Source organism: Notolepis coatsorum (genome assembly GCF_963971535.1).
Source record: "Notolepis coatsorum genome assembly, chromosome: 15".
NCBI lineage: Eukaryota > Metazoa > Chordata > Actinopteri > Aulopiformes > Paralepididae > Notolepis > Notolepis coatsorum.
In genome coordinates this window covers 21,685,648-21,757,736 of record NC_140179.1, presented here as the reverse complement: position 1 = coordinate 21,757,736, position 72,089 = coordinate 21,685,648, and the positions used below count along the sequence as shown (strand labels likewise).

At 43.4% G+C, this 72,089-nt stretch overlaps 1 protein-coding gene and 1 long non-coding RNA gene across 2 annotated transcripts in view; both read right to left on the bottom strand.

Annotated features, from left to right (window-relative positions):
* Positions 1 to 23,323: 23,323 nt before the first annotated feature.
* On the bottom strand, positions 23,324 to 41,027 carry LOC311241304. Its single transcript, XR_014620523.1, has 3 exons — positions 40,967 to 41,027; positions 38,434 to 38,544; positions 23,324 to 23,447 (listed from the first exon to the last, which is right to left on the bottom strand). It is a non-coding gene; the product is annotated as an uncharacterized lncRNA (long non-coding RNA).
* Positions 41,028 to 64,231: 23,204 nt separating this feature from the next.
* Positions 64,232 to 72,089, bottom strand: part of LOC311241967 (basic helix-loop-helix ARNT-like protein 2) — a gene marked incomplete at both ends in the record, with an annotated part of 90,522 nt that continues 82,664 nt past the window's right edge. The window contains 3 exons of the mRNA XM_084330924.1: positions 64,232 to 64,389; positions 67,195 to 67,279; positions 70,012 to 70,141. Of these exons, the coding sequence (XP_084187050.1) occupies positions 64,232 to 64,389; positions 67,195 to 67,279; positions 70,012 to 70,141 (373 nt within the window). The remainder of the gene's footprint in view (positions 64,390 to 67,194; positions 67,280 to 70,011; positions 70,142 to 72,089) is intronic.

The window sequence follows — 72,089 nt, the reverse complement described above, 5'->3', positions numbered from 1 at the left end:
CTCACCGATCACTGTCTGTGTGATCGCTTATGTACCTGCGATGAAGCGTGTGTACTTTTGAATTGACCAATCCTAGCTGAGATGTATTCATGTTGTCCAAGGTGCTAAATGCACCAGATTCCCCCTCTTTGTGTTACATCTGTGTTACAATATAGGGAGAGACTGCCACCTATTGGAATTCGATTGGCATTGCAATTTCATGGTCCCAAAATGAGTCAGCGAGGTCCGTGTGACAGTTAAGCATAAGAAAATCAAAAAAGAAAGAAAAAAGGATCTAAAAACATAATATTATGTGATTGGCGCTCAACCGCTGGCGGGAAACCACGTAATATTACGTGGTTGGCGCTCAAAGAGTTAAGTGTGGTATGTGCAAACTGATATTTAAAAATGTATTTCCTCCTACTAAACTCACTTAAATGAAAACGATTTTGTAACTTTTCTGGCAGTATCTTATTTCTTGCCCTAAACATAATTAACACTATTTGAAACTTAACCATGTATTCAAGTTAAATTATTCTAGATTTAATAAATAATGGTTGTGTTCTCAATCATTCACTTTGTGATTCTTACAGCCCTCTTCTGTAGTATATATAATGGTTTTATATTAGTCCCATAAGTATTCCCCCATACTTCAACACAATAACTAAGATAAGGTGAGATGAGTGAACAGTAGAGTGTTCTCATTGCCTCATACTCTAACACATCCTTTACTTTATTCATAACAAAAATACTCTTGAACATCCTTTTTTTAAATGATTATTTATTTATTTTTAAACATGTGCTATGTGAGATTTCCATGTTAGTTTATCATCCATAATTACACCAAGAAAACTAAATTGAGCAACTCTCTCAATATCAACTCCATCTATGGACAATACTATATTTTCATCTAGTTTTCTATTGCCAAAAATCATACATTTAGTTTTTTTCAGATTCAGCGATAGCTTATTTACATCAAACAATTTCTTTTGAGCTTTGTCATTTCATACACAATATATTCAGCTAGTTCCTTTAAATTATTTCGAGAGCAAAAAAAATTGGTATCATCAGCAAACAAGACAAACTGTAATAGTTTTGAAAGAGTTTAGGCCCCAAAACCGAACTTTGCGGTACCCCACATTCAATTTTCATGAGCTCAGATTTGACATCTGCCAACTGTACATATTGTTGCCTATTGTGGAGATAACTACTCAATCATTCCTCTCATAGCATATGAACGTAATTTAGAAATTAAAATATTATGATCCAAGGTATCAAATGCCTTTTTTAAATCAATAAACACCCCTATTGTTAATTTCCTTTTATCGGTTGTTATTTCTTCAATAATATTCATGAAGGCATATAAAAGTAAGGCGTTACATGCTCCGCTCGATAGTTCACTCCACCTGGAATATGACCTGTAATATCTGTATACTTCACTAACATTGGGCTTTCCCCCATCTTAATATTGATAATTTAAAACAGGAAGAATGGCTTCTCGTTTACCTGGCTCTACCTTTTCCACATGTATATGCCTTAGTATCAGTATATATACCTATATTATTTAAAGGTTTCTGAAACACAAGTTAGTGGTGGTGACTAGTCTCCACTCCCAGAGCAGACAATATTGATGGTTGACTCTTTGTGAACTGTAATACATTTGATTGCTAAAGATTGAAAATGTTCTGCCAAAATGCTGTATCATTTTAAATCAAGACGTTTCTTCCATTCAATCACATAATACATCTTTTCTATGGCAGTTGTGTCCTGCGTGTCTTTCCATCTAAGTGGAACTACAAGATTAGTACCTATATTTTGTTTGTTCGTTTATTTACACATTATAAAAACAAATACATATATAATACACAAAGGAGGAGAATTGCCTAAAAACCCTCTAGGGGCTTGCATGTGGCATTCACAAGGAAGCAAAATTACACTGATATTACATCAACATAAAATATAACCCCCCCCCCCCCCAAACACATACAAGGAACATTCATTCACAATACACACAAGCAGGTCTACATATAGACACCGAAGCAGGCACCCATGCCATACGATTTCAGGCATAGAGAAAACAAATGACAGGAAGAATATATAATAAAATTAAAATACAATAACAAAATACAACAAGCCATCAGACCAGTTTGTAAAGGGAGCCCATTTCAGTGCTCTTTTGAACTTCAGAAAAGACATTTCCAAAATATATGGAGGCAAAGAGTTCCACAACTTTGACCCTCGGTACAAAACAGAGATTGGGAAGTGCGGGAAAGGGGTGGTCTAAGCTAACAGGAGCTACTGTACGTGTGGGGTAATTATGAATTTGGTGATTGTGGGCAAACATGTCATGAAAGAAAGGGGGAAGGGCTCTATTTAAAGAACTATACACAAATAAACCAGTCTGAAGATGATTCACTTGATAAACACTGAGGATACCTAACTTATGGAATAGAGGCTGAGAAGAATGACTTCGTTGTACACAGCTGATTATTCTTAGAGCTCGTTTCTGCAGACGGTATATGGGCACAAGTTTGGTCTGATGAGTACTACCCCAAACTAAATTGCAGTAATTGATATATGGGTAAACCATAGAGTAATATAACATAGTGGCAACCTCAGTGCTCAACAAGTGACGTGTTTTTCCAAGAATACCAATACTCTTGGCCATTTTTGTAGTTATGGCTTTTCCTATATATTCAAGGACTGCTCAATGACGAGAATAAAATTAATACAAATGTATATTTATTGATTAATTCTGTCTATTCACTATAAACAAACAAAAAATAATACATTTACTGTAAAGATTAACCTCTTAAGCTCGGAGCCCTATTTTCTGAAAATCCGCCTAAAATACATACCTAAGTAAATGGAATATTGCTCCACTTCTACAAGGTCCATTTGCATGTTCTTGGTATCTAGGGGACATCTATGGACCTCAGTGAATGTATTCCCAGTGTCTGAAATATTGTATTGTATATTGTATTACTAGGCTTGCTTAAATTGTGATGAAACAAAGGAGAATATGAATTATGATTTTTCTTTGCATCTTTGACAGTGAATAACACCATGCTAAAAATGACCAGACATGAAAAACTGCCACTGACCTTCTTGAGATGACGTGTTTAAGGAAATTAATAAAGGGAAGATGATTAAACAGAAGGTTTTGTAGATACAGTACTGAATTCTCCCATCCGGACCAATGCAATTTGAAATATTATTATAGAATATAGAATAGCAGGCTTATAAATTACCTTATTATAGCCAATTCGCACATTTGTGGATTGTGCCAAATCTTATCTTTCAAATTACAGAGTTCAATTTGGATTTAGTATCACCCGGCGTGCATAAGAACATATAATGAAATTGACTGTATGTACAGTAGGTTTCTTATTCTTGCCAGAGTGCCGCCATTTTGAAACTGATTTAAAATCTGATTGTTGCTATTATGCTCAAAATAGGGGAGACAAACTAACTGCGCTCCAATATATGCCAATAAGGTTCAGTTTTGTGGTATATTATCCAGAGTAATAAGAGATATAAAAAAATTCATACAGAACCCATTTGCTTAGAAGCCTCTGGGAAATGTATTTCTGAAAAATACCAACGCTCATTGAAAGCTCTGGATGTCCTCTTCGAAATGGCGTCAAAAAAGCTACAATTACCGACGGTAAGTTTTTCAAAATGGCGGACTTTCGCGATCACAACAGAAAAACAAAAACAAAAAATCTATCTAATAACACTTTAACCTATTGGTAAACTAACATATTGATGATCATATACATTATAACTGCTGTTGTGACATGGTTATGATGTTTATACTTGAATATGTTTGACATTTGAGAACTGAATGAATATACTGGAATATATTGGTACTTCTTGAGATTATCTGCTGGTCACAGTGGTAAGGCTTCTCTCCTGTATGAATGTGCTGGTGTGTCTTTAAATTGAATGATCGAATTAAATGTTTCCGCCACTGTCTTTAAGGCTTCTCTCCTGTATGAATGCGTTGGTGTATCTTTAAGTTGCCAGACTGACTGAAGCTCTTCTCACACTGGTCACAGTGGTAAGGCTTCTCTCCTGTATGAATGCGCTGGTGTGACTTTAAATGGTGATATCTACTGAAGCCTCTCTCACATTGGTCACAGTGGTAGGGCTTCTCTCCTCTATGCACTCGCTGGTGTGTCTTTAAGCTGTCATATCTACTGAAGCTTTTCTCACATTGGTCACACTGGTAGGGCCTCTCTCCTGTATGAATGCGCTGGTGTTTCTTTAAGCTGGAAGACACACTGAAGCTCATTCCACATTGGTCACAGCAGAAAGGCTTCTCTCCTGTATGAATGCGCTGGTGTATCTTTAAGCTGCCAGTCTCACTGAAGCTTGTTCCACATTCGTCACAGCAGTACGGCTTCTCTCCTGTATGAATGCGCTGGTGTATCTTGAAGGTTCCAGAGGTCCTGAAGCTCGTTCCACATTGGTCACAGCAGTAGGGCTTCTCTCCTGTATGAATACGCTGGTGTGTCTTTAAGTGTCCAGATTTACTGAAGCTCTTCTCACATTGGTCACAGTAGTAGGGCTTCTCTCCTGTATGAATGCGCTGGTGACTCTTTAAGTCTGCAGAGCTACTGAAGTTCTTCTCACATTGGTCACAGTGGTGGGGCTTGTCTCCTGTATGAATGCGCTGGTGTTTTAGAAAAGCAGACTTATAGATGAAGCTCTTTCCACACTGGTCACAGCAGTGAGGCCTTGGCTCATTCATATCTCTGCTTGTTGTTGGGGAGCAATGCAGCAATTGTACCTGGAGAAGAGAGAAGGACACCAATGAACAGTTGAGATTTAGTGTGTTTTGCATTCGTTCAGTTTGTATTTAGCAAGTTCTCAAAATGTTTTATGCTCCAAATTTGGCCAACATTAAATTATAATGAATTAAAGAATTGTATAAAGAATTTCCCATGTTCTGTCATCAAATAATTAGTGCTTTCTCCCATGTTCTGTCATCTAATAATTAGTGCTGTCAGGCGATTAAAAAAATTAATCTAATTACAGGATTTGTAATTAATTAATCTAATTAATCACATTTTAATCGCATAACCATTTTAGGCCTGATATTTTATATTCTATAATCATATTTCAAATGGAATATTGTTCCACTTCTACAAGGACCATTTGCATATTCTTGGTATCTAGGGACATCTAAGGACCTCAGGGAATGTATGCACAGTGTCAGAAATATTGTATTACTAGGCTTGCTTAAATTGTGATGAAACAAAGGAGAATATGAATTATGATTTTTCTTTGCATCTTTGACAGTGAATAACACCATGATAATAATGACCAAACTTTAAAAAACTGCCACTGATTAAAAACAAAAACTAAATAGAAGGAAATTAATAAAGGGAAGATGATTAAACCGAAGGCTCTGTAGATACAGTACTGAATTCTCCCATCCGGACCAATGCAATTTGAAATATTATTATAGAATATGATGCTTATAAATTACCTTATTATAGCCAATTCGCACATTTATATATATATATATACATATATTATCTTTCAAATGCCCGAGTTCAATTTGGATTTAGTATCACCAGGCATGCATAAGAACAGATAATGAAATCTACTGTAATCTACTGTACTTTTTAATTTCCCCCACAGTGCAACCGTTTTGAAACTAATTTCAGATCTAATTGTTCCTACATGTTAACAATAGGGAAGAGAAACTAACTGCGTTTAAAAATGTGTCAAAAACTTTACCTTTTGTGGCTTATTATCCAGAATAATAACAGTTATTGAAATAATCCATACAGAGCTCTGAACCTTGAACCCCATATAATCTTGTAGTTCGGAAAAATGCCAACGCTGATCGACAGCTATGCACCCCCTGGCCACAAAAAGACTACAATTCCCACGGTAAAGAAAATCCAAAATGGTCACCCTCGCGACTAGACTTCATAAAATCGAAAAGTTAAATCTATCTAAAGGCACTTTTAACCTATTGCTAAACTAACGTATTGATGATAATATACATTTTACATGCTTTTGTGACATGTTAGTGATGTTAATACTTGAAAACGTTTGATATTAAAATCGCAAAATGTATGCAACACTCTGAAAAAGATTGATTTATGACCAGATGCCATTTTGGGACCGGTACCGGTCCCGTCGGGTGGAACAGGTTAATCATCTTCCCTTTATTAATTTGCTTAGATTTTTCAGGTCTGGTCAATTTTAGCATGGTGTTATTCACAGTCAAAAAAAATAAAAATAAAAAAAGAATTGAATTGATATTCTCATTTGGTTCATTACAATTTACTCAAGCCTAGTAACAGACTAGTGTTGTCACGATACTGGAATTTCGACTTCGATACGATACCTTGAAAAGTATCGATATTCGATACCATTTTCCATACCAAAAAAAATATATATATATATATTAAAAATTAAATTAAATTAAAAATAAAGATTTTAACAAATTTTGCTTTTGTTGCTGGTTGATTCTCCTCAGCTTATCTCTGGTACTATAAGAGAAGATAAATATAACACTTTTAAAACCCTTTGTTTATCTTTAGATCAGACATTTAAAAATAACTAAATTATCTAATCTAAATCAAACCCCTCTTAAAAACAAAAACCTGTTTAACCTAGCCATCTATAAAACATCATGCTAAAACTGTGAAACAAACTCCCCTAAAGAAAGAAATACATAGCAAACATGACTCAGTTATGCAATAGTGCTGCTGCTTTTTATTTGGTTAAAACAACTACAACAATTTTCATGACGGCGAGAGCGAGAGAGCGAGAGAGAGAGAGATATTTCTCCGGAGCTATACTCGGAGCATTTATTAACGTTACATTTTCAACAAGATTGCTGCTAATTAAACACTTCATGGAAACGGGGTAATGTTATGTCGAGTTCATACGTGTACTAGTGTAGTATGAATGAACTCGACTTAACGTTACTCCGTTTCCATGAAGTAATTATAAAGGTGGCCAGCTAGCTAGCATAAGCTAACGGAGGAACGACTAGCTAACGTTAGCTAATAGCTGTATCGTTGGCACTGCTCTGTAACAATGCTTGCAAATGGGCTTTAGCTTTTCCTTCGTCGTTTACTTCAAACCCGAAGTACTTCCAAACAGCACTTCTGCTGTTTTCTTTATCCACAAGCACAAGTTGCAGAGGCTCTGCAGAGCTAAAATCTTTGTTTACAAACTGAAGACAGGTCTGCGAGGGGGAGGGCTGCAGCGGAGGAGGAGGAGGAGGAGGAGGGGCAAGCGTGCTCTGCAACAGCATGCGTCTGTCTGTCAACAACTTGCGGTAGAACACTGCGAGCAAGCCAGCTGGTATCGATACTGCAGAAAGTATCGATATTTCGGGAAATGAGTATTGAAACCGTTTTAAATATTCAGAATCGATATGTATCGATTTTTCGATATTTTTGACAACACTATAACAGACACAGTATTTCTGACACTGGGAATACATTCCCTGAGATCCATAGATGTCCCTAGAATCAGATACAAAGAACATGCAAATGGGCCATTTAAAAAAAGTTTGTAAATGTTTATTCTACGTTGTTATGGAATGAATGAGATAAAAGAAAAATAATAATAATTTATAAAAAAATATATATATATATATATTAATTTTGAATACATTTTCATAACGCGATAATTTGCTGTGTAATTAATCTAATTAACGTGATAAACTGACAGCCCTACTAATAATATATTCCATAACTTTTCTTATCTGTATCTCATGTAGGATTCTACACTGTCTGGGCGAGAAACCGTCAAATCAATTTGATGAGGTAGTGGTCTGAGAGAGCAGGAACATAGGGAGAAACAGTCAAATCTTGACACAGTGAGACCGCGGACTAGGACTAAGTCAAGGGTGTTCCCACCACAGTGAGTGGGTTGGTGAACGATTTTGAATGAGACCGACAGAGTCAATGATGTCGGTAAAAGCCTTATTTAGGGGATCTAGTTTTGTTGGAATGAATGTTAAAATCACCAACAATTAATATGTTATCGGAGACCATAACAAGCTCAGAGATGAAAGTGGAAAACTCATCTAGGAAGAGGGTGTAAGGGCCTGGGGGGCGGTAAAGGACAGCCATCACAAAGGATGCAGTGGAGGTAGGAATCAGACAATCACACTTTGTTAGGGGGAGAGGGACACAACAGGAGCACCTCAAACGAGGAAAACTTAGTTTGCGTCAGATGTAAAGTTGTGCTTAGAGTCGTAAATTCTGTACTTCTGTATGACAACTATTAAAGAAACTTGAAATTAGAGCAACTCCGCCTCCTTTTTTGAAGGTGAGTGCGATATGGGAGCTACTCAAATTAGGGGGTGAAGCCTCGTTTAAGGGCAGAAAGTCATTAGGTTTAAGCCATGTCTCAGTGAGGCCCAATAAGTCGAGACTATGGTCTGTTATCAGTTCATTGACCAAAAGAGCTTTGGTTGGCAGAGAGCGAATGTTGATAAGGCCAACCTTCACACACTCTGTATATTTAAGAGAGTGATTTTCAGCCATGCGGGTAGGTTTAATCGCAATTAAGTTGGCATGGTTTATCGTACAAGGACGAGCTGGGTAAAGCGGAGCGTAACGAGATATTCTGGTTTTGATTGGATATACCGGGTTAGGGATAGAGATAGAAAGAGAGGAGTGGGGAGCCTGGTGGAGGGACCCAGCATGGTTAGGAAAGGTATAGGGATTGGCAGGCTCCATCGGTTTAGCATGACTTGATTAATTGATTGATTGAAAACTTTAATTAACAGATTGCAGAATGGGTACAGTACGGCTCAATACACACAATTGTTAAGGGGATGCAGACCAGAGAAAGACTTTAGTCTTGTTTACATCAGGGTGCCCCATTTTCAATTCATGACATTTATGACATACACAACATAGATATAAAAATCTAATCTAATCATCTAATCTAATCATGACATTTATGACATACAGTACTGTTACATTTCTGACATACAAGATATGCAAATATACAGTACTGTTAAACAGAGATCCTAACAGTAAATATATACATACAAGGGGGAGGGAACTGTACATTAGAAGGGGGTTGGGTGGGTGGGTGGGTGTTGTTCGGACATTTACGGTTCCGAATTGCAGCCTCCCGTAGGTGCTCTTTGAGAGCGGTTTTGAACGTGGGTAGGGATTCTAATTTTTTACGGCTGTGGGTAGGGCGTTCCACATTGTTGTGGCATAATTGCGAAAACGGGTTTAGTCCCTTGTTTGAGCCGAATGTGGGTTGGGCATGATTTGTGGAACTCCCTCTGGTGTTGTGGTTGTGGTATTCACTGACCTTTGGGCAGGGATTAAAGCAAAAAAAAATCTCCTGACTGAACTTTTTTTCTGGCCAAGTCATATTCTTATTTTAACCTCTACTGTATTTTTTTTTTAATAGCGTTAGCGTTTTAAGGGAGCCTACTTGTAGAGCGAGCCTACTGTCCTGACTGTGACTATAGAGACCCTACTGTTGTGTGCTGGAGAGCGTGAATGCAAGTCTTGTGGCTAGCTTCTGATTGATGGCGAGCTAGCACCCCTCCCCACTTTGAACCATGAACTAAATGGCTTGTTATCATACAAACAAGGGACTAAACACGTTTCGCAATTATGCCACAACAACAATGGACAGTCTCCTCCCCACCGTTTGTATATATTTATTTACCACCCACTCACTCACCCCCTCCTAATGTACAGTCTCCTCCTCATCATATGTATATATTTACTGTTAGGATCTCTGGGTAACAGTACTGTATATTTGCATATCGTATATGTGACAAATGTAACAGTACTATTACTATATACCTGTAAGGCATGTATGTCCCTATGTCATAAATGTCATGATGTCATGTGTATGTTGTGTATGTCATAAATGTCACTATGAATTGAAAATGGGGGACCCTGATGATGTAAACAAGACAAACGCCTTTCTCTGGTCTACATCCCCTTAACAATTGTGTGTATTGCTACTGGATTTACAAGATCCAGAGTGAATGAATGAATGAAAACTTTATTTAATACACGAGACCCTCTTCTTGGGACCAAGTAAGGTTTTGTCGATAATCCAATGTATAGTTACAACCCCCCCCCCATCCCACCCAACCACCTCCAATGTACAGTTTCTTCGTCAAATGTATATACTCTTTTTAGACTATTTTTGTATCACAAACAAACAATAGGCTACTGTATTTGTAAATCTGGTATGTCATAAATGTATAGATGTAGCAGTATTGTCTATCTGTATGTCATGTGTGTCATATATGTTATGATGAACTGAAAATGGGGGACCCTGATGTAAACAAGACGAAAGTCTTTCTCTGGTCTGCATCCCCTTAACAATTGTGTGTATTGAGCTGTACTGTACCCATTCTGCAATCTGTTAATAACAATCAATCAATATTTAACAGATTGCAGAATGGGTACAATACAGTACAGCTCAATACACACAATTGTTAAGGGGATGCAGACCAGAGAAAGACGTTCGTCTTGTTTACATCAGGGTCCCCCGTTTTCAATTCATAGTGACATACATGACATACAGGTATATAGTAATGTTACATTTGTGACATTTATGATATGCAAATATACAGTACTGTTACCCAGAGATCTCCCGGACAAATGGGAGAAAGACGTTTATTGAGCTTAAAAACAATTGATACCGCAAATAACGTTCTGATTAACAAAGTCATTCGTTTTGTGGCATTAACGTTATCTAGATTTATCAACATTCATACATTTATCAGAAAGCGAGCGGCGCAAGCACACACACGAAACACCACCAACAACAACAACAACGACAACAACACACTGCTTGTCGCGTAAATAACGTTCTGATTAACAAAAGGCATTCGTTTTGTGGCATTCACGTTACCTAGATTTATCAATAGCAATAGTAATATATATGTTTCTTTAGACTAGAATAAGTCAAATGAACTTACGGTCTCGTAAAAAGTTGCCGCATGGTGTTGATGAGTCAAGTTTACTCGCGAGTAGAGCTAGACGCTAGAGAGTCTCAAAATGGGCGCTTCCCATTGGTGCTGAGCACAGCGGAGGCGGGTGAAAGGGCTGTAAACTCAGAACAATCTCGCCTTCTGGTTGGTTGCATTTGCCTGAGAATTTGCCGATTGCTCGCAAATGACTGTTTGGTGCGGCCGCGGTAGGGGAAAAAAGGATATTTGACGCCTCTGATTGGCTCAGGTTAAAATCCGTCACGACTCCAAATCAAATGACGGAATCTCCAAATCAAATGGACGGATATCCGTCCCAAGACGGAACGCTTTAATGCCTGCCTTTGGGAAGTACCTCGACATGTATATGGGTACCTGTGTCGTGTAGTGTATCTTGTAGACCAGGCCCATTGCAAGTTGCTGTACTCTGTCGTCTACTCTAAGCCATCCTAGGTTGTCAAAATGGGCTGGGGTGAGGTGTGTTTTAGGAGTAAGGTCAAGCAGTAGTCTGACCAGTTTGTTTTGTGATGTTTGTAATCTTGTTTTTAGTGCCTTTGAGGTGCTTTGGTACCATGAGGTGCAAGCATAGTCATAGTACCCTTGAATGAGTGCTCCTGCTAGTCTTCAGGGTATTCTTGTTTACCAGAGAGGAGATCCGGTACAAGAATCTTGTTCAATGGTTGACTTTTTTGATTACATTGTTTGCCATTTTGTCACAGGAAAGATTTGCCTCTAGGATGGACCGCAGGTATGTAATTCCATCTTTCCTTGTGACAATATTGTCACCCACTGTAACAGAGAAGCTGTTTGTCTTGCTGAGTTTGTTATTTGATCCGAAGAGAATGGACTCCGTTTTACCCAGGTGTAATGATAGTTTGTTATCTGCGAGCCAGGCGCATTCTGCCGAGTTCCAAGCTGAGGGCTTTTTCAACCTGCAACTTGTTCTTGCCAGAGACCAGCAGGGCTGAGTCATCCGCGAAGAGGAACAAGTTGCAGTCACAAGCCGACAACATGTCATTTGCATAAATTAGGAACAGTAACGGTCCTAGTATGCTTCCTTGTGGAACACCACAGCTCACTGGGAGGGGGGGATAGTGTACCGTTTACCTCCACCATCTGTTCTCTCCCCTCCAGGTAGGATTGCATCCAGCTCACTGATAAACTATCAAAACATATTGCTTTTAGCTGGCATGCTTGTGGGGTGGCTGTCAGCCCAAAGCTATAATCTTGTCTATATTTCTAGATAAGAGAGGCGCCTTGCATGCCGTCCTTTCTCAGCAAGCCAGGGCGACCCTGGAAAGAGGATCAGTTATCCAGGAACCCTAAGCCCTGTTCTTTACAGTATTTTTCCAGCCATCGGTGTATTCAATCACATAATACAATCTTTTCTATGGCAGTTGTGTCCTGCATGTCTTTCCATCCAAGTGGAATTACAAGATTGGTACCTATTAGGGATGTCCGATATTATCGGCCTACCGATATTATCGGCCGATATCGGCATTAAAATGTGATATCGGTTGATATCGGTATCGGAAATTAAGAGTTGGACAATATCGGTATCGGTAAAAAAGCCAATATCGAGCATCCCTAGTACCTATATATTCAAGTATTGCTCAATGACGAGAATAAAATTAATAAATTTATATTTTTTGTTTAATGTCTATTCACTATAAACAGAATGTGAAAAATATATTGTAACAATATAATAATAGATTTACTGTAAAGATTAAGATACATCTTGAATGCATACAATGTTATGCAGAATTATGAAAGACCCCCACCACCCCAACAACAGCCTGTTCAAGCTGCTGCGGTCAGGCAAGCGCCTACGTACACACGTTGCAAGAACAGAGCGACTCCGGCTCAGCTTCTTCCCCCAGGCCATCAGAACACTGAACTCTCCACTCACAAGTACACATGAGCACACAGACACACAAACAACACTCATGCGACAAGCGCTAAAACAAGCACTTAAAAAAAAATAGGAAGTCACTTTAAAAGAAGGAGGTACTGTATAGTTTAGATACATTAAGAGTTAACATTGTAAATTGTATATTGAAAAGTAGTGTATATAGGAACCAGTTTCACAGGAACCTAGCATGTCTTTTTTTTTACCATGCATATCTTTGTGTCTCATCCATTTTCTATGCCTATTTTATTATTGTATTTTGCACAATCAATGCGGGCATGACCACCCACATTTCATTGTATGCCCTGGTATGTATGTGACAAATAAACCTCTTGATTCTTGATTACTGCAGAGTTACTTTGAGAGGATTGTGCTCCAATATATTCCACTCAGCACTATTAATCTATAAATGCAGAGACATGTCATCATTGTAAATACATCACATATAAACATAACACTGCCTTCATGGCACAATCTTGATTTAACTAAACATTCTTTTCATGCATGGGTTACTAGATTTCAACCACAATACAATACATTTACATTACATTTAGCTGACGCTTTTATCCAAAGCAACTTACAAGTTCTGTACAACAAGGCATCAGGATGGGCACAATTCTATCAGCTGAGTAACAATGTCCATCAAAGTGTTGAGTGCTACAGTGTATGTTAGTATATTAGGACAAGTGCATGACAGTAAGGTTAGATTATTTTAAAAAAATTTCATTTCAGATAATGGTTGAAGAAGTGCGTCTTTAGTCGACGGCGAAAGATTGGACGGGTTTTGGCTGTCCTAACTGTGGTGGGCAGTTCGTTCCACCATTGTGGGGCAAGGACTGAGAAAAGGCGGCTTCTCCTTGATGACCCTCCCGGAGCTCAGATAGGAGTGGGTCTGAGACGGCCAGAAGATGCAGAGTGTAGGGGTCTTGAGGTGAGTAGTTATCTTGGGCATTTCCTGGTTGTTAACCAAGGTGAAAATAGTGGAGCTAAAGCCTGGTCTGGTTCAACAAAGGAAATAAATGATGAAAAAACAACAGACTGGCCGCTGGTAGTACAGGGTTGATTGAATAGGACACCATGACTCAACGAGGCCTTCCAATAGCAGGTGGTCATAAGAACATTTGAAAATGTGTTTTAATAGAAGTCTTGCACTGAATGTTTGTGTAGTTCTTTGTCTTCCAACATGGCTGCCTGTAACATAGCGGCCATTGTTTTGAACATGGCAATGGAAGGGACAATGGTTGCTATGTGTAAAACAATGGTTTATATGTGTAGATATTTGAGAAATATATCAACGTCATCATGGCAGGTGAAAGAATAGCCAAGCCTACAGCGAATCAAGTTCCTCTCCGTTTCTATCCCAATCACTCAAACACACACACACAACAAATTGGGGAACAAATCAACAGCATGATTGTCCCCCCAAACCACACTGAAGCCCCGTTCACACTTGCACTGGACTCCTGACAATCTGCACATTAATCATTTATGAAGAAAATCTTAAATTAAGTATTTACAAATTTTACAGTATCAGTTCATTTCTGACATCAGATCACACAAAATGTTGAGGCTAATCATTGGAAGAGAAAAATATCATATTTGGAGTAACATTTAAACAATTGTAAATGGCATAGTTTACGTCCACAAGGCTTACAACTCTAAAGAATGAATGAATGAATAAGCTGGTGTATTTTTAAGGTTAAACAGCAGAACTGGTTAACAATGAAGAGAGAAAATAAAACTGTATAAATGTGGCAGCACTGCATACATCCAGACTCAACGTAATGCAGTCCTGGGAGCTTCTATACTTTAAGCAAGTGGCTTGTCCTTTCCGCATTCCCGTTTTGCGCTCTGATTGGCCACGCACGTTTCTGGTCATGTGACATGTGCGCCAATCGTGGGACGGCAAGTTTTTGGACGGTTAAGCTTAGGCGCTCTTTCGAAGTTGGTTAAGGTTAGAGTTTGTCTTAAGGCATGGTGATAGAACGCCTGCCCTGATTCCAAGCTCTAACCTTAACCAACTGCGAAAGAGTCGCCTAAGGTTAACCAGTGATAAACTAGGCGTTAGGTAGTTTGCAGGCTGTTAGACCCGGAAATAGGCGCAGAACTTGCCGTCCCACGATTGGCGCACATGTCACATGACCAGAAACGTACGTGGCAAATCAGAGCGCAAACCGGGAACGCGGAAGAACAAGCCACTGGGAATGTGGGCTGCACTACCAGAACCAGCCAGCAGATGGAAGCACTGCATACAACCAGACTCAACATAATGCAGTCCTGGGAATGTGGGCTGTACTACCAGAACCAGCCGGCAGATGAAAGCACTGCATAAATTCAGATTCAAACTAATGCAGTCCTGGGAATGTGGGCTGCACTATCAGAACTAGCCAGCAGATGGCAGCACTGCATATATACAGATTCAAATTAATGCAGTCCTGGGAATAGGGAGGTGTAGTGGTTGCGTGATTTTTTTCCCGTAGCCTCTGTGAGCGAAGACGCTCTTTGATTGCAGCGAAGAAGAAAAAGACGCTCTTCGATTGGCTAACCCTAACCCTAACTCTAAGCATAACCGCGTGATTACGAAACCACGCCGCATTTCTCGGAGACGCTCTCTGATTGGCCGACGCCTGTTTCTACACTGGTTAAGCTTAGGCACTCTTCGAAGTTGGTTAAGGTTAGAGTTTGTCTTAGAGCGTGACGGCAAGTTCTTTCGATGGTTAAGCTTAGGCACTCTTTCGAAGTTGGTTATGGTTAGAGTTTGTCTTAGAGCATGGCGATAGAACGCCAGGTAGTTTGCAGGCTGTTTGGCGTGGAAATGGGCAAAGACACAGCTCGTCACGGATTGGGCAAACGCGCCAGTGGCCAATCAGAGAGCGTCAGTCAGTGCCAATCAGAGAGCGTCTCCGAGAAATGCGGCGGAGAGTGTCTTTTCTTCTTCACTGTACGTGGCCTAGCCAATCAGAGAGCGTCTTCGCAAACAGAGGCTACGGAAAAAAATCACGCATAGTGGTTACGTCATTTTCGTTTTTTCCTGTTCCACCCTCTGTTCCACTTAATGTATTTCCCCATTGCCCATTTCTAAATTGGCTTGTTTAAAACAAATAAAGCATGGACATTGACATGGTGTACCTTTATGTGCGTATTCATCCACAATCTATAGCTCAACATGAAAATATTCGCAATTAATCGTAAAAGTAGCAAAATAACAACGTTTATGTTTTCGTTCACTAAGAAACAACACTACCATTTTGCGCTGCTGACTAACGTCACCACAGCTTAGACTCCTGGCTTTAGTCGCAGACCTAGGATCAGATTTCCCTTACATTCCATAAGCTTGCCAATACGTACAATGGGAAAATAACTGTCCCTGAATCTGTGGCTAGTATCCGTTTCACCCAACACTAGTTTATAGCCAACCACCATTTTTTTTATATTTGTATTTATAATTTAAATCTTATAACGTTATTTCGCTGCATATTAAATCACTGTAAATACAAATGTAAATCATTGTTTCGTTGTACATATTGTGTATAGTTTATAACGTTATTGTTACGTTAGTAGCTAGCTAGCTCACGGAGATAAAACTGGGCATGATGCGTGCAGTGCTATTCCACAGAGTGTAACCAGTAACCACAGGTCTGAGAAGAGGACCTGCACATTTTACTCGTTCCCGAAACTCCTCTACATGCCCGATTTAAAAAGGTTCACGACAGTAGACATTGCTAACGTCTAGTACGTTTAGCTAGGTAACGTTAGCTAGCTAGCTAGCTAGGTATCAGCTGGCCGTGACGGGGATTAGGCGACAGCATTGAACAGGCTGCCTACTGAACAACAGGCTGCCTACTGGTAACTGTAGTTCTTTTTTTACGGCAAATTAAAAACCTTATAACTACCGTTATTTCAACAAAATAATTCGTAAACAATAATGTTAGTGGTCGAAGGGAACTCATTTTATGCAAAGATGGAAGCTTGTCAATTTCCATGCAGCAGAATTGTTACAATAGCCGATAATCCATTTCCCCAATGATGAATCCCTATACGGGTGGAACAACCAGTGACGTCAGAATACACCTCCCTATGTGGACGCCACTATCAGAAACAGCCAGCAGAACATCATTTTCTGATGTCAGAAACTCAACAACATTACCTCTATAGACCCGGGGAGTGAGGTTCCACTGTGATTTCCTCCTTTACAGCTGCCCAGTGAAGGTCAAACAGCACTTACTGTCATACTGTATTGTGTGTAGGTTCATAATCTTTGATGGCTCTATAGATTATTCTATTAGGATGCATGTTATGGTGCAAAAACGAACCTTCTTACTGTCTTTTACTATTGTGTACTATGCTACTATACTACTATCTACCAGTAATATGCTACTATGTCTACACTACTATCTCCCAGTAATATACTACTATGTCTATACTACTACAATCTGCACATTAATCAGAGGGGCTGTATGTGTGAATGCAGAGTTTACCCTCCCAGCACCCAAGTAATAAAACCTCATAATGCCAAACTGAGCCCATGTCGGAACACAAGCAGATCATTGTTGGCAGGATTCACACAGCGAGCGAGTGGGCGTATTGATTAACTAACCATGTTCCATACACAACAAAGTTGTGTACAGATGGTCTTTTCCCGCTGATAGTTAAATTAAAGTGTATGGCTTTAGTCTCATCAAGATTTGAGTGAGTTTGCAAGATGTGCCCAATATGTTCCAAACAGTGTGTGGAGGCGAGCGCAGAGAACGAGACTGCAGCAAAGTTGTACATTTATATTAAATATGTGCTTCTCAGTGTTTTATGGCCCTTTCTCACTCACCATTCGGGGGTCGAATCAGCGCCGGGTCGCACCACAAAAGGGTGTGTCCGTCTGAGTGAGAACGCTCCCCCCCCCGTCCCCCGCTGATTCGTCCCCGGGGGCGCTGAACCTGGACCGCTGAAATAGGTGGTTCCGGGTGCGCGCCAGTGGGAGCGGGGGCGTGGTGTACAAGCTTGTACCAAAACACGGGAGGCTTCTGTATCAACTTGCTGACACGCACAGCGTCGTTACTGTAATGCTTCATGCTTGCTTGAATTTTGGGCAGATAAAAACACACAGCAACAACTGGACAATACCCACAAAAACAATATTTATGGGCAATTTGCGTGTTCAGACCTCAACCAAAACAAGCATGTGGAGCCTCACAGCTCAGTGGATGAAAACATGAAGCCACGTTACAAAGCACAACACTTCCCTGGCTCGCATTAGGCCTGGCAATTTTGTTTGCCATTGCTATGTTAGCTTAGCATTAGCGTTTGCCATTGCTATGTCTACTATACTTTCTTGTTCTAATGCATTTATTTCTATAGACCAGTGGTGCCCAACCAGTCGGCCGTGATCGACCGGTAGATCAATGACATTCAATATAATTGATGCGAGCAATGTTACTAGTAATAGGCTAAGCTAACTAGCGTTAGCCGTTAGCTTAGCGTTATCGTTAACCCTGCAAACCGCTCAAAAGCGGACTCCACAACACCAGTTCCATTCGTGAGAAAAGGGGGATGGGTTATATTGACAAGGCTTGACAACAGAGGTTCAAATATAACTTCATATTTATTGGTTATTTGTTTATTTTATATCAGCATCAAGTCTCCACCACCGTGTTAACACTCTTCCTGTGTTCACATTTACATTTTCGAGCGTGACATCATCGCCTACGGCAAGCGTACACGCTCAAAACGCAAACCGTAAACAGAACCCGGAGCGAACCAAGACTGAAGTGTGTACACAAACTAGAGGGGGGAGAGGGGGGTTTGCACGCAAAGACGGAACGAGACGGAGCTGATTCGACCCCGATGGTGAGTGAGAAAGCACCCTTAGTCTGTATGAAACTATTATTAAGTGGTCATCATTTGTGAAATAGTTCAGCTTTCGCTCAATAATGCGTTGGAACAGGAGATTTTTTTAAACTATCAAGTCAAGATGATATGCTGACCAGTTTTCTCCAATGCCTAACTGAGGATGAGAAACTGTTTGCTCGTCATCCAAAAACGTTTACATAAATTGTTTATGAGTATTTCAAACATTTTGGATTGATTGTAACTATTTATAAACAGTTTCACAATGTAAAATCTATTTTTTTTTGCACTGTTGGTCACTTATTTCACTCTGTATGGAATACCATTGATCCTAATTCATTTAATTTCAAACCTTTATTTTAACTAGAAAAAAGTTAAGATTGCCCTCATTCGCAGCAATGGCCAGTATAACAAGACATATTTGAACCCTTTCTCCGCGGATGACGTGTCTGCCAATGACGGGTTACGGCGTCTTTGAGATCAATATTTCATATTTTCGTCATGGTATTCACATTTCACCCACGGAGTCTTTACTGGTGTTGTAGGACTCCGCTCAACTCTGTAACGCTTCAATACCGCCACCTGGTGGCCGATCGGCGAGTTGCCAAAACCGGAAGTGGCCGGAAGTGCTTAGTCCGTCCCCTATTCTGTCCCGATCGGCGAGTTGCCAAAACCGGAAGTGGCCGGAAGTGCTTAGTCCGTCCCCTATTCTGTCCGGCCACTCGCTATCGCTCGCGGGACTCTATCCAGACACCGTGCATATCGATCGGAACTGGATCACCTAGATCAACATCCCATAATAGCAATCTTTTTGCTCCACGCTCATCACCCAACGGTAAGAAGAGACTGGGGTGAGTTTCAGCGTTTTTCTTTACCATTTTCGATACAAACTGCTCTGATCTATATATCACCCATACTACATAAATCATTTAACGTCGGTCATTGAATTATAAACGACCTCCCCCCCCCCCCCCTCCGGTCAACCGCAGATGATCAGTCAACACGTCTAGGACCGTGTACAGTTGAAATTTTTTATCTGGCGTCGATCGGTATCAAACTGCATTTGATGATCTAATATATGCATTTATGGCTATATCTCACGTTCTATGAAATACTGCAGAAAACGATAAAAACATATTTATACTCTAGTATTATTGTATGAATGTGTGAATGAAAAAGTAAAACGTTCCTACATCCTGAACGATAGATAATTGATGTTGAATGGGCCATAGTAATGTCAATTTAGCAATACAATTTAAAAAGTTATAGCCCTGCAAAGAAGGTGAACATCTCCATAGACAAATAGAGCTGGCAGAGAGGCTACAAGGATGGATATAAGCTCCGGCAATGAATGGGTTAAATGATGATCTTCATACACAGGGGTAGATATGATCTCTTTCTGCGTCATGCCCTGCTCTACCTAGGAGCCACCCCTCTAAACCACATGCAGTATTTCCTCAGTATTTCAGAGTCCTGTTGCAAAGCTTACAGATGTCAAATAATAGTTGGGAGGGATGCAATCTTTCAAAGCCTAAACATGCATTGTGCATCTATATTTAGCACATATTTGAATTTCTATAGAAAATAAACAAAATAAAATACAATTACCTCCAGCCATAAATGGGCATTTTTTGACTCTGATGGGAAAAGAGCAGATGCTCAAGCACCCCTTGGGCCCTGTGTGTGTCTGGTTACAGGCAGCCATGTTGGAAGAGAGACAACTAGTGTTGGAAGAGAGGACTAGAGACCAAGGCCTCTGTTCAAACCATGTAACTGGTGTTTGAAGATGAGTCAGAAGTACTTCTGATGCAGATCACATTAGTTGGATTGTATGTTGAGTTTTTAAGCAGATTTCTACACCATTTTAGGGTTTGAGAACTGAATGAATATACTGGAATATATTGGTACTTCTCCTTAAGATTGTCTGAAGCTCTTCCTATGCTGGTCACAGTGGTAAGGCTTCTCTCCTGTATGAATGTGCTGGTGTGTCTTTAAATTTAATGATCTAATTAAATGTTTCTGCCACTGTCTTTAACACTTTGGATGCCCAACCCGAGTTTTCTCGGGATTACCCCCCGCGGGTTGAATGCCCACAACGAGAATATTTGTTTTTAATTTTTGATTAGCGATCTGAATTTATATTTCATCAACCGAGTCTACCGTTGGTAAATCAGCCACCCCAGGCACTCAGATGTGAAAAAAGCGCCCCCTATCGTCTCCCAGATGGTAATTCACCCTTTTGGATTGGACTCAATAAAAATGCATGGGGGGAAAAAACCCGGACTCCACATTTTACTTCTCACGCATGTAACCGGGGCCGATCAGCTTCATGTTGGAACCTCAGCACAGCGTGTATACGCTGTTTTACAGTATACGCGTGAGATCAATAAAAGGATCGATTTTTGGAATGGTCGATCAGGAATTGGAATAATCCATTTGGATACCATCTGATCTCAGGTAAGGAATCTATTTGACCAGGATAATTAGGATAATCAGACCTTTTTTCACAGAGATATAAGCTTTCCCCCTATATGTGATATGGCTGTTTTGACTGTGCGAGTGATCAGGAAATAAGAGAATCGATTTACAGCTTGCTGCACCAGCATGCATACGTACACATATACTATTGATAATCTAGCGTTTATTTGAAAACTATTCATAAATAGGCCGAACAATGACAACGTTCTAGAACAGGGGTCGGGAACCTATGGCTCGCGAGCCATATATGGCTCTTCTGGTGACAACATATGGCTCCCAGAATTTTTTAGTAAAAAAAAAAAGAATTTGTTATTATTTTTTATTTTTTTTACTTGTGATATTTCTTAATAATACTGTGTCATTTTAAAGTAAACAGAAATTAGTTTTGAAGATACAGCTAATAGTATCTGTAGCTGAAGATATAGCGAGCAGAGCTGGCGAGGGAACACAAGTGGACAGAAATGAAAAATCTTCAACCTGAAGACCAGCTGATTCTTAAAACTTGGAACGAGCTTCCTGTGACATACCACACAATGCAGCGTGAGTATTGCCGTATTGACCATGTTTGGCTCTACATATGCATGTGGGCAGTCATTCTCGCATATGAGGAACATTAAGACCAACCTACGCTCACGTTTAACTGATGGAAGCCTCAACGCCTGCATGAAGCTCAATCTCACCACGTATGAACCAGATTACAAGGCCATCAGCAAAACCATGCAGCACCAGAAGTCGCATTAAAAGTAAGACATATTTAATTTATTATATGTTAAAAATACTATATGGCTCTCAATGAAATATATTTAGAAATATTTGGCTTTTATGGCTCTCCCAGTCAAAAAGGTTCCTGACCCCTGTTCTAGAATATTACAGTACATCAGCGTTTAGCAGGGATTATTTTTTCTTCTTCTTGAAAACAAGGGCTTTTCAAAATGCTATAAAACGGAAATGAACCGATAAAAAAACAATCCGCTTCGACAATGTTGACTGGAAATGGGTCATTGATAATGCGACGGGCAGATTAGACACAGCCATAAGATTAGGCGATATTAACGTTAACATTGAAGCGGATGGTGGGCATTCAAGCACTAAATGTGCGCCCCCTGCTGGGTATTCAAAGTGTTAAGGCTTCTCTCCTGTATGAATGTGTTGGTGACTCTTTAAGTTGCGAGACTGACTGAAGCTCTTCTCACACTGGTTACAGTGGTAAGGCTTCTCTCCTGTATGAATGCGCTGGTGACTCTTTAAGCGGCTAGACCGACTGAAGCTCTTCTCACACTGGTCACAGTAGTAAGGCTTGTCTCCTGTATGAATGTGCTGGTGTGACTTTAAGGTGTCATATCTACTGAAGCTTTTCTCACATTGGTCACAGTGGTAGGCCTTCTCTCCTGTATGAATGCGCTGGTGTGTCTTTAAGCTGTCATATCTACTGAAGCTTTTCTCACATTGGTCACAGTGGTAGGGCTTCTCTCCTGTATGAATGCGCAGGTGTGTCTTTAATGGTGCAGACTGCCTGAAGCTCATTCCACAATAGTCACAGCAGTAAGGCTTCTCTCCTGTATGAATGCGCAGGTGTACCTTTAAACTGCCAGTCTCACTGAAGCTCATTCCACAATAATCACAGCAGTAAGGCTTCTCTCCTGTATGAATGCGCTGGTGTGACTTTAAGTGTACAGACTCATAGAAGCTCGTTCCACATTGGTCACAGCAGTAAGGCTTCTCTCCTGTATGAATGCGCTGGTGTTTCTGTAAGTTTCCAGATTGACGGAAGCGCATTCCACATTGGTCACAGTAGTAAGGCTTGTCTCCTGTATGAATGAGCTGGTGTGTGTTTAATTGTCCATATTGACTGAAGCTCTTCTCACACTGGTCACAGTGGTAGGGCTTCGCTCCTGTATGAATGCGCTGGTGTATCTTTAAGCTGCCAGACTGACTGAAGCTCTTCTCACACTGGTCACAGTGGTAGGGCTTCTCTCCTGTATGCATGCGCTGGTGTATTAGAAAAGCAGACTTTTTGATGAAGCTCTTCTCACATTGGTCACAGTAGTAGGGCTTATCTCCTGTATGAATGCGCTGGTGTGTCTTTAAGTCTCCAGAGCTACTGAAGTGCTTCTCACATTGGTCACAGTGGTAGGGCTTGTCTCCTGTATGAATGCGCTGGTGTTTTAGAAAAGCAGACTTATAGATGAAGCTCTTTCCACACTGGTCACAGCAGTGAGGCCTTGACTCATTCATATCGCTGCTTGTTGTTGGGGAGCAATGCAGCAATTGTACCTGGAGAAGAGAGAAGGACACCAATGAACAGTTCAGATTTAGTGCGTTTTGCATTCGGAATCTGGTCCAAGGGCGGTAATTGAAAACTGGCCAACAATGAATTAAAGAATTGTATAAAGAATTTCCCATGTTCCGTCATCTAATAATATATTCCATTACTTTTCTTATCTGTATCGAAGTCAAAATGGTGGTATCGTGACAACACTACAACATACAAAAGCAGCTTGACAAACGATATCCTTTGCGTCTAGTAGGCATGGGCCAATGTGTGATTTTGGTGGTATGTGCTATTGCAGATGTTTGTCCCTTAGTATACACATGCACGTAGGGCTGGGCGATATGACCAAAAACGTTATCGCGATAAAATTATAAAATTATTTTCATATAATTCGATATCGATAATTATCGTCGATATAATGTCCGTCAAGTTTAATTAACTTCTTATGCTGCTGCGAATGTCTCAAGTCGAGTTGATGTCGTCATCAGTCTGCGCACGTTAGCCGACAAGCGGAGTATCTCATGACAATAAATATGACACTAAAATACTCTCTTCCGCCACAATATATTGAAACGACGTCCACTGTATATCCCACACTACCATAAACGTGGCCTCAGAATTCAAAACACACACATACTCGGCACGTAAATATATAAAACAGTGTCGTGCATCCGGGGTTGTCACCAGCTTGGCTGGCCGTCTGCACTAATACAATTGGCTGTATCAGAGGGTGGGAGAAGCTGGCGGGGTGGGTCCGGGTCGTTGTAAACAGCGACTCCTACAGTTCGGTCGGGGCGCCTGCTAAGCGCGGATTGGACGTGAGGGGGATAGTGTGGTCCTCCCACACGCTACGCCCTCTCAATGAGAATCCGCACTGCCAGGTGAAAAGAAGCGGTGATTGGCTGGACGTGTGTCGGAGGAAGCACGTGGTAGCCTCCACTCTCCCAGATGATCTGACTGTGGGGGGTAAGTGCGCAGCGACCAGGAAGGGACTGGGAATTGGCATACGACTAACATTGGGATGGGAGAAAATCGGAGGAAAATGGAGGGGGAAAAAGACCAAAAAAAAAAAAAAAAAAAACAGTGCCGTGCAAGCTAGTTATCCTAGCCAGCCTGTTGGTTCTAAGCGATGTATTCCATGACAATGTGCTAAATATGACACTAAAATACTCTCTTCCGCCACAATATATTGAAACGACGTCCACTGTATATCCCACACTACCATAAACGTGGCCTCAGAATTCAAAACACACACATACTCGGCACGTAAATATATAAAACAATTCCGTGCAAGCTAATTAGCCTAGCAAGCCTTGTTGTTGAGTGAGTCCTACCTCCTTCCGGGTCTCGGCCATCTCCTTCACTGATTGGTTGTTAGCTGTTGTGCGTAAGTACGTCATCACGTAACGCTGGTTGTTGTTGTGCTGAGCCGAGGCTGAACGGAGCCAAGCTTGGAAAATCGATATATCGAAACTTTGCGACCACGTTTCATGTTTATTTCGAGGAAATAATTTATCGCGATAGTTATCGTTATCGTTTTATCGCCCAGCCCTACATGCACGCACAGTATAATATGCATGTAATAAATGGTTTGCTAATAAACTTACTTGAAAAGAGACTAAGGCTCAGCTTCTTCCCCCAGGCCATCAGAACATTGAACACTAAACTCTCCACACACACAACACACATGCTGCATTCGCTCACACACAAACGGTCACTTTAAACAAAATGGAAAGGACACTTTAAAGGAACGAGGAAAGTAAAGGTCACTTTAAGGAAAGAACTGATGTGGTTCTTGTATAGTATAGTTTAGAAATAGTAAGTAAGTATAGCATAAGGATATAGAGTAAAAACTGTATATTGTATAGTAGTGTACATAGGACCCAGTGCCTTAATCCATAGCTAACATTGTATTGCACTATCTCACAGGGTTCCCACAGACATTGCTAAATGAAATTCAAGGACTTTCAAGTACTTTTCCAAGCACTATATTCATGGCGGGTTATCTCGCCAGCGTTTGGGCGCCTTAGCAGAGATTTCCTCTGGTTTTCATAGTTTTTTCGATTTTAATATTCTATACAGTCTCACGGACCTCTGTGTTATCATTGAGAGTCATTCTGAGATCTCGAGAGTGCAATGCCGGCCGAATCCTGCTAGGTGGCAGTATCGCCTACCCTTTGAAACCTAATTTCACACTGTTACATTTTATATGGTCCGGGCAGAGAATTTGGACCCGGGAGAGTGAAACGCTTCATTGGAGCAACTTGGAACGCGTCCAGCACACTTGATGCATAGTTTGTCCCATTTTATCTCAGGGACCCGATGGACATCAATACTGGAAATTGCAATCAGACAATTGGAATATTCATTTTGTAATACCTCCTAGCAAAGGTAAGGACTATATGACGTCAATCCTACTTTGATCCTACAATGATTTCACATCGATCACAACGATCATATGTAACGTACTCCAAAACGTATGCCGTTGCTGACGATGAGCATCACAAAATGACACCCCCCCCCATTTGATGCCTTCATGATGAAACATAATACCTATTATATACCTTTGATTTGGAAATAGTATCTTGTCCAGGCAAGCAACGCAAACGACTCTAGCTAAATGCACATAGCGCTCCATAACTCAGTTGTGTTCCCCGACCTCATTGGGTGTTTCGGCCATTTATCACAATACACCCTCTGCCGAGGTTGGCCCACCACAGGCTGATCAGGCCTGGGTGTGTGTTGCACGGTGGCACCACGTGTTCATTTAGCAGCCATGATGCGTCTCTACGTTTCAGCCACAGCCAGTGACTGCTCCGTTCTGCTGCATTGGCAAGTTCTTTGATTGCCTTCCGTTGGGCCTGTCCTCTGATCCCTACTTCCTCCAGGAGCCTTGTGGTGGAACTGGCTACAAAGCCTCTGCAGCCCACCTTCACATTCCAGCCCCGCCCCTCTGCTTCAGCTGCTAAGTTGGCATATCGCAGCCTCTTCCGTTCGAATGCCTCATCGATGGCTTCCTCCCATGGGACCGTCAGCTCAACAATGAAGACACACCGGCAAGATTTGGACCAGAGGACCAGGTCTGGGCGCAGGTTGGTCGCTGCAATTTCAGGTGGGAAGGTAAGCCTCTACTCTGGCTGAGGTCTACCCGCATTTCCCAATCCCGGGCTGTGTTCAGTGGGTCTGAGTTCGGAGGTGATGGCTTGGTCCGCCGTTTCTCCCCTTCCCGGATGAAGGTTGTTTTCCATGGGAAGGTAGTTTGGGCATTTAGAGGCATGGTGTTGGTGGTTACTCTCTTGTTCTCAAGTACGGCAGCCAAGCACTTCAGTACCTGGTTATGGCGCCAGGTGTATCTTCCTTGAGTTAGACTGGTCTTGCAACCCACTAAGATGTGTTTGAGGGTTGCTGGGGCTGCACACTGGAGACAGGCTGGGTCCTCTCCATACCAGAGATGTAGGTTGGTTGGCGAGGGCAGGACATCATATGTGGCTCTGATGATGAAGCTTAGCCTATTAGACTCCATGCTCCACAGTTTGTTCCACGTGATTTTCCTCGTCTCCACGCCCTCCCACTTCATCCAGCGGCCTTGCTGGGCTTGGGAGACTGCCTTGGCACACCTGGCTGCTTCCTCCTGGTGGCGCACTTCCTCCACCACCATGTGCCGCCGTTCGGTTGGAGTAGCCTTTTGCCATGTGGGTGTAGTTGCTTCCAAACCAAGGCCCCCTCTGCCATGTTGGACATGCCCCACTATATCCCGGTGTCTGAGGGCGGTCTTTGCCACTGCAACTGCTGCAGATGGCTTCCATTTCCTCCCCGTTGCTAGGGTTGGAGGAGCACCTCTGACGAATGGATCCCGGGATTCTGTGAGTCATTTCCAGCCTTGATTTGGCACATTTGTACTCCTCCACCAGGCTTGAGATTGGTAGGGAGAGGGCTCCGTTGCCATACAGGCCTATGCTGCTAAGGCCTCTCGGCAGTCCAAGCCACTTCCTCACATGTGCATTCACCAGTCTCTCCAGCCGATTGGCATGGGATAGAGTGACCTCATAGATGGTAATTGGCCACATGAGACGGGGCAGCAGTCCAAACTGAAAGCACCACAGCTTCAGCTTCCCAGGGAGAGCAGTGTTGTTGATCTGCTTGAGGCCACTGATTGTATCCTGCCTGAGTTGTTCCACCTGCTTCGAGTCTTTGAGTTCTGCGCTATACCAGCGGTCAAGGCTTTTCCAGAACTGTTGGTATTGGCTCATTGTTAACGTGGAACCTCTCATTGGCGAGCTTGCCTTTGACAATGGAGATACTGTGGGATTTGCTGGGTTTAATCTCCATTCGTGACCATTTGATGTTTTCCTGGAGTTTATCCAGCAGGCGTTTGGTGCATGCCTTTGTTGTTGTTATTGTCATCATGTCGTCCATGTACGCCCTGATTGGAGGAAGACGCAGCCCGCTCTTCAACCGTTCCCCTCCAACCACCCATCGGGATGCTCAAATAATGAGCTCCATTGCCATGGTAAACGCCAGTGGACAGATGGTGCAGCCAGCCATTATGCCTATCTCGAGGTGCTGCGAGGCAGTTGTACTGGCCTGTGCTGTAACACAGAACTGGAGGTCTTGGAAGTAGGCTTTGACCAGCCTTGTGATGCCCTCTGGGACTTGGAAGAAGTTGAACGCTGTCTACAAAATCTCATGAGGCACTGATCCGAAGGCATTGGCAAGATCTAAGAAAACCACATTCAACCACTTTCTTCTCCTTCTTGGCCGTCTGCACCTGGTGCCAGATGACATTTGTGTGTTCCAGCCATCCTGAGAAACCACTTATCCCTGCCTTCTGCACTGAGGTGTCGACAAAGTTGTTCTTCTGCAAGAATACTGAGAGCCTCTGGGCCACAACACTGAAGAATATCTTTCCTTCCACATTCAGAAGACTAATCTGGCGGAACTGGTCGATGGTTGAGGAATTCTTCTCTTTGGGAATCAGGATCCCTCCTGCCCTTCGCCATGCCTTTGGTATAATTTCTTTTTCCCATGCCACTTTCATTAGCTTCCAGAGGTACTTCAAGATGCCCGGAGTGTTCTTATAGAGCCTATATGGAACACCATTGGGCCCAGGGGCTGAGGCTGTTCTTGCCCGCTTTACTGTGCTCTCAACTTCGCTCCATTCGGGGGGCCTTGTTTCCAGCTGGTGCTCAGGTGGTTGGATTGGTGGCATGTCATCCAGAATGCTGGCTGGCACATGACTCTGGTTGTCAGAGTAAGTCTTCCTCAGGTGCTCCTCTAGTTCCCTTATGGGTACTTTGAGGGTCCCAGTTCTCCTTGACAAAGAGGTCTTTGACAAACTTGTAGGGATCTCTGTAGAAGGCGGTCCTTGTTCGCTCTTTCTTCTCGTGTTGCTTTCTCAAGCATTCTGCTCTTCGCAGTGTTGCAAGACGCTGCTTGATGTCGCCCTGTAGTGCCTCGAGTCCTTTCCTTTCCACTTCTGTGGCCTTCTTCCACTGCTTTCTCAGGCACCTTCTTTCTTTCACAAGTCTTTCGATCGCTTGTTGTCTCCTGGACTTGAGATGGGCTGATGGTTCCTTCTGTGTCCTAAGGTTCTGACTTTTCACCCCAAATCTCTCTGCTCCATAGCTGTAAATGATCTCTCCAATCTTGTCCAGCTTTCTTCCCACGCACCCTTTCAGGTCTGTGTCGGTGGTTTCCCACTCCTTTTTCTGGCAGGATTTAGGCCACAAGATTTGAGGCTTTCGTCCATTCATCTTCCTCTCTACTGCCGTCTGTGGCTGGATGGGCTCCGGACTCATGTCCGTTGGTGGATCTGTGCTTGATTGAGCTTCGTCTGGGGTTCTGATACTCTGTGGACTGTGGTGAATATCCTGCCGCTGGGCTTCACTCTACTGATTTGGCCTACCTCTGAGTAGGGATGGGTACCGAATTCGGTACTTTTGAGGTACCGAACCGAAACACGTAGGTACTACCGAGTATCGAATCAAGTGAGAAACCGGAAAAAAAAAATATCTTTTTTATAATTTTTTTTTTTATTATTTATTTTTATTTTTTTAACTTTTTTATTTTCATGTCAACGTTCACACGCATAATATATGCTTACCTACGATTTTACTTGATTCAACAACAAAGCAGTCGGAGCAATGGCAAGCCGAAAACTGTCGAAATTGTAGTTATTTGAAGTTTGGATTTTTTTTTTACGACTGAGGTAGGTAAATTAAATTTCTTGAGACAAAAGTACCGAAAAAAGGTACCGTTGGGTACCGGTATCGATTCACAGGTACCGGTATCGGTTCAAATGTGAAAGGTACCCATCCCTACCTCTGAGGAAGTAGTGGTCAATGCGAGGCCCCTCGCTAAGCTCTCTCAGGCACTTTTTCCTGCCCTGGTGGATCTTGAGACCCCTCTCTGATGTTAACTTTTTCCAGCCACAGATGCAGCTTTGTAGCTTGTGTCCTGCCAGTGCGGTTACTCCGTCAACTACTGTGCTGATCATTTGATTCGTTGTCGTTTCCGTTCCAGGGTCTGTTACCGTGTGGTCCGCCGATGAGTCATCTTCCGCCCCCGCTATCACCAATTACGTCAAATAAAAACGGGCTAGTTTGTCAATGGAGAACTTTTTGTTCTTAAATCTAAACCAATATATCCTTCACCCAGAGTGAGAATTGTGTAGTCCGCCGAGGTGGGAACGAGATTCGTTTTCTAGCCACTTCTCAGCCTTCACCATACAGCCTATATTGCACAGTGGGCCAGTGACTTTGGTGCTATTGCACAGATGTGTGTTCCGTTCCCGTTTGAACACGCACACACACACACACAGTGGGCCAGTCACTTTGGTGCTATTGCACAGATGTGTGTTCCGTTCCCGTTTGAACATGCACATACACATGTATATTTATTTTTGGAAAAAAAAGAATTGAGTTTGTTAATAAACTCTGTTACTTGAAACATTTTCACTGTGCTCCTAAATTTCTTTGTGTGCTCCTAAATTTCTTTGTGTGCTCCTAAATTTTGTCATTTAGGAGCACATGTGCTCCTTGGGAAAAGGGTTAGCGTAGAGCCCTGTATACATGATAAAATTAACAATTTTTTACATATTGGACTACAAATAGTGTCTGTCAAATGAGCCAGACTATTTTCTCCATAGCAATAATATAGAATATACAATAGATCCGCAAAGATCGTGAAATGTCGTGAAAATAGCTACATACGTTAGCTACATATCTAGTAAGCTATACAAAAAGAAGGTTTAATGTGACTAATGGCAATATTCCACCTATAAATAGCTAATGTCAAATATAAATAACGTAACGTTTTGACGTTAGCCAGCTAGCTAGCTAGTAGTACAGTGATATGTTGCCAATTGATTTCGGTCGAATAACGTTAGTGAGATTGGCCTACGTTCCGTTACATATTCATCAGTGGAGGTTTCTCCATGACAACACGTGAAACACAAATTCACTCCAAATTCATAATAATTATTAATTTACATATATATATATATATATTTTTTTATTATTATTATTATTTTTTTATTATAAATGTTTTCATCTGTAAAAAAATGCCAGTGAATTTTTTATTTTCTTCAAAAATGGCCCAAATTGACAGCTCTGAGCTCAGGCCTGCACTGCAGTAATGGCTAGCTGTCAATCAAACTGGTGCAGCGTTCCCTGCACGGGCTGACCGGGATTAAATAATAGCCACTCAAAATAGGCTATTAACGTCATCTAAGCCCGGTCCGTGCATTTAAGCTCTTGCCATTGAATGGGGGATTGAATGATTGACAGCCTTGAAATCCAATCAGAGAATGGTGCCAACTCTGCGGCTCTGCAGTTGTATACTGTTGATTGCTACGCGGAGGGGCGGTGACGTCGCTAATTCAAAATGGCGGATCTCTGCGAAAATATTATCACATTTCAAAAACTAAAATCTCACTAATAACACTTTAACTTATTGGTAAACAAACATATTGCTGAAAATATACACTATGACTGCTGTTGTGACATGGTTAGGATGTTTACTCTTGGATTTTTTTCTTTTTTTTTTAAACGCAACATTATGTCATACCAGATTCATTTATGACGTGATGTCATTTTGGGACATGTACCGACACTGTCGGGCTTAAGAGGTTAACGTCATTAAGCTAAAATATTAAGCTAAATGTTAGCTAATCGGCAGACGGACGTAACGTTAGCTCCCTACAGTGCAAGCAGGCGCTGCAGAAGAAGAGTGACTTCGGTAAACAAGGATAGATTGGGGGCTGCTAAAAAGACGACGGTCGTAAGACCAAAACATCACAGCAGTTTTAATTACTTTACATGACTATTTTGTTACCAGCTACGTGGCGGACAGACCTCTCATCGTCACTCGCCAAACCTAAAATCTGCCCGCCATTGGCACTTGCTTATTTTGTTCCCTGCTTGTATGTCATAAATGTCTTGATGAGATGAAAATGGAGGACCCTTGTGTAAACAAGACGAAAGTCTTTATCTGGTCTTCATCCTCTTAGCAGTTGTTTGTAATATTGAGCCGTACTGTATTGTACCCATTCTGCAATCTGTTAATAAAGTTTTCAATCAATCAATCAATCACCTTCAGCAAACTGAAACCTAACTTAGAATTCAGCTCAGAGCACATCTGGATGATCCAGCGGCGTTTAAATAAATGTTTTTTTGTTGCCCTAATGAGACTATTTTATTTTATTACAATTCCATTATGATTTATGTCCTTTATGTATTTAAAAAATATAATTAGACATTATAGATGGCTCTGCAATGTGGACTCTTGTCTTCCGTGTATTATTTTTCATATCGAATAGATGGAGATCGATAGGATTAAAGCACTGATATTCAGGATCTAGTCATCTTTAAAAGTCTGAATCTGGATCAGGGTTATCCTATCCTGAATTGCTTTGAAATACCGCAACAAAATCTGGCCGACAAAAAATGGGAGGATCTGATTGAGATTAAAGGTTTTAAACTACTGGGCCCTGAACACGGAGAGACCAATCCCAAGTCCTGAGGCACTTCACTTAGCAAAAGGCCTCTCCTCTGTCCTGATTCTCCTAGACCTGTCTGCAGCCTTCGACACAGTCAACCATCAGATCCTCCTCGCGTCCCTCGCAGGAATGGGAGTGACTGGCTCTGTGCTGACATGGCTGACATCATACCTTAATGACTGCTCCTACCAAGTGTCATGGAGAGGGACCCTGTCGGCCACCCGCCCCCTGAGGACTAGTGTCCCCCAGGGCTCTGTCCTTGGACCCCTTCTTTTCTCACTCTACACCAAATCTCTGGGTACCATTATCACATCTTATGCCTTCTTGTATCATTGCTATGCCAATGATACTCAACTCTTCCTCTGCTTCCCTCCCTCAGATATCCACATCTCTGAGTGGATCTCGGCCTGTCTGTCCGACATCTCCGCCTGGATGACGACCAACCACCTCAAATTGAACCTAAGCAAAACAGAATTGCTTCACCTGCCGGCCAAATCCTCCCCCCTGACAGACCATTCCATCAGTCAAGAATGTAGGTGTGGCGGCGTCCGCGACCGCCAAGAACCTTGGTGTTGTCCTTGACAACCAGTTGAACTTCTCCACTCACATTGCAGCGACAACCAGAACCTGCAGATTCCTCCTGAGCAACGTCAGAAGGAGCCGCCCCTTCCTGACAAAAGAAGCCACCAACTCCTTGTTCAATCAACAGTCATCTCCCACCTCGACTACTGCAACGCACTGCTTGCTGGCCTTCCGACCACTGCCACCAAGCCTCTTCAACTCATTCAGAACGCAGCGGCCTGCCTGATCTCAAACCTACCGAAGCCCATGTCACCCCACTTCTCAGGGACCTGCACTGGCTCCCCATTGCCGCACGAATCCGCTTCAAGGCCCTCGACCTGGCATATCATGCAGCAAAGGGAACCGCTCCCGCCTACCTCCGGTCAATGGTCTCTTAACTACACACCCTCAAGACCCCTACGCTCTGCATCTTTTGGCCGCCTCAGACCTACTCCTATCCGAGCTCCGGGGAGGGTCATCAAAGAGAAGCCGCCTATTCTCGGACCTTGCCCCACAATGGTGGAACAAACTTCCCAGTCTAGGTCTGGGCGATAAAACAATAACGATAATTATCGTGATATATTTTCCCTCGATATAAATATGAAACGTGGTCAAATAATAAAAATATTTAAATTCTTTTTTTTTGTATTGTGGCCTGCAACAGGGCAGCATTAGAACCAGAGACAGTGGACAGACTTGTCTTTCTTGCCCGCAACTTAAAGTAATGGCTTTGCTTGTCCAAATGACAATACTGACCAAATTGAGATTTATTTTTCTCTTGTCCATTTATTTTGTTTGCTTTCTAATTTAAAATACAGTTTGAAACTGTCTGTACACAAGACAGTAATGTGTGGTAATCAGACTTGACATTTTATTTATTTATTTCCATTGTTAACACATTGGTTGCCAGCCGGATATGACGATTTATCGCTTGGATGCCAGCATGTTAATCAATGGGAGGACGAGCACATTTGCGAACGCATAAACTATATCTTAAATTATGGCTATGCGTCTAATACACCCGTCGCTTATCAATGACTTGCTTGCAGTCAACATGTAAGAAACTGATTGTTTTTTCATCAGTACATTTCCGTTTTATACCGTTTTGAATACGAGTATAGTTTTGAAGATTTCTAGTGATTCCAGAAAAATCCGCGAAAATAGCTCTTACTGGAATACACAAAACACGTTGTCATTTTCCGGCCTATTTATGAATCGTTTTCAAATAAACGATAGATTATCGATAGTATATGTGTACTTTTATTTTTTTTTATCTTTTTTTGTTTTATTTTTTTATGTTTGTGTTTTATTATTTTTATTGTTTTTTTTTATTTTCATGTACAGTTACTTATATTACAAAAAAAAACACATTGGGACAGGGGGGGGGGGGTTCCGCCAGTTCATCTATGCCATCATCCACACCATAAGCAAGCAAAAACAAAAACAAAAACAAGCAAAAAGGAAAGCAAACCAAGACAGGCACTGTACAGTATTGCACATGCCTCGAGCCCATTCACATGTAGAAATACATTTATTTATTTTTTCTATCCTAGGTCTGTCCATACTGGCCGAACTGGGCATTGGGCCTTTAGAAGGATCCGAGAAATTTCAGCAGGAAAGTAGTCTAATAGTGGGGCCCACACCACCTGAAAGGAAGCGTCGTTGCCTCTATGCATTGCACAGTCTTTCATGGGGTAGCACACCGAAGATCTCTCTATACCACATTTGTATAGATGGAGGCTTATCCTTAATCCAGTTTATCAGAATGCATTTCCGGGCTGAAAGTAGAAGTTTATCAAATAGTTTGAATTGTAAGGGTGTCAAATGAATTTCCTTTGATGGGAGTCCCAGTAAGAAAGCTCCCGGATCCTTCTTTATTTTCACCTTGAAAATGTTGCTTAACTCACGTGCCACTTGGCCCCAGAACCTGGATAAACGCTTACATTCCCAAAAGTAGTGATAGTAGGTACCCAGATCTGTTTGACATTTCGAACATAAAGGAGATATTGAACAGTCCTTTTTGTTTAGTAACACAGGTGTGATGTGTAATCTGTGAAGAATTTTATATTGTGTTTCTCTTAGTCTGTTACATGTATACACCTTTTTAACTGAGTCAATGGCCTCTTGCCAGTCGTCTTCAATATATTCATTGTTAAAATCTCTTTCCCATTTGCGGAGGGATGGTAACTCCTGGGAGTCCAGTGAGTACAGCAGTGAGTAAAACGCTGAGATGAAATGTGATACCTTACTACAGTTGCATAAGAAATTCTCTGTTTTACTGTACAGTGGTGTTGGCAGCTGTAGTGAGTTAATAAAATTTCGTATTTGCAGGAAACCCAAAATGTTCTCTTGATAGGTTAAACTGTGTTTGCAATTGCTGAAACGACATCAACACACCATCTCTAAACAGATCCCCCAATACACGAAGCCCTAGTGAGTGCCAGGTCTTAAAGATGGCCAAACTGCGCCCAGGTCCAAATTCATGGTTGCTAGAGATTGGTATTAGCAATGACCTTAGGTCTCCTCTCCCTACGTAGATGGTAATCTGTCACCACACTCTGATGGAATTATAGATAATTATAGTATATGTGTACTTATGCACGTCGCTAGAGAAGCGGGCCGAAAAATCGATTATCCATGACCTGGTCAGCGCTAACGTCATACACACACACGTGAAAAAACATCTGATTAACCCAAAACTGGTAAAATAGATTCCTTACCTCAGATCAAATGTTCTGCAAAAAGATGAATCCAATTCCTGATCGCCATTCCAAATATTGATCGTGTTTATTGATCCAACGTTATAGTCTGAAACACATGATCCAAGCTGCTTCCAGCCCCGCCAGTGTATCTGGTAACACAACACTGATTTCCAGAGGTGGAAAAACCCTGGGGCGGAGTTTTTTCCCATCGACTCCAATCCAATGATGTGCATTACCATCCGGGAGACGATAGGGGACGGTATTTGCCCTTTTCGAGCTCAGAGCCATTCCCAATGATAATGTCAGGCTGGACGGATGAAAAATGAATGGATATCGCTAATAAAAGAAATAACGATTAAATAACGAGAAATCTCGTTGGCAACCAACGCATGGCGGCCAACAAGAGTTATCTCGTTGTTGGCACCCAAAGTGTTAATGCCAGTTATAAAAGTGTTATTGTTATACAGTTTGTGTTCAAGTTCTACTTCAGATTTGTGGTTTGGCAAGTAGGCCTAGTTTGTCATGTTCTGACAATAAAGAATATTCCGAACCACAATTAACCTTCTGGTTTCTTCAGCTTTCATTCAGCAGCAAAAATAGGCTTTAAACTTGACAGAAAATGATTTCATGTATATCGAGATAATTATCGATGGAGTGATTTTATCGTGATAACATTTTTGGCCATATCACCCAGCCCTACTTCCCACCACAGTTAGGACAGCCGAAACCCGTCCAATCTTTCGCGGTCGACTAAATACATACTTCTTCAATCAATATCTGAAATGATTTAATTTTTCTTTTTATAAATCTAACCCCAACTAACCTTACTGTCATGCACTTGTCCTAATATACTAACTTACACTGTAGCACTCAACACTTTGAGGAACATTGTTACTCAGCTGATAGAGTTGTACCCTTCCTGCTGAGTTGTTGTACAAAACGTATAAGTCGCTTTGGATAAAAGCGTCAGCTAAATAACACTCATTTCTGAACAGATTTTTATGAAATGTGGACATGTACTACACAAGACTTCAGGCTATGGACCCAGGGATTTTTTTCAGCCATACAAATTTTTTGGGAAATACTACTTCTGGACTACTAACTACTACAGAAAAACATGAGTAACAAGTTTTTCTACAACTCAAGTTCAGATCTATCTTACTCTATTTCATTAGCAGCACTAAAAGTTAATTGTCTTTATTGTATCAGAAACTTTAGAATGTCATCTTTAAAAAGAGACCAGGCTAATGCATGTGCTATAAGTATAGTATTTTGGTTTTCAAAAATAGTATGCAGTCCTCAAGTTCAAGTAAAAAAAATTGCCACTTTTGGGAGCGCCAGTTAAGAGGTTAACAAACTTTGCCATCTTATTTATATTGAAACATATTTTTTTATAGATTGTATAGTACATTTTGCTTGGGTAATCCACTGGAAATCCACCCCTCTGGTGGGATCAAGATCCAGTTTTTTGGGATCAAACTGATCCCACTCCTGTGTTGTCGGTTTGAACTACCGTTTTGAAGATTTGATCCAGATTAAAGCTTGGATTTGATTTTCTGATCTGATCGGATATCAAAGTGATCCTCATCCTGTTTTTTGGTTTTCAACTAACCAAAATACAAATCTGAACCAATCAGATAGTGATTAAACGTTTTGAACTCCTGGGCCCAGGAGACTCAGGCGTATAAAAGTCTATTGGATCATGTCTCCAGCACCCCCACAGCCATAGCTACAACCACTTACGTCAAGGCTCTCATCCACATTCATTAATGGTCTCCCCCCACGCTCTCTCCCATAATAATAATAATAATATCTTCAATTTATATAGCGCCTTTCAGGAGACACAAGGCGCTTAACAGCTAAGGGAGGGGGACAGGGAACAACTTAACAACAAAATAATAATCAAAAGGAAAGAAAGAAAGAAAACGAAAGAAAAAAGGGGAAATCAGGCAGTAATTTACAAATTTGGTGAAAAGGTGGGTTTTGAGTTGGGATTTGAAGGAGTGCAGGGATGTAGCACTACAGATGTTTGGAGGGAGTGAGTTCCAGAGGGTGGGTGCGGCCACAGAGAAGGCTCTGGGACCAACAGTCCGCATGTTGGTGGTGGGGATGGAGAGGAGACCGGAGTCAGAGGACCGCAGCCTCCGGGGCGGGATGTAGGGAAGGAGGAGGTCCGCTAGGTACTGAGGGGCAAGGGAGTGAAGGGCTTTGTAGGTGATGAGGAGGATCTTGAAATTGATGCAGGACTTGACTGGAAGCCAGTGGAGGTGGATGAGGGTGGGGGTGATGTGGTGCCAGGACTTGGTGCGGGTGAGAACCCTGGCAGCAGAATTTTGCACATATTGTAGCCTGTTCAGGGCATTACTGGGTAGCCCTATGAGGACAGAGTTTGCGTAGTCAAGACAGGTGACGAAAGCGTGAATGAGAGTCTCAGCTACGGAGTAGAATACCGGAAGTGTTGCAGTGGTCTATGGACAATGAATGTCTTTACACCTACATAAAGCTATCAGAGGTAGCTTCGGGTATCTGGAGAAATGTAATCTTTTATTGTGAAGAAAATTACGTCGCTGCAGTTGACCATGGAGATGGTAAAGTACTATAAATGTAAAACATTTGGCATTTTTTACAATTAATGTGGGATTGTACAACTTCAAGGCTCCTTTCGAGCACCGCTGCTGCAAGGGAAGAGCAATAAGAGGAAAACAAAGTAAACATAATTGTACTTACAGATGTTGTGGTGTACAGTCTGATGTCTGTTTCCACAAGAAGAACGTTTTGATCCAGATGTTTTTAGTAGAAAGCCTTGGTCCAGTAGAGTTCTGCCACAGAGACTTCACACTGTAAACACACAAAGCATTTGTTGAATAATCCAGGAATTTATGTGGAGTGTATCGAGGCTTGTGTTGATGACGTTAAACCTCATGCGCCGGTCGTACCACGTGACTGATTCAGGACATTTGGCGCATGATTTGAGATAATAAAGCAACGAAACGCAATAGTCTCCTATAACCTCACATTGTGTCGACTTAGGCATTTATTGAGCGTTTGTTTGCCATCTGTTCCAGCTTCTTTTTTTGTGATTGAACCAGCTAGAAAGGAGATTTTCCCTGCCTGGGAACCTTTTGATCTGACCTCTCTCCTAAGTATGCACATAGTAGGGCTGTCCCCGACTAAGGATTTGGATAGTCTACTATGATTGGACGAAATTAGCCGATAGTCGACTATAAAAAAAAAATAAAAAAAGTATAATATATATATATATATATATATATATATATATATATATATATATATATATATATATATATATATATATATATATATATTTATTTATTTTATTTTATATAAAAAAATGATCATTCCATTTGGGCTGTGGGGGTGCTTAATGTCTGAAGGAGTCGACTTAAGGCTTCTTGTCCTCTGCAAAAGCATGCAATTGGTCCACTGATGGATACATCTTGATATTTGTCTAGTCTAGTGTGTTCATTAGATGGGTGAAATCCTCTTTCTGTGCCTCTGTGCCTGTTTTCTTAGGCAGTTAGCCTCTGGTATGCGTGCCATTAGCGTTAGCCACGCTTCCAGGACTCTTTTCTTTAGGAAAGAATGATAAATAAATAAACATTTAAAAAAAAAATTATTCAACTAAGAGGTTGGCAGTCGACTACGGCTCCTTTCGACCAATTAGTTGACTATTCGACTAATAGGGGTCAGCCCTAGCACATAGTAATAACGACCTGAGCTGACCTCTCTCCTAAGTATTCACATAGTCCCCATTGGAGTCCCGATATGCCGTTTCCAGCCAAAATACAGCTCTGTGACATTGAGTAGGATATTAAAATGGAATAAAAGCAAAACCGAGTTTACCACATATATATACGTGGTTGGCCTTCAAAGGATGGCGCCCAATCACGTATATATATGACGCAGTGCGCGTGCAGTAGCCGTTTGCTGCCAGCGTTGTCATAACAGTAACACTAACGCCGTCACATCAGTTACCGCTCATTGATTCGAGCATTTCTAAACATGGCGAAACGCAAATACGACACAGACTACATTAAATATGGGTTTTCTTACATCGAAGACAAAAGAGAGGGACCAAAACCTCAGTATGCTGTGTGCAGTGAAGTGCTAGCACATGAAAGCATGAAGCCATCAAAAATGAAACGCCATTTAGAAACAAAACACTCCACTTATAATTCTTCATAATACAATGCTGTTCAGTATCCCCTGATCCGGTAATCTCTGCTACAGTTCAATTCAGATTCTTGAAACTTGATTAGCATCACCAGTTTAAACTTGTTTAAAAGGCATATATGCCTGTAATTCAAGATAAGGATGCCTTTTTATTTCATACAGTTCAATTTAGATTCTTGAATCATGATGAGCATCACCAGTTTAAACATATGCCTGTAATTCAAGATACATCTGCCTTCTGTAGTTCTCTGTAGCTCACTTGGTAAAGCATGGCACTAACAAGGCTGAGGTTGTGGGTTCGATCCCATGGGACTACATATACTGAAAATCTATGCACTTGTGTACTGTACGTTGCTATGGATAAAAGTGTCTGCTAAGAAGCTTTTTATTTTTTCATTGGGTTTGTAGCCCTAGTTGGTTGCACTTATTTATTTTTGTTTCATGTTTTTAACAGTGCATGAAGGATTGTGTATTACTGCACAAATTACACTATTATATATATTCTGTTTGGCAAAAACTAAATTAAATTCCATAAACAATCGTAACAAAAATATTAAATATTACCCATATTCACTTCTATAACAAATGTGAAAATAAAACACATTATGATCAGACAGTATCATTCTTAACACATTGTCCGCCATGCATTGTACCCATCCGGCGAAAAAATTAAATATTGATCCCAAAAACGAGTTAACTCGTTTCTGGCGCACAACGCATGGCGGGCAATAACGAGTATACTCGTTTTTGGCGCACAATGTGTTAACATTCAAATAAGGCTTCAGTAAGATTAGAACAACATGTAACTCTTGTCTTATAATAACAATCACACTAGCCAGACTCAATTTATATAGCTGGACTGATGTGGATCAGATATAAGGCTATTAGGCCTACAGCCTTTCATTAAACAGTAAATCATATTCAAGAGTTTATTCATCACATACATACCAGGGCATACAGTGAAATGCGGTTGGCCATGCCCGCTACAATTGTGCAATAAAATAGTAATAATAATAAAACGATAACTAAAAAGTTTCAAAAGAAACAGACACAAACATCTCCATACCTGTGTTACAGACATCAGATGCACAATCATTGGGTTTGGCGTCCAGTTGCTTGGTTTCACCTGATAAGCAGAACAGAACAGAACTTTACAATACACTCACGCAACCAACTAGCTACTGTAGTGAGTGTGGAACACTTGAGCTGATAGGATGAGAGCGAGACATTAGCTTGATTGATTGAAAACTTTATTAACAGATTGCAGAATGGGTACAGTACAGCTCAATACAAACAACTGCTAAAGGATGAAGACCAGAAAAATACTTTCGTCTTGTTTACATAATGGTCCTCCATTTTCAATTCATCAAGACATTTAGAGGCAAGAGAGAACATCATAAACATTTGAATCAGAAGGGGAAGAAAATGTACATTAGAGGGGGTTGGGTGGGGGAGTGTTTTTTTTTGTTTTTTGACATTTATCAGGGCCAGTTTCTAATTGCAGACACCCATAGGTTTTGATTGATTGAAAAGTTTATTAACAGATTGCAGAATGGGTACAGTACAGTACAGCTCAATACATACAATTGTTAAGGGGATGCAGACCAGAGAAAGACTTTCGTCTTGTTTACATCAGGGTCCCCCATTTTCAATTCATCATAACATATATGACACACACGACATACAGATAGACAGTACTGCTACATCTATACATTTATGACATACCAGATTTGCAAATACAGTACTGTTTGTGATACAAAAAGTGTCCAGAAAAAGAGTGTATATACATAACATTTGACGTAGAAACTGTACATTGGAGGAGGTTGGGTAGGTGGGGTGGGGTTGGGTGGGTGGGGGCTGTACATTGGAGGTGGGGGGGGGGGGGGGTTGGGTAGGGGGGGTGGGGGACACTGTACACTGTACATTGGAATACTGACCAAGCCATACTTGGTCATTTACTGTACAACTGGGTTAGGACATTTGTAGGGGTGCTCTTTGAGCGCGGTTTTGAAGGAGGGTAGGGATTCGCATAATTTTACTGGGTAGGGTGTTTCACATGATTGTGGCATAGTTGCGAAACGTGTTTAGTCCCTTGTTTGAGCCGAATCTGGGTTGGACGTGATTTGTGGAACTCCCCCTGTTGTTGTGGTCATGAACTTCACCGACCTTGTTACTCAGCTGATAGAGTTGTACCCTTCCTGCTGTCTTGTTGTACAAAACTTGTAAGTCGCTTTGGATAATTATTAATAATTTTTATGATTTTTTTTTTTGTATTATTATTATTTATTTTTTTTACACATTTGTTTCACATGTATGTGTAAGATTATATCTGTTTGTTGGTTTCCTTAAACATATATACGTGAATGAACAAGAAATAAGTATTACATTTGTTTAAAGAAATAAAAAAAAATCCTTTTCGAGTAATACACGATCACTCGAGTATAGCATGCGATCAATCGATCTGGATTATGTACATGGGTATCTTTGTGGTGTAGTGTATCTATTCTTGTAGACCAGGCCGATTGCAAGTTGCTGTACTCTGTCGTCTACTCTAAGCCATCCTAGATTGTCAAAATGGGCAGGGGTATGGTGGGGTTTTAGGAGTAAGGCCAAGCAGTAGCCTGACCAGTTTGTTTTGTGATGTTTGGAGCCTTGTTTTTAGGGCCTTTGAGGTGCTTTGGTACCATGAGGTGCAAGCATAGTCGTAGAAACCTTGCTCCTGTTAGTCTTCAAGGTATTCTTATTTACCAGAGAGGAGATCCTGTACAAAGATCGTGTTCGTTGATTGCCATTTTGTCACTCACAGGAAAGATTTGCCTCTAGGATGGAACCCAGGTAGGTAATTTCATCTTTCCTTGTGACAATATTGTCACCCGCTGTAACAGATAAGACATTGGCCTTGCTGAGTTTGCAATTTGATCCAAAGAGAATGGATTCTGTTGTGAAGGATCAGATTAAACCGAATATATATATTTATTTATGGATATATATTTAATAGTATTTGTATATCGTTTGATATCCCTTGTATATTCCTTGTACATATACACTGAATATCCCTTTGGTCTACTAACAGCCCATAATAGTTTCATTCTCTCATTGGACAAGAACAGGGGAGGAAATTAGGCCACTTTACTCGCCAATTGCGAGTATTTTTTACGTTTGGCGAGTAATTCATGAAGAGCACTCGCCAGTCTGGCGAGTACTAGTAATTACAAAACAAAACAAAAAAATCATTCTGCAATCTGCTGATTCGCTCACTGACACAAACCAAACTCTGACTCCCCCCTTGATTCCTCCCATTTGCGCCACATAATAATCAGACCATAACCAATGAACATAATCGTTGTACAGATGCGCTCTAAGCTCCTCCAATGAACACTCGTTTTCTAGAAGATGACGCCCATCTAGGGGAAGTGGACATACCACTGCGCGCAGACCTACTAACTCCTGCCACCGGCAGCCGGCTTGACAACGTAGACAAACTTACAAAAACACATGAGTGGATGAAAATAATTGCATGTAGAGTCGTCGCTTTCGGATATCGGTGCGGTCTGACATGGGGGCGAACAACAGCACGCGACGCGTCTCCTTCGAGTCGGATGAGAATGACAAGTCAACCCGCATTTCATTGTATACCTGTATGCCGTGACAATTAAAACTCTTGACTTGACTTGACTTGACTAGCTACCTAGCATGTAACAAGCTACCATAACGCGCATTCAACATAGTGGACGACTATACTGAGCGGCTTTGCTTAAATGCAGCCGAGTGACATTTTATTATTACCGGGTTTCCCAGCATATCACCACTCGCCCATATGCCCTTCACAACGGTGATGTTGTCATATTTGGCATTCAGAACACACCTGCTGAACCCCTAGCGTTGTCGATTCGGTTCCAATGTATTGTCATCTTACAGCACAAGTACAGTACAACCAGAATACATTTGGCATACAACCAGAGTGCAAATGTAACAAGTCAAGTTCAAGTTGTTTTATTTAGCTATTACATTACAGTGAAATGCTTGGTTCTTTCACTGCCCAACCCAGTATTGATTGATTGATTGAAAACTTTATTAACAGATTGCAGAATGGGTACAATACAGTACAGCTCAATACACACAATTGTTAAGGGGATGCAGACCAGATAAGGACTTTAGTCTTGTTTACATCAGGGTCCCCCATTTCAGTCCTGTTTGCTTAATGCCTTGTCCACTTCCTCCACACTCCAATATGTTATGATGAATTAAAAATGGGGGACCCTGATGTAAACAAGACGAAAGTCTTTCTCTGGTCTGCATCCCCTTAACAATTGTATGTATTGAACTGTACTGTACCCATTCTGCAATCTGTTAATAAACGTTTCAATCAATCAATCCCTTCAACCCTGCTCCTGTCAAACCTGCTCTTTCCATTCCCTCCATCATGTCCCCCCTTTCTGATGAATATTTCCTGCACTTAAGAGTCAGACACACATTCCTAGTAGTTGAGCTGTGATGAATGAAAACTTTATTTAACAGATTGCAGAATGGGTACAGTACAGTACGGCTCAATACATGCAATTGTTAAGGGGATGCAGACCAGAGAAAGACTTTCGTCTTGTTTACATCAGGGTCCCCCATTTTCAATTCATTTTCAATTCATCATTCAGTATAACCTAGACCAGCCCAACCCAGCATCTTTCACTGCCCAGTTCAGCCCAACCCAGTCCAGAATAGTTCCCTCTTTCATGTTAATATGTGATTTAATGATGTAATATTTTGAAGAGTAGAGACAGTGTGATTAATTTACTATGATTGAAAATCAATTTAGACGAAGACGTACAAAGAAGTAATTATCACAATTAGCGATTTTTTTTGTCTGGTAAAAAATCTATTTGGCTGGTAAAAAAAATCAGATACCCGCCAGTTGGCTGGTAAGCCAAAAAGTTAGTTTCCTCCCCTGGACAAGAACTTGGCGCCAGCAGCCAAGCCCCTTGGTTCAAGTTCAATCGTGCCGACGAACATGTCGTTACTAGCCCCGGTTCCGCGTAGGAATACGTCTGCCGAAATACGAATGGTACTATTTGTTCACAGCGCATATATATATGGCGCAAGTAAAGTAGAACTTCCCCTAGCCCTTAGCCCTTAGTTCTTTACCCTCCAACCTAGTGGCAAGACGTTAAGCCTCACCCACGATACACGTGTGGTGCAGTATGGTCAACTTGGCCTCAGAATGGCATTGAGACATCGTGTGGATTAATAGTTGAATTGTCATAGTTTGGCACTATACCGTCGAGTGGGACGTATTTCTATTAAGTTAATAATAGTCTATTATGTATGGTGCATCGTTCGGTTAGAGTTATAAAGTGAGCAGTACCCCCATCGTTTTCCTCGCGTTATCTAGAGTCTTAACCAGGCTGGGCAGACCACGTGTGGTGCTTTCATCCGAGGAGTTCTGGGCAAGGACGAGTGGACCTGCACATTGGATTACCTTACCCGGACGACGGCAAGCCCTACACGGCTTGGATTATCTACTTGCTTTGGGTGCTTTGATTATGCCATGGATAACAGCCAACACTGGTAAGTGTTGGAACTACCCCCGGGAGGAGTCCAGGTGAGACGGCGCTCTAACCCGAGTGAGGTCGCCTCACGTCTCTTCGTTGTGGACCGGCAGCTACCGTCTACAAGAGGGCCCAACTGTATTCATCTGTGGACCAAGGTTCTGTGGGCACCGTGTTCAGCACTCTGAATTCTCCCAAGAAATCGTTGGCCAGATGGGATATCGCCAGCGGCTCTCCTAACCCCCCCCCCCCCCCCCCCCCTACTGACTTACAACCAGCGGGACCCCCTTTAGTGTATCCAGCTATAATCATTAAGTACCATCGCTATAGTTCCCTAAAGAACCAGGTTGTATACTTGCTTCCTGCGTAACCAGAGATTGGACATTCAATGTTGATTTGCCTACGAATACTCATTTGCCTTACAAGTGCATTCAAATCATAAATGTCATTACGTGAACGTTGTATATACCCTTTGCTATATATTAAAGATTCGACGGATACATTTGTGTGGACTTGGTTTCATCAGGTGGGAAAGTGTTCATCATATCTATATCATGTACTGTGTGGCCAGTAGTTAAAGTACATAAAGCGGTAGTGGTTTAATGATACCATACTTATCAATACAGTCAGGGAATTGTACCCCTCAGTTACAATTGGTCCTTCGAGCCGGAGGGTAACTAGTGTAATATTAATATAGTGTTATTAATATTGAAATGGCCTATGATGAACACTCCACGAAACGGTCCTCCTAACGTAGAACGCCCGCGGCGCAGACGACAGCCACCTCCGTACTTAGAGGATTACGCTGTCAGTCAACTACCTAGCCTTCTACAAACGGTAAACGCGGTAAAAGTAGAAAGTAAAATTATGTCTGACCTTAACGACCAGGTTACCCCGACCACAGAGGCCCTAGTGGGTTCTAATGTAACTGACCAAGCTCACGGTGGGGACCAGGAGGGAGCTGACATGCCTTTACCCCCCGCCAATACCGAAGAAGTAGTCCCCGACCAGCCCCGGGAGGAAGACAACCATACAGAGAGAGAACTCTGCACGGAAGAAGAGGAGGAGAGCGCAGAGGAAATAGAGCTCCAGGACTCCCCAACGAGTACCGCCAGGAGCGGCTCACCTCTACAACCGTCTTCCCCCAGCGAAGCGGAGAGGATGCTGTCACAGGCGTTCCTCGTCAGCCTGACAGCCTCTACCGAACGCGATCGACTCCAGGGTGAACGCGATCGACTTCAGGGTGAACGCGATCGACTCCAGACACAGCAACGGAAGAGCGCATACGCCTGGAGATGAGACGCCTTCAGATGGAAGAGAATATGGCAAGAGACCGAGCAGACACCCAGCGTGCCGCTGCCGGTGCCCAAAGAGAAGCAGAGCGCGACCTCGCTCTCATCCAGCGCGAAACCGAGCGCGACAGACTACAAGCCGAGCGCGACAAGCTACAAGCGCAACTAATGGAGCAGCTGATCCTCAAGGCAACACCCTCTCCCTCCGCCAGGGGTTCAAGGAACTCGTCGAGACAACAGTCAAGGGCAGCGTCTCCTAACCGAGCAAGCGACCCTGAACTTGACCAACAGACCAAGCCTATACCCCCCGCAGACCCCCTTCCCCGACCGGTCCAAGCGAGACCCAGCTACAAGGAAGGAGCAGCATACACTGCGGAGAAGCTAAATAAACGACTACAGGATCTAGAGGACCTGATAGAAGAAGAAGAGGGAGAGGAGGAGAACCAAGCCCGACGACAGCACAGTACTCCACCGGACCAGGAGGTCCAGTACAGCCCAGGCTATACCCCCGCGGCGCTGCGCTACAGACCCCCGACTCTATTCACGGGTGAGCACGACGCACGACCAGCCCCGAGGAATAGCACCTGGACCAGCGGGCCATGGTACCCTGCCGGTACCAGCCCACAGAGAGGCGCAAGAGGAGACTCGCCTAGGAGGCCTCTCCCCCAACGCTCGCCGATGTATCAGCCATCCACGGCGTCATACATTGCCACACCGACCATCCCAGACTTCACCCATGAGAATCGGGCACAGTACACGGAGCTCCGAATGTGCTTAGAGACAATGATGGTGGATGTCGTTGATGAACGTCACAAGTATGCAATATTACTGAAGCACCTGAAAGTACCCCGAGCGCACAATATAGCGCTAGCCTATGCCACCTCTACGACCCCATACACCGCGGCTCTAGCAGCGCTGGACCAGAGATATGGACGTATATGGGATTACGTAATCCAAGAGATAAGGCATATTGACCGCCTACCCCCAGCAACAGACAATCGCTCATTAGACGACCTGTCTATAAAAGTGCAGTCCCTGGTAGGGATGCTGGGAGCGCAACGAGAAAAGGGTATGCACGAGCTATACGCCAACTCTAACGTCGAGAGGATTTTAGAGAAGCTGCCACCCGCCAGACAAGAGCGCTTTAGGCGGCAGAGAGACCACCGTGATCCTAACGGTCCCGAACCATCCCTCCTCGATCTAGCCGACTTCCTGGCGAGAGAAGTCAGCAGCTTACGACTGGATACGTTCGTGCGGAGCACACCAAGCTCCAGAGAGGGACCCAGGAGAATAAACGATGGAAGAAGATCGGTGACTGTCATGCACCAATCAGAATCAGTACCGAGCAGTAAGAACCACAGTACCCCCTCGAGAAAAGAGAAGTGGAAGATGGTGTGCCCGTACTGCGAGAAGGAACACTGGCTGTCACAATGTGACCTGTTCACAAAGATGAATGCAGAAGAAGTGAGTCAATGGATAAAGTCCAACAGGCGCTGTTACCGATGTGCGCGCAGTCACATGGCAGCCGAGTGCCGCCTAAAGAAGAGGTGCAGTCGGTGTGACGGAGCCCACCTAGATGTCCTACACGACAGTAACAGAAGAAAGCCTGCACCTGCACCATCGAGCAGCACCAAGGCAAGTGTCATGTACATTGACCCCGCCAGCAGCAGCGGCGCCCAAGTGCTCTTAAAGGTAGTCCGTGTAACATTGAGCTACCAAGATAAAGTCATGGACACTTACGCCGTCCTTGATGACGGGTCAGAGAAGACCCTTCTGCTCGCGTCCGCTGCGGCCCAGCTGGGACTGCGGGGGAGCGAGAACCAAATGACGATTCGGACAATAAGAAGAGATTTAAAGACGATAAAAGGCGAGAATGTCTCCTTCACTATCGCAGCAAGCGGGCAGCCAGAGCGACGGTATAGGATTACAAATGCTTTCACCAGCCAAGAAATAGGACTATCACAGTACACCTACCCCATCGCCAAACTGATGGATAAATATGTGCACCTGCGTCAACTACCTATCCCGCTCATAGACGGCGCCACCCCGACCCTGCTGATAGGCTCCGACCATGCAGACCTCATAGTCCCGATAGACCGGGTCCATACAGGACCCAGAGGCTGTCCTGCAGCAGTCGAGACCCGCCTAGGATGGACACTACAAGGCCCCCTCGCTAAATCTCTCAACCGAACAGCAGCCACTAGCTGCCTCCACTCCAGAGTGACAGAAGAAGACACCACTCTCCTGCAGCATGTCGAGAGGCTATGGACACTAGAGACAATGCCCTTTAAGAACGAAAAGAAAGACATTCGTTCTAAAGAAGACATTTACGCCATAAACCTCCTCGAGCAAGGGACAAAGAGAGTCACAGTCGGCGGAGTGATGAGATACGCAACTCCACTCCTGAGGCGAGAGGGAATGCCCACCTTTCACGCCACGAAAGAAGCTACGGAGCGGTATCTATTGAACACAGAGCGGCGCCTAGCCAAAGACCCCGCTCAAGAGAGTGTGTACCGCGCTGAGATTGAGAAGCTAATCACAGCGAGACACGTAATGAAGATTGACATTAAAGAGGCCGATCAGACGACCGAATCATGGTACGTGCCGCACCACAAGGTCCACCGCAACGGCAAGGATCGCATTGTGTTTAACTGCAGCTACCAGATCGGATCCCAGAATCTGAATAAAGAGCTCTTGCCCGGCCCCACACTCGGCCCCTCTCTACTAGGCGTGCTACTACGCTTCCGCCAGGACAAGGTGGCTATCAGCGGGGATATCAAAGGGATGTTCCTGCAGGTGAGACTAGTGGAGGAGGATAAGCCCCTACTGCGGTTCCTATGGAGAGAGAGGATCGGAGATGAGCACCCAGCCATCTACCAATGGGAAGTCCTCCCCTTCGGAACCACATGCAGCCCGTGCTGTGCTACATTTGCACTGCAGAAACACGTCGCAGAGGACCCAGCAGCAGATGAAGAGGTCCGACACAGTGTGAAGAACAGTTTCTACGTGGACAACTGTTTACAAAGCGTTTCGACCCAAGAAGAAGCCGAGGCTCTCCTACTCAAGCTACGCGCCTCCCTGATCAAAGGCGGCTTTGATCTCAGGCAGTGGGCCAGCAGCGACCCGCACGTATTGCGCAGCCTCTCCCCCGCGGACAAGGCTGCCAGCAGCGAGACCTGGATGGCGACAATCCCAGGAGAAGCCCAAGAAATGACACTAGGACTAGTCTGGCGCTTCAAAACAGACTCGCTCCACTATAGACACAAACCCCTGACCACGGAGCAGGGAAGGTCGACGGCGATACCGACCACCAGACGGAGTGTATACAGAACACTCGCCAGACAATATGACCCGTTGGGATGTATTCTACCTTACACCACCAGGGCAAAGATGATTGTACGAGCACTATGGGACAAGGACCAGGGCTGGGACGACCCAATACCCGCACCCCTTGCCTCCACATGGAGAGAGTGGGAGACGGAGCTCCGCTCACTCCCAGGCGTCAATATACGCCGCAGCTACTTCCCACCCACAGTGAGGCCAGAGACATGCAAGATGGATCTACACGTCTTCAGTGACGCCTCCGAAGTAGCCTATGGATCGGTGGCCTACTTGCGTGCCCAAGAGAAGGGAGGAGAGATACACACCGCTTTCATCCTGGCTCGCTCAAGAATAGCCCCACGAAAGCAACAATCTATCCCGCGTCTAGAGCTCTGCGCAGCCCTAGCAGGAGCGCATCTAGCCACGTTAATCCAACGTGAACTCACCATTCCGGTGCACAGAACAATCTTGTGGTCAGATTCCACGACAGTACTCACATGGATCAAGTCTGATTCATGCAGATACAAGGTCTTCGTGGGAGTCAGAGTCACCGAGATTCAAGAGTTAACAGAAGCAGCGAGCTGGCGGTATGTGGACACCAAACACAACCCAGCTGACGTCATCACCCGGGGAATGTCCCTAGATGACCTCACCCGTCACAACATCTACAGTGACGGACCAGAGTTCCTCAAGCTCCCGGAAGGAGAGTGGCCTACGCCCACCCCACGGGAGGCGAGTAAAGAGGAGGCTGAGAACAAGAAACCTATGTTCTGTGGACTGAGCACAGTCGCCTCCACAGACCCCAACATAGATGACTGCCTCACCCTACAGAGTGCGCAACTAAAGACATTTCTGTGGCACCACCCAGAGATTCAGCCCACTGCCGACATTTCAGCAGCTGACTACGAAGAAGCAGAACTTCTTCTACTACAACGAGCCCAGAGAGACTCGTTCCCCGATGAGCTAGACTGTCTACAGGGAGAAAAGCCTGTCCCATCAGACAGCAGACTGCTCCACCTGGCACCCGAGAGTGACGCCCATAATCTCATCAGAGTGGGTGGTCGTCTGCGGAGAGCCCCCGATCTACCGGATGATGTTAAGTACCCGATAGTCTTGAACAGCCGACACAAGGTCACAGAGCTGATCATAAAGAAATACGACGAGGATGTACACCACGCAGGAGCAGAGAAAGTCTTCGCGGAGATCAGACGTCGCTATTGGATACTTCAAGGGAGAGAAGCAGTGCGACGCTTCCAGCGAACCTGTCTAGACTGCCGAAAGTGGCGCGCGCAGCCCAGCATACCCCGGATGGCTGACCTACCTCCCTGTCGCCTCCGACTCGGCGACAAGCCATTCCACTCCACAGGCATGGACTGTTTTGGCCCGTTGTATATAAAGAAAGGAAGAGGAACCGAGAAGCGGTGGGGTATTGTATTCAAATGCATGACCACCAGAGCGATACATATCGAACTCCTTCCAACCATGAGCACAGACTCATGCCTTATGGCCTTCCGAAGATTCACATCACGGAAAGGAAAACCGTCTACATTGTTGTCTGATCACGGGACAAACTTCAAAGGCGGAGAAAGAGAGCTGAGAGAGAGCTTCCAAGCTATGGGCCCAGAACTTAAGACCCACCTCGCTCCATCCCAGATTGACTTCCAGTTTAATCCCCCGAACGCACCCCACTTCGGTGGAACCTGGGAACGAGAAGTACGTTCTATAAAGACAGCCCTGTACGCCGTGCTTGGGGCCCAGACTGTAGCGGAAGAAGTCCTAATGACAGTCCTCACGGAGATCGAGGGAGTATTGAACTCCAAGCCCCTCGGCTACGTCTCCAGTGATATAGCAGATGTCGACCCAGTCACCCCCAACACACTCTTGATGTACTCGCCGATACCGATACCAGCGTTTTAGGCAGTATCGGCGGCATTTCCGATACCAGTATCGGTATCGGAACAACTCTAGTTACTAGCCCCGGTTCCGCGTAGGAATACGTCTGCCGAAATACGAATGGTACTATTTGTTCACAGCGCATATATATATATGGCGCAAGTAAAGTAGAACTTCCCCTAGCCCTTAGCCCTTAGTTCTTTACCCTCCAACCTAGTGGCAAGACGTTAAGCCTCACCCACGATACACGTGTGGTGCAGTATGGTCAACTTGGCCTCAGAATGGCATTGAGACATCGTGTGGATTAATAGTTGAATTGTCATAGTTTGGCACTATACCGTCGAGTGGGACGTATTTCTATTAAGTTAATAATAGTCTATTATGTATGGTGCATCGTTCGGTTAGAGTTATAAAGTGAGCAGTACCCCCATCGTTTTCCTCGCGTTATCTAGAGTCTTAACCAGGCTGGGCAGACCACGTGTGGTGCTTTCATCCGAGGAGTTCTGGGCAAGGACGAGTGGACCTGCACATTGGATTACCTTACCCGGACGACGGCGAGCCCTACACGGCTTGGATTATCTACTTGCTTTGGGTGCTTTGATTATGCCATGGATAACAGCCAACACTGGTAAGTGTTGGAACTACCCCCGGGAGGAGTCCAGGTGAGACGGCGCTCTAACCCGAGTGAGGTCGCCTCACGTCTCTTCGTTGTGGACCGGCAGCTACCGTCTACAAGAGGGCCCAACTGTATTCATCTGTGGACCAAGGTTCTGTGGGCACCGTGTTCAGCACTCTGAATTCTCCCAAGAAATCGTTGGCCAGATGGGATATCGCCAGCGGCTCTCCTAACCCCCCCCCCCCTACTGACTTACAACCAGCGGGACCCCCTTTAGTGTATCCAGCTATAATCATTAAGTACCATCGCTATAGTTCCCTAAAGAACCAGGTTGTATACTTGCTTCCTGCGTAACCAGAGATTGGACATTCAATGTTGATTTGCCTACGAATACTCATTTGCCTTACAAGTGCATTCAAATCATAAATGTCATTACGTGAACGTTGTATATACCCTTTGCTATATATTAAAGATTCGACGGATACATTTGTGTGGACTTGGTTTCATCAGGTGGGAAAGTGTTCATCATATCTATATCATGTACTGTGTGGCCAGTAGTTAAAGTACATAAAGCGGTAGTGGTTTAATGATACCATACTTATCAATACAGTCAGGGAATTGTACCCCTCAGTTACAGATTCCGTTTTACCCAGGTGCAATGAAAGTTTGTTATCAGCGACCATGTACATGTCAAAATACTTCCCAGGTCAGTGAATAACATGAACACAACACCAGAGGGAGCTCCACAAATCATGTTAAACCCAGATTCGGCTGAAACAAGGGAGTAAACACGTTTCGCAACTATGCAACAACAATGTGGAACACCCTACCCACAGCTGTAAAGGAATGTGAATCACTACCCACCTTCAAAACCTCAACCCCCTCCAATGTACAGTTTCTTCCCCCTCAAATGTATATACTCTCTTTCTTAGACTCTTTTTGTATCACAAACAGTACTGTATTTGTAGATCTGGTATGTCATAAATGTCTAGATGTAGCAGTACTGTCTATCTGTATGTCATAATTATGTTATGATGAATTGAAAATGGGGGACCCTGATGTAAACAAGACGAAAGTCTCTCTCTGGTATGCATCCCCTTAACAATTGTGTGTATTGAGCTGTACTGTATTGTACCCATTCTGCAATCTGTTAATAAAATGTTCAATCAATCAAAGCCAGCTGCAGATTCTGCCGAGTTCAAAGCTGAGGGCTTTTACTAGCAAGCTAGTAAGACAATAGCTAGTAGCAAGCTAGCTAGTAATAGCCAATAGCTAGTATCAAGCTAGCTAGTAATAGACAACAGCTAGTAGCAAGCTAGCTAGTAATAGCCAATAGCTAGTAGCAAGCTAGCTAGTAATAGACAACAGCTCGTTCGCCAGCTAAACAGGAGCTAGCCAACAAGGATGTCTCGTTAGCATTAGCCTACTTTCTCCGAGACTAAACTAATACAAAGTGGTTAGTGATCTTGGATCCGAACAGAATGTACACAGGGTCAGTGGAATATGTTACGGAACATGTAGCAACAACAACAAGTAGATAACGTTTAAAACACGAATTACAACATTTATACGCGTTTATCAGGCGGATATTAACACGAAGCTCACCTCGTAGGCATCCGAAAATACTGTGCCCGAGGACGAGCTGCGGAGTAGCGTAGCGTGATTCTTTTTCGTAGCCGCAGTTTGCGGAACGCTCTCTGATTGGCCACTGACGTTTCTGGTCATGTGATATGTGCGCCCAATCGCGTGACGCCTGTGTCTTTGCCAATTTCCGCCTCGAACAGCATGCAAACTACCTTTGATTGATTGATTGATTGATTGATTGATTGATTGATTGATTGATTGATTGATTGATTGATTGATTGATTGAAAAGTTTATTAACAGATTGCAGAATGGGTACAGTACAGTACAGTACAGCTCAATACATACAATTGTTAAGAGGATGCAGACCTGAGAAAGACTTTCGTCTTGTTTCCATCAGGGGTCCCCCATTTTCAATTCATCATATGACACACACGACATACAGATAGACAGTACCTAACCTAACGCCTAGTTTATCACTGGTTTGATTGATTGATTGATTGATTGATTGATTGAAAATTGTATTCAGATTGCAGAATGGGTACAGTACAGTAGGCCTACAGCTCAGTATACAATTGTTAAGGGGATGCAGACCAGAGAAATTAAGACTTTCGTCTTGTTTAAATCAGGGTCCCCCATTTTCAATTCATCATAACATATATGACATACATGACATACAGATATACAGTACTGCTACATCTATACATTTATGACATACCAGATTTGCAAATACAGTACTGTTTGTGATACGAAAAGAGTCCAGAAAAGAGAGTATATACATTTGACATAGAAACTGTACATTGGAGGAGGTTGGGGGGGGGTGGGTGGGTAGGAGGAGTGGGTGGGGGACTGAACAAGCAAAACTGTACATTGGAATATTGACAAGACCATACTTGGTCATTTACTGTACATTGGGGGGGGGGGGGGGGGGGGTTGTGTTAGGACATTTACAGGGGCCAGTTTAGAATTGCAGTCTCCCGTAGGTGTTTTTTGAGAGTGTTTTTGAAAGTGGGTAGTGATTCACATTCCTTTACAGCTTTGGGTAGGGCGTTCCACATTGATGTGGCATAATTGCTAAACGTGTTTAGTCCCTTGTTTGAGCCGAATCTGGGTTTAACATGATTTGTGGAGCTCCCTCTGGTGTTGTGATCGTGGTATTCACTGACCTTTGGGAAGTATTTTGACATGTACATGGGTACCTTGGTCGTGTAGTGTATCTTGTAGACCAGGCCCATTGCAAGTTGCTGTACTCTGTCGTCTACTCTAAGCCATCCTAGGTTGTCAAAGTGGGCAGGGGTGAGGTGGGTTCTAGGAGTAAGGTCAAGCAGTAGTCTGACCAGTTTGTTTTGAGATGTTTGTAATTTTGTTTTTAGCGCCTTTGAGGTGCTTTGGTACCATGAGGTGCATGCATAGTCGTAGTACCCTTGAATGTTAAGCTTAGTCAAGTCAAGAGTTTTATTTGTCCTCCTCACCTACTAATCACTGCACGGGTTGATCCCTTCCTACCTGACCGACCTACTCTACCCCTACACTCCTCCAACTCCGACCTCATCACCATCCCCCGCACCAGGCGTTCCACACAGGGAGACCGAGCTTTCTCTGTAGCTGCCCCCACACTGCACTCACACACACAAACGCACCACAGGTCACTTTAAACACAAGAAAAGGACACTTTAACACATCCTGCGCCAAAAACGTTGTACAACGTGATTCAAGTTCATGCTAATTCTGCCATTCCACGGCGTACGACATTATTGAGATCATATTTAATTTTTTCGCCATGGTATTCAGAATGCCCTCACGGAGCCTGGTCTGATACAATGGGAGCCTGCACAACTCTGCAACGCTTCAATACTGCCGCCTGGTGGATGATCGGCGAGTTGCAACCGGAAATGGATCTCTGGAGATCTCTGTGCATCTGGCAAATGCGTCCGCCACTCACATATTGTTGCGGGACTAGGGTGACCAGGTGTCCCCCTTTTGGTTGTACTGTCCCACCATTTGACCAAATGTCCCGCGTCCCTCATATTGAGAGGATGTCCCTCTTTTCGAAGCCAAAAAAAACATGCGTCTAAAAGCCCCTCCCTACAGACAGTAAACGTAGCAACCCGCCTCTTGTCCACACACATTGCTCTGATTGGTTATAGTACTTTAGCGTGCTGCTTGCCTGCTTGTGACGTGACTGAGACTGAGTCGTGACGCTACCTCATATCGCAAATCTGATTGGTCAAAAAAAACACAACAACATTACAAGCGAACTAGTTCAAGATGGAAAGCAGTAAAAAGAAACGGACCTGCTGTTACAACCAAGACTGGCAAACGACACATGACTGGGTGAGGCAGATGGCAGGCAATCCGCAGCAGGCTTTCTGTGTTTTGTGTCATAGTTCGTTTTCAATTGCGCATGGAGGAGAATACAACTTGAAGCGCCACAGTGGACGTGAGTCTCACTTGAAAGTGGCTCACCAAAAAGAAACATCCAGATCTATGGATACGTTTCTTTTTAAACCAAACAATGATAGCCAGACGGACAAGGTCACTGCAGCTGAGATAACAAGTGTCTATCACACAGTACAACACTCCCATTCATACAGGTCAGCCGACTGTGGTAACCTTTAACCTTTGATTTAAATCTATTCGGTGAAGACCATGGCAGTTATTCTAATATAGAAACACAATTTATTTGTATTATTATTTTTGTATTATACTACACTGTTTTCCCTAGTTCTGTGTTAACAGGGAATATCAAACACAAGACATTCCTGTCAAGTGATGACGTTTGAATATTTAAAACAGATGTTAGGTGGTATTTAATTTGTATTTATTTTGATTTAACCTTTAACCTTTGATTTAAATATATTCAGTGAAGACCATGGCAGTTATTCTAATAAAAAAAATTACATTATCTATCTGTCCCACTTTGTTCCACCAAAATCGTACTGTTGTCCCACTTTGTCCCACCAAAATCTTACTGTTGTCCCACTTTTGGACGTTTTGCATCTGGTCACCCTATGCGGGACTGTAGACACACGTCCGTGTGTAGCGATTGCTGCCATAACGCAATAATCTATATGATTTGGGCGTTTATTATAAGAAAAGGATCTAGGAGATCACGTCAAATAAGTGGGATCTTTTTCCTCCAGTCTCATCGGCAAACGGTAAGAGGACGCTGACGTCATTTTCAGCGTGTTTGTTTATTATTATTCATGCAAACTGCTCTGATCAATATATCACCCATACTACATAAAGCATTTACTGACAATCACAGAATTATAAACGACCCCCCCCCCCCCGTTCATCCGCGCATGATCAGTCATAACGTTTAGGATCATGTACAGTTGACATTTTTAATATAGCGTGTATCGCCAACAAACGGCAGTTGATAATCGATATATGCGTTTATGCCTATAACTAGCGTTCTAGGAATTACTGCAGAAAACGATAAAAACATATTTATATTCTAGACGGTATTTTCATATGAATCTATGAATGAAAAAGTAAAACGTTCCTACATCCTGAACGATAGATAATCGATGTTGAATGGGCCATAGTAATGTCAATTTAGCAATACAATTTAAAAAGTTATAGCCCTGCAAAGAAGGTAAACATCTCCATAGGCTTAGACTGGTGGCAGTGATCATACATTGATGGATATAAGCGTGGCAGTTAATGTGTTAAAGGAAGGAAAAGGACAATGGCAATGGTATGACAAGGTTTGGCACATGTTCCCATGAAAGCAGGATATAATTTTTTATTTTTTATAAATCAACTATGTAGATCATCCTCCATGTGTGTGTGGTTTTACAAAGTAAACAATGGGAAATGGGGGTGTAACGGTACACAAAAACCACGGTTCGGTACGGGTTTTGAAGTTCGGTACGGGTTTTCGGTACAGTGGGGGAAAGTTTGGCTTTTCATGTTCCACTCAGGGGTGATGTCGTGTGCAATAACTAATTGTACTTGTAGGGCTGTCAACGAATATTTTATATTGAAATTAATAATCAAGTTCTGAATTCAATTAAAAGTTTGGTACGTACCTCGGTTTTGAAGTCACGGTTCGGTACGGGTTTTCAGTACAGTGGGGGAAAGTTTGGCTTTCCATGTTCCACTCAGGGGTGATGTAGTGTGCAATAAATAATTGTACTTGTAGGGCTGTCAACGAATATTCTATATTGAAATGAATAATCGACTTGTAAAAGAGAAAAATTTATTATATTGGATTGTGAAAAAAACAGATGGGCGGTCAATCATTAGTGGTTAACATACCGTTGTATTTGTTCGGTACGTTACACACTGAAACGGTTTGGTACGGATATGTGTACCTTTACACCCCTAATGGGAAAGCATTAACAAATATGAATACATGGTTTCCAATTCGCTGGTCTATTAGAATGACCTCACAGACTTAAACATTCAAAGCAGAATGGTACTCACACATAGCCATATTGTCATCTGAAGAAAATGGTGGCGGAGGAGGCGCAGGGTTCCTACCTGGCCTAACCTCTAATACTTTTTAAATGTGGGTCTTATAGTGGTTATGACATCACACACTGCCTGGCCTTGTCTGGCCAATCAAAAGTTACATCCAAAACATTGTCTCCCTCCTGGGCCGGTCTTTCCAAATACGGTCATGTCATTTCACACCTGGCGTCCTGCTGACTGTGACATCTGCTGGCTTCTCCCCCCATGAGAGGATGATTCGTCAGTCATTTCTTGTGTACCATTTGAATAATAAAACATTTCTAAGGTGTATCTTTAGTGTAATGAATTATATATATCCAGAATTAAAACAATGTATTCGTTACCTATAGTTCAATACCAGAACTATATATATAAGATAAGATATAAGATAACACAAAACCTGTATTTACCAGACTGAACCTTATTGATACTGAGATTTCCATACTATATATATAAACATTTTAACAGAGATCTTCATAGACAGTTGAAATTCTAATGACATTCAAATATCCCTTTTTAAGTTGACAAGGATATTCTTTGTTATAGAGACACTCAGATGCGACGCTCGCACCCCCGGAATGTGGTACTATTTACACAAAAGAACAGTTGTCCTGGTGGGGGGTTTTACGACGTCCTGTAAAGCAATCTAAAGTCTTATCTGGTTTTCTCATCTATCACCAACTGTCTCCCAAAAGTCCTCATCAGCAGCTGAAACCACACTCTTCTCCAAAAGGTCTTACACGATGTTATTGAATACTACTTGCTTTACACAGACACATTGCTCATTGAAATGAATCATTCCAAGTCAATTTACCATAGTATTTGTGCTGGTCAGTTTAAATCTTAATAGCAAACCACTTCTGCAGTTGTTTTTAAATATCTTAAATGTGGTTTTACTACTACCATAGTGTCTTTATACCTGTATCACTCACTGTACATATTAATACTATATCTATAGACTTACTACCATAGTGTCTTTATACCTGTATCACTGTATATATTAATACTATATCTATAGACTTACTACCATAGTGTCTTTATACCTGTATCACTGTACATATTAATACTATATCTATAGACTTACTACTACCATAGTGTCTTTATACCTGTATCACTGCACAAATTAATACTACAACTCTGTACTCTGGAAAAGCTGGTCCGGAAGACCAGTAACGTGGTTGGGGTGGAGCTGGACTCTCTAGCGATGGTGGCGGAGAGGAGGAGCCTTGCTAAACTCCACACCATCATGGACAACCCCTCCCACCCACTACACACGGACTTGGCTGACAGAAGGAGCATGTTCAGTGTTAGACATAAAGACTCCCTAGATGCAACACTGAACGGCACAGGAAGTCCTTCATTCCGACAGCCATTAGACTCTATAATGCATAACTGTGCCTCACTGCATCACTGAGCACAGGGTGACAGTACAGCCTGGCGAAATCTTCCTGGACACTTTGCACTGTACATTTTACTGTATATTTTTTGGCTGTATAGTTGTATATTTAAGATTTTAGAATGTAAATACATACCAGAATGTATATCCCGGACAGTATTTTATTCTTTATTCTACTTTATTCTTATTTTTAATATTATATTCTCATTCTTATTTTAGTCCTATTGACAATGACTACATAAATGTTTATTGTTGTTCAATGTGAGCGATCTGTAGTGCTGAATTTCCCTCTGGATTTCTATTCTATTCTATACCGACTGTGGCTGCAATTAGAAACTGGCCCCGTAAATGTCAAAATCCTTGTATGTCATAAATGTCTTGATGAATTGAAAATGGAGGACCCTTATGTAAACAAGACGAAAGTCTTTTTCTGGTCTTCATCCTCTTAGCAGTTGTTAGTATTGAGCTGTACTGTATTCTGCAATCTGTTAATAAAGTTTTCAATCAATCAATCAATCAATCAGACTGACAGGTGACCTATAGCAGGGGTTCCCAAACTTTTCAGGCCGGGGCCCAGAAAATAAGGCGTCAGAGAGCCGCGGCCCAATGCACATCGTCTGGCTTTTTTTTTTTTTTTTTTTGCCAGGCGACCGATTTTTTAAGCCAAATATCACTTCAATCCTATTAAGTTAGTTCAAGTTAGTTATTCATTTATATGTGCTATTTATGAGAGGGCTAACTTGTTGCAAAATAATAATGATAATAATAATAGCCTCATTAAAATACTATTGTTGCTTCGGTTGTTTTCAGCGTTTTATGTGCATAATCTGTTATTTAGTTTGAAATGTTCGTTGAAATAAGTAGATTTTTCGTTTTTGTTTATTTATTAAGTTAATATAAAACCATATAGTCACATTTTAGAATACAATAGAATAGAATTTTAGAATACAACTAGAAACACTGTCCTGGCCTGCTTCTAAGTTCAGTGGCCTGACAAAAAAAATAAAAATAAAAAAAATAAAAATAAATTTTTTTTTTTTTTTTTTTTTTAAATCATCTCGCGGCCCACCCGTGGCTGCTCGCGGCCCACCTTTGGGTCGCGACCCCGACTTTGGGAACCACTGACCTATAGAGCTGCTGGTCACAGCTCAAAGAGGATGTAGGCCTCTGCTACCATCTAGTGGTCACATGAGTGAATCTCTGCTTGTCCTTGTACCCGTTGCTCAGTGGGTGAGTTGATTATCAAGTCATATACGCTGGATAAAAAAGGTAATAATTCACAATATCTTTGAAAAATTAGATATTAGATATATAAAAAGTACAGCAGACAATTTGAACAATGAAACATTACACAGTTCGTTTCTCGAATAAGATTATACATGCTTTTCTTTCCACGCGAACGGCATGGACGGTAGCAATTAATATAGGCCAGGACTGTACAACAGTTAATCTTATAAGGCCAAAGAAAAGAGCAAGACAACTGCTACACAGTTGACGTTTGTAAAATAGACGTTTCAAGGCGACACACATTACGCTTTCAAAGACGTGAAAGACAAGTGTCCGAGAACCAGCGGTTGATTTTCTTTACATTTGTGGCATTGCATGGCAAGGTTAAAGGTGCTGTACATTTGGGTGGGCGCGGGGGGGGGGGGGGTGAAGGGGGGGGGGGGGGGGGCAAGCGGACAGCTGACCAAGCGAACACTGACTCGACATAACGTTACCCCGTTTCCAACGTTAATTCGAGTTCATTCATACTACACTAGTACACGTATGATCAATCCAATAATGAACACATATGTATATCTTGTCATTTTAAACAAGTTACCATTCATTCATTCGCCCATTATGCATCACCCGCGGCGAAATTAAATGTTATAGTTGTGTTGAGAGAGCGAGAGAGAGAGAGCGAGAGAGAGAGAGAGCGAGAGAGAGAGCGAGAGAGAGAGAGAGCAAGAGAGAGAGAGAGAGAGAGAGAGAGAGAGAGAGAGAGAGAGAAAGAGAGAGAGAGAGAGAGACCGCATTAACTCACTTTGTTTAGTTGAAACGTGGTCCAGGAGGGCTTGATAAAGTGTATATGTCCACTGTCCCACAGTCCCAGACTGTTGATGTATATCCACTGTCCAGACTGCATCCAGCTAGCCATATAGCTTCTTGTTAGCCAAGTTAGGCACCACAACACAAGTACTGTGATGAGCTGTGTCTTTGCCCATTTCCGCGTCGAACAGCCTGCAAACTACCTGGCGTTCTATCGCCCTGCTCTAAGACAAACTCTAACCTTAATCAACTTTGAAAGAGTGCCTAAGCTTAACCGCCGAAAGAACTTGCCGTCATGCTCTAAGACAAACTCTAACCTTAACCAACTTCGAAGAGTAACTAAGCCTAACCAGTGTAGAAACTGGCGTTGGCCAATCAGAGAGCGTCTCAGAGAAATGCGGCTACGGAAAGTATAGACGCTGCTTGATTAGATGATATAGATCGCTTGAAAACGCGCCCGGCTTCCATCATATTACATCATATTTCAACGCACAGTGCGTTACGCACTGATAGGCGAAATTTATTTGGTTGACCTATTTCATTGGCTGCGAGGAAACAGCGATGAAACCAGTGCACGCCCTGCCGTGCGCGATACGAGTCGCCCGGCCTGAGAGCTATAGTTACTAGTGACTTCCTGTGAATGAAAAACAATTATTTATATTTGATATATTAACATTATATTATGCATTGGAAACACAAACATACTTAAAATGAGTAAATATTATTCATTTTAAACATGTTTATTTTATTTCTAGAAAAAAAGAAAATTCTTCTTCTCCTCTCCTTTTATTGTTAAAATAAAGTGGTCTACAGTACATTAAAATAATAGCTCTCCATTCCAACAGCCATCACTGATGTAGATTCTGGTCAGTAACATGAGTCCAACAGCCATCACTGATGTAGAGTCAGGTCAGTAACATGAGTCTCCCAGTCCCTCCACTGTGCAGTAAACACAAAATACATTTTCTGGTATCCCTTTTCACTTTATCCAATCAGGAGAGAGAACTCCACACTGCAAATGGTCTGACAAAAATATGTGCTTGAAACAAGTGAAATAATCTGCCAGTGCAGTAAGCAAATTTGTCTTGAAAATATTTCTTGAAAGAAGTAAAAATATTGAGGGTTCTCTCTCCTGATTGGATGAAGAGGGAAGGGATACCAGAACATTTATTTTGTGTTTACTGCAGAGTGGAGGGACTGGGAGACCCATGTTACTGACCAGACACTCTATATCAGTGATGACTGTTTACTGCAGAGTGGAGGGACTGGGAGACCCATGTTACTGACCAGACACTCTATATCAGTGATGGCTGTCAGAATGTAGAGCTACTTAACACTTATTTTAACCAAAAAAAAAACACTTACAGCATCTAAAAAAAACTAAAAGAAAAACGTCAAGTACAGTACTTTTCAGGAAACTGTCTCAAGTAGCCTACAGTATGACTGTATGTGATATGTGTAGGCAAACCAGGGCTCAGTCCTATATTGCACATTCAGTATGAAATAGGTATTCCAAGCTATTCAAGCGTTAGGGATAAATATACAATGATGAGGAAAAAAAACGTAAAAGAAGTCAACACTGGTCACCTTTTACCAGACGAGGACACTGTTACCATGGCAACACCAGCTGTTCCAGCCTCATACATGTCAAAAAGCATAAAGAGTCTGTTACTTAGCAGCAGGGCGTCGGTACAGTGTGTGACCGTGAGTCGGTTTGCACTCGGCTCGTTGCGTCGTGCACCGGGCGAGAGTGCTCCATCGGGGAACAGTAACATCACTCAAAAAAGACAGAAAAGACAGGAGGGGAAAGGTCTTTATCGTATGTAGGGGGGCCCTGGAATATTTTATTGGACACAGGGGAGCCTTGGCAGCAGAAAGGTTGAGAACCCCTGCTCTACAGAAACCAGTGTAGTCCTCTACAGAGACCAGTGTGTGTCCTCTACGGAGACCAGTGTGTGTCCTCTAGACCAGTGTGTGTCCTCTACAGAGAGCAGTGTGTGTCCTCTACAGAGACCAGTGTGTGTCCTCCACAGAGACCAGTGTGTGTCCTCTACAGAGACCAGTGTGTGTCCTCTACAGAGACCAGTGTGTGTCCTCTAGACCAGTGTGTCCTCTACAGAAACCAGTGTGTGTCCTCTAGAGAGACCAGTGTGTGCCCTGTGTGTCCTCTAGAGAGACCAGACCAGTGTATGTCCTCTAGAGAGACCAGTGTATGTCCTCAAAGTCCACTGTGTCGCTCATGTTGGTGTCCGTCTCCAGTAAGCTCATGATGACAGCCATGGCCGCCTCGTCGCTGTTCAGGTTGCCTAAGCCAGGCATCCCCATGCAGTCCAACTCCAACTGGGTCGCCAAACCTGAGTGACCAGAACAGTATCGGGTCAAGCGCAGTAGACAAGACTTGAAAACATTACACTTACAATGCTATGAACATAGCAAGGACAGATTGCTGTGGTTGTGTCTGCATTAGATTAGATTAGATTAGATTAGATTAGATTAGATTAGATTAGATTAGATTAGATTAGATTAGATTAGATTAGATTAGATTAGATTAGATTAGATTAGATTGAATTCAAATTGTCATCATACAGCACAAGCACAGTACACAGAAAAGAAGTTTGGCATCCAACCAGAGTCAGTGCACTCAAGTGCCATAGTAATATACAACGTGCAGGGCCCAGGGGTTCACAACTTTTTTTTAATTTTTTTTTTAATCTTTTCCCCCCTCCTTTTTCCTCCGATTTTCTCCCATCCCAATGTTAGTCGTTATGCCAATTCCCAATCCCCTTCCTGGTCGCTGCGCACTTACCCCCCACAGTTGGTCTGGGAGAGTGGAGGCTATCACATGCTAGCCAATCAACCGCTTCTTTTCACCTGGCAGCGCGGACTCTCACTGAGAGCGTGTAACGTGTGGAAGGATCACACTACCGCCCTTAGATCCTATCCGCGCTTAGCAGGCGCCCCGACCGAACTGTAGGAGTCGCTGTTTACAACGACCCGGACCCACCCGCCAGCTTCTCCCACCCTCTAATACTGCCAATTGTATTAGTGTGAACGGCCAGCCAAGCTGGTGACAACCCCGGAGCAATCCAGCGTCTCCGGGGTTGGTGACGAACGCAATCTCCGTTACGCCACCTGACCGCCTTGGGGTTCACAACTTGTAATCCTTATCTGATCGGATCAGATTTGGATTTTGGGTAGTTGAAAACCAAAAAACAGGATTAGGATCACTTTGATATCCGATCAGATCAGGAAATAAAATCCAAGCTTTAATCTGGATAACATTTTCGAAACGGGTAGTTCAAACCGACAACACAGGATTTGGATCAGTTTGATCCCAAAAAACTGGATTATCTTGATCCCACCAGAGGGGTGGATTTCCAGTGGATTACCAGAGCAAAATGTACTATACAATTTATTTAAAATATGTTTCAATATAAATAAGATGGCAAAGTTGGCAATGTTAACTGAAATAATACAGAATTGTTAGCTTTCATGGCAAATCTATTTTATTTAAAAAAAGATTGTCACATTTGTGGTGGCCTATTTAGTTTTCAACCAAATGTTGATGACATAAATGTTTATGCTAATAAAAGTATCACAACAAAGATTGTCAATCACAAATGTAATATGATTATAGAAAAAAGTCTTCAACAAAATAAAAAGTCCATCATCTGTCGTCACCTTCAGCAAACTGAAACCTCACTTAGAATTCAGCTCCTCAAAGCACGCCTGGATGATCAGCTGCCTTTGAATGAATGTTTTGTTGTTGTTACCCTAGTGGGAGTATTTCTTTTTATTACAATTCTATTATGATTTGTATGTCCTTTATGTATTTAACAATATAATTAGACATTATAGTCTCTGCAAGTCTCTGCAATGTGGTCTCTTGTCTTCCTTGTATTCTTTTTCATATCCACTAGATGGAGATCGGTAGGATTAAAGCACTGATATTCAGGATCTAGTAATCTTTTTTTTTTTATCTACTTTTTCTCCCCATTTTTCAATTTTTCTCCCATCCCAATTTCGTATTATCCAATTCTTACCTCCCCTGTCTCGAACGTTGCTAGACCATGCCTCCCACTGGTCGGCTGCAATGTGGACAAAGCCTTGCATCACGTGTCCCCTCCGGTACACGAGGAGGCAGCCGTTGCATCTTTTCACCTGCACAGCGCGATCACTCAGTGGCGAGGAGTAACGCGTGGGAGGCTCACGCTGCCCCCGATACTTCCTGATTCTGCTGTACAGGCGCACCAACCGACCTGTAGGAGTCGCTGTCCACAACGTCCGATCCCCACCCACCGGCTTTCCCACCCCCTAATACTGCCAATTGTATTAGTATGAACGACCAGCCAAGCCGGAATCAAAACCGAGAGCTGGGCTCGAACCCAGCATCTCCTGCGTTAGTGGCGAGTGCCTTGCCCACTGCGCCACTTAGCCGCCTATAGATCTAGTAATCTTGAAGTCTGAATCTGGATCAGAGTGATCCTATCCTGGATTGCTTTGAAATACCGGGACAACATCTGGCGGAGTTGTGTGATCCTGGATCACAAAAAATGGGATTTCAAAATCTGATCGGATCAGATAGGGATTCAAAGTTTTGAACTCCTGTGCCCAGGTGATTAAACTGTGTAAAAAATATACAAATGAGTAGTAGAGAGAGGGAACAAGAGGTAAAGAGAGGGAGGAGAGAGAGAGAGGGAACAAGAGGTAAAGAGAGGGAGGAGAGAGAGAGAGGGAACAAGAGGTAAAGAGAGGGAGGAGAGAGAGAGGGAACAAGAGGTAAAGAGAGGGAGGAGAGAGAGGGAACAAGAGGTAAAGAGAGGGAGGAGAGAGAGAGGAGAGGTAAAGAGAGAGAACGAGAGAGAGAGGGAACAAGAGGTAAAGAGAGGGAGGAGAGAGAGAGGGAACAAGAGGTAAAGAGAGGGAGGAGAGAAAGAAGGTATGAGAGGTAAAGAGAGGGAGGAGAGAGAGAGGGAACAAGAGGTAAAGAGAGGGAGGAGAGAAAGAGGGAATGAGAGGTAAAGAGAGGGAGGATAGAGGGAACGAGAGAGAGAGAGGGGGGGAACGAGAGAGAGAGAGACAGAGAGAGAGAGAGAGAGAGAGGGGGGGGGGTGAGAGAGAGAGAGAAAGAGAGGGGGGGGAGGATCACCATACAGTACCTGTGTCTGCAGGGGTCTCACTGCTTGCTGCCCTGGATTCTGACTGAGACCCCGACCTGCTGGGAGCATCTTCTCTGCTCAACACCTTGAAAGACATGAGAGATTGTGTTGTTGTTGTTGTTATTGTTGTGTGTAAGATGAGCACCTACAATAAGGTGTGTGAGAGCAGACAGGACCTACAATAAGGTGAGAGCAGACAGGACCTACAATAAGGTGTGTGAGAGCAGACAGCATTTACAATAAGGTGTGTGAGAGCAGACAGCACCTACAATAAGGTGAGATCAGACAGGACCTACAATAAGGTGAGAGCAGACAGGACCTACAATAAGGTGAGAGCAGACAGGACCTACAATAAGGTGAGATCAGACAGGACCTACAATAAGGTGAGAGCAGACAGGACCTACAATAACGTGTGTGAGAGCAGACAGCACCTACAATAAGGTGAGAGCAGACAGGACCTACAATAAGGTGAGATCAGACAGGACCTACAATAAGGTGAGATCAGACAGGACCTACAATAAGGTGAGAGCAGACAGGACCTACAATAAGGTGTGTGAGAGCAGACAGCACCTACAATAAGGTGAGAGCAGACAGGACCTACAATAAGGTGAGAGCAGACAGGACCTACAATAAGGTGAGAGCAGACAGGACCTACAATAAGGTGTGTGAGAGCAGACAGCACCTACAATAAGGTGTGTGAGAGCAGACAGCACCTACAATAAGGTGAGAGCAGACAGGACCTACAATAAGGTGAGATCAGACAGGACCTACAATAAGGTGAGATCAGACAGGACCTACAATAAGGTGAGAGCAGACAGGACCTACAATAAGGTGTGTGAGAGCAGACAGCACCTACAATAAGGTGAGAGCAGACAGGACCTACAATAAGGTGAGAGCAGACAGGACCTACAATAAGGTGAGAGCAGACAGGACCTACAATAAGGTGTGTGAGAGCAGACAGCACCTACAATAAGGTGTGTGAGAGCAGACAGCACCTACAATAAGGTGAGAGCAGACAGGACCTACAATAAGGTGAGAGCAGACAGGACCTACAATAAGGTGTGTGAGAGCAGACAGCACCTACAATAAGGTGTGTGAGAGGCGACAGCACCTACATTCTTCAGGGTCTGCCGGCTCAGTAGTGGAGGTCTGTCTGTGCTCGGGGCGAAGGGGCTGGCGGCTCCACTGGACGGAGACCAGGTCAGTCTGTTGAAGCACCAAGTTTCAAGTTTCTTTATTAGTTGTCATACAAAAATACAGAGTACTTTTATATAAAATGCTTCTTTCTGTTTTGCTCCAGAGATTGTGCTAGATAAAAAGTATAAAATAAGTATAATAAGTATAAAATAGAAGTCAAGTACGTAGACAAAAGTGTTCAATGTACATAATACAATATACAATATACAATGTACAAGAAAAGTAACTGAGTTACAATACAATATACAGTACAATGCAGAAATGGGATGAGGTACAATTTAGGTACAATTTACAGTAAGGTGTGATGAGGTATGAGTTGTAGTGCAAATTATTTACCAATAAATATAAAGTGTGTTAGGTGTCTAAAGTGGGTTAAGTGGGTGCTGCAGTGAGTTGTTTGTTTAGAGGAAGCAGATCTGTGATGGCTGGCCCAGCACTGCACGCTTATCAGCGCCAATTACCATCACGCACCTGAGAGGAGTTTCAGCTCGACGGGAGCACTCTTATACACGGTTTGCTGAACATTCAGTGTCGGGTCGTTTTGTCACCACCAATTCTACTGCTGTTCCCTCTCGTGTTCCTCCAGTGCGCCCTTGGAAGTTGTTGCTGTGTTCTCTCTCTGCCTCCGTGGACCCGTGCCTCGTTTTCCCACTTCGACCTTGCTTCTGGTGAGTCTTTTGGAAGACTATTTTTCTGTGAATTGATATCCTCGTTTTTGCCCTGGACTCACTGCCTTTGTCAGTTTTTGTGTGTTTCCTCAAACGCTGAAGAATTGTTGATTGTTTTGTTACTGGACTCTGCCTCGTATTTTATAAGTTTTGGAACTAATGACATTCTCCGTTTCTATTTCCCCCACGAGTGGGATAGCATAAAGCTGCAGTGCTACAGAGTCAACTCTGCTAAGGGCAGTGCTGCAGAGCCGAACTTGGCTAAAGGACATTCCCCTCAAATGGATTAACATTGTTGTTGCACATTTTTGTTTTGTGAAAATAAATACGCCCTTCGGTTTTGGCTAACTCTGAACTACCTGTCTGTGTTGTGCTGTTGGGGTTGTTTACAAACCATAACATTACGACCCAACCATGTCGACCCCAGCCGACAGACAGTGTTAGAGCAGCCTTGGCAGGTCAGATCCAGCTGACCAACGCCCACACCCAACAGCTAGAGGCGGCTGTGGCTGCTGTGCAGGGCCTCCAGGCCCAGGTCCAGCCACTCCAGACTTCTCTGGACATACTAACCACCCAGCAGACTGCGCAGGGTAATCAGCAGGCAGATATTCTACACCAGCTGCAGACTCTCAGTGCAGCATTTAACACCCTGCTTTTAAACCCACCATTGGCAGGAGTCCCAGCCGGACCACCTCCCGCCACCACGGCTGAACCTGCACCTCCCAACCCCGCTCCCCTGGAGCCCCATCTCTCCAGCCCACGACTGTTTGGCGATAACTTCGAGGACTGTGCCACGTTCATCATGCAGTGTGAGTTAGTTTTCATTCATCAACCCAGCAGATTCACGACGGAGGCAGCCCAGGTGGCTTACATGACTAACCTGCTCACAGGCCGAGCAGCACAGTGGGTTACTGCTTCCTGGTCCATGAGGGTTAACTTCTGTTTTTCCTACCCAGATTTTGTGGCAGCGCTCCGAAGGGTTTTCCACCACCCAGCTTGTGGCCAGGATCCTGGAGCCTGGTTGGGCACCTTCCAGCAGGGCAGTGGCAGGGTCACCGACTACGCGCTGGAGTTCAAACTGGCTGCAACCGAAAGTGGTTGGAACTACGGGTGCTTCGTCTCACTTTTCTGAGGGGTCTCAACGAGGCTGTGAGAGACCGATCAGCCTCGCCATCCGCATAGACGGACGCCTCCGGGAGAGAAGGCGCGAGCGAGCCAGACTAGGACCCCCAACCGTCCCCCAGATCTCCCGCACTCGTGACTGGACTGCTGCTCGTCCTGCCTCCCCCGCGACTGGTAGGCCCTTCACCTCCCAGCCTGTGACCAGGGAGGAACCCATGCAGCTGGGACGCACATACCTTAGCCCGGCCGAACGGGAGGCCCAGTTCAGGTCCGGCCTTTGCCTCTACTGTGGCCTTGTGGGACACCGAGTCTACAATTGTCCTACCCGGCCAAAAGACTAGGCTTGCTGGGACCCCGGGAGATCCTAGTGAGACGTTTTTCCTGTTCCCACACCCCTGCACCACCGAACCATCTGACGAGCGTTACCCTGGCCTGGGCGGACGAGCGGGCGACGGTGGGTGCACTCATTGACTCGGGGGCTGATGAGAGCTTCCTGGATTTTGAGTTTGCCACCCAGGCTAACATTCTGCTTGAGAACCTCGAGAAGCCCTTGGAGGTCTTCGCGTGGGATCAGCACCGCCTGGCCAACATCACTCAACGCACCTGTCTTGTCCTCCTAACCATTGCTGGTAATCACGTTGAGAGACTCCAGTTCTTTATTACCAGGTCCCCTTCAGTCCCAGTAATTCTGGGTCATCCCTGGCTCGCGCTGCATGAGCCCCACATCGCCTGGTCCTCCGGCACCATCATGGGGTGGAGCTCCTCCTGTCATGCCCAGTGTCTTCAGGCTGCGTCCAGCCCGTCACCCCGGAGTCCCCCTAGTGTCCCGCCTCCAGACCTCTCTACTATCCCTCCTGAGTACCACGATCTCGGGGAGGTTTTCAGCAAGTCCCGGGCTCAAGCCCTTCCTCCTCATCGGCCTTACGACTGTGCACTCGACCTCCGCTCTGGGGCTTCCCTTCCCGGCAGCCGCCTTTACAGTCTGACCGTCCCCGAGAAGGCAGCGATGGAGGAATACATCTCCGAGTCCTTGACAGCAGGCCTCCTTCGGCCCTCGTCCTCCCCGGTGGCGGCCGGATTCTTTTTTGTTAAGAAGAAGGACAGAGGCCTCTGGCCCTGCATTGACTATCACCAACTTAACGAGATCGCCATCAAGAACAAGTATCCTCTTCCTCTCATGAACTCCACCTTTGAGCCCCTCACCCAGGCTACCGTCTTCACTAAACTGGATCTCCGGAGTGTCTACCATCTGGACCCGATCCGAGAAGGCGACAAGTGGAAGACCGCCTTCAAGACTCCCAGGGGTCATTACGAGTATCTGGTAATGCCGTTCGGCCTCACCAACGTCCCGGCGGTATTCCAGGTGCTCATGAACGACGTCCTTCGTGACATGCTCGATGACTTTGTGGTGGTCTACCTTGATGACATCCTCATCTTCTCCAAGACTCTCGAGGAGCATGTCCATTATGTCCGCCGAGTACTTGAGCACCTTCTCCGCAACCGGCTCTTCATTAAGGCAGAGAAGTGCCGTTTCCACTCCAATTCCATCGATTAGCTTGGCTTCATCGTGGAGAGTGGCCAGACCCGAGCCGACCCCCGCAAGATCCAGGCCGTGGTAGAGTGGCCAGAGCCCTCTTCTCGGAAGGAGCTACAAAGCTTCCTCGGTTTTGCGAACTTTTACCGGAGGTTCATCCAGAACTACAGCCAAGTGGCGGAGCCACTTACCAAGCTGACCCCTCCCTCCCTGCCGTTTGACTGGTCTCCAGCGGCCTGCGCTGTGTTCCTTTCCCTCAAGAACAGATTCACCACCGCCCCGGTCTTGCTCCACCCAGACCCCAAAAGGCAGTTCATCGGGGAGGTGGACGCCTCGGATACTGGACTAGGGGCTATCCTGTCTCAGCGGTCAGC